This window comes from Lissotriton helveticus, chromosome 4_1 (assembly GCF_964261635.1).
Source record: "Lissotriton helveticus chromosome 4_1, aLisHel1.1, whole genome shotgun sequence".
Lineage (NCBI taxonomy): Eukaryota > Metazoa > Chordata > Amphibia > Caudata > Salamandridae > Lissotriton > Lissotriton helveticus.
The window spans coordinates 196,894,415-196,966,503 of NC_136063.1; positions in this window are offsets into that span (position 1 = coordinate 196,894,415).

Below are 72,089 nucleotides of genomic sequence, written 5' to 3' on the forward strand. Positions count from 1 at the left end.
AACATTCTGCCACTAGAGGGCAGAATGTTTTAACAAAAAAGAACAAAGCCTTATGAGAGTGTGAGGGAATTGGAATCCCCTCAGAGTCCCTGAAGCCTTTGTTCACAGCAGAGCTGTGAACAAAGAAACATTGGAATGTTGGAGCTCCAGGCTTATACCAGCCATTATAAGCCCGGAGCACTCCCTTGTTTTCAATGGAACTCCCAACATTCCAATGTTCTAATTAAAACTATAGGACTGAGACCAGCATAGGACCTCCACTTCATACTGTTTCTCTGCAGACAAGAGGCTGTGGCTGGTGTTTGTCTTGTGGTGGTGTTGTAGGTAAAATAAATCCAGATGTATCCAGGTAGTTAGTTACATGAAGATGGTTTATTAAATCCAGTTCCAGATGATGTAGATGGTAAGTAAGATGTTAGATAACCCCACCAGGAGCAGCCAACCTGCTGCTCAGCCTGCACACACCAACTGACACTCTGCACATCACCAGGCACCTAAGCATTTCATGACATCACCACGCATTCCAACACTCATCCTGGCTGACTAGTAGGGAAGATGTGACAAAGAGAAAGGAGAGGCGAAAATCGAGTCACAACATATCCCCTTTCTTTACACTAACTAATAACAAGAATAAAGCATGAATGAGTACTAAAATATTAGCATATTAAAATAATAAACATTACATTCAAATATGTCCTAAATGCGGTAAAACATTTAATGAGTTGATAGAACAAAACCGAAGTCATAAAACATTAAATTATGAAACAGCATTAAATCATGAAAGAATCACCTTGAACACACTCTCACCCATTCCCTTTTCTCACAAAGGAAAGAAAGCAAGCACACCGCACACGATTGTGTACATATGCCATGAAATCCCGTTGCAGGCAACACACATATGCACTCCTATAAACTTGAAAAGGATGGAGTTTCAGGTAAAACATACTACCCAATAAACTGTAAGGCAGGCAAACAAATAACGTAAACACTGTACTGTAAATCAAATTCAAGCAAACACGCAAACTATGTACCTGATGTGACCTCCCGTCTCAGGCAATGCACATTCTACATCATAGACCGTAAAATAAGCAACCCTATAGCACAACAAAATTAGCTGTAAACCTGACAAAGCAAAGTGTCTAGGCAAAACAACTGTACGTAAAGCAATCAACCGTATAACGCAAAAACTGCGTTTTACACATGACAACGCAAAATGTCTAGGCAAAGCAACTATACATAAAGCAATCAACCATATTACGCAAAAACTGCAATGTACACCTGACAAGGAAAAATGTCTAGGCAAAACAACTGTACGTAAAGCAACAACCGTATAACGCAAAACTGCGCTATACACCTGCCAAGACAAAAAGTCTCAGGCAAAACACACACTACGCAGTAAACTCTAGGACAACTAACCGTATAACGCACAAACTGCGCTGTAACCTGATAAGACGAAATGTCACATGCAAAACCACAGTACGTAGGAAAACTCTTCACGCAGCATAAGGGAAAATAACCCTAAAACTCAGTGTCAAGCACACAATACCATGCAGTAACAAGGAGCAAAACCCTTAACACAATGAAATACATCACCCACACGCAGTAAAATACCACTACACTCGAAAGCAAAGAAGATCTGACTAAAATCCATAGCATAAATAACAGCACACTCAACATCAAGTCAGGAAAATGAGGGGGCGTGGCTAGCTGCCTAAAAGGGTGGTTGGGTCTCTGTAGAGCTCCTGAACCTCGGGGGGATTAAATTCTCCTGTGCTGCCTCCCTCGGTCTGCTGGCAACCAAGGTAACAGATACCTGTGCACTGTGGTCTCCTGCGTGGGCCGATACCTTTCTGGACCCCTGGAGCTGTGTTCAAGCGAGGTGCTGGGGACTGGCCTACTCGCCGTTGTGGTCGGGTGGATGCCATAGGCTTGCAAGTGATGTGGGGGGCCCGGCACGCCACGAGTCTACATCCTCTGCGGACCTGACGTCCTCTGGAGAGTCCGCCATTGGACCCGCTGCCTGGCCTGCTCTGTGGTGCGGGGTCCGGCACGGAGTGCTGGTGGCGGTGATGACTGCGAGGAGACCCTGGTACATGGTGGATGGGCCGACGGGCCGATGTGCTGCGCAGCGGTAACTGAGAGGTGCCTGCGGTAGGCTGCACGATGCTGGACTCGCCTCTGGTGGGGTGCGGAGGCAGCGAAGACTCCCTGTGGGCCCCGGACTGAATCGAGTGTGGGCGGTGCAGTGAGTCGTTGTGCCCGCTCTGCAGGCTTCCTTTGCCCTTCGTTTCTGCATCACTGAGCCCCCCCCGCGCTCTGGTGCCCAGTGTGGCACTGGAGCCACAGAACTAGAACAGTTGCCTTGGTCCCTTCCCCTCCCACAGGATAATTGCGCCGCTACACAGGGCCCGGAGCCAGGAGCAGCTGACCCCCACTTTCTCCACATTGCCTCGTGGACTCCAGGGCGGCACTTGCATTGCAGATCGGCACACTTACCTCAGGCCTTACCTTACTCAGGGCGGACCACGGGAAACTAGCTTACTCCGTTAAAGAACACAGACGAGCCCTCGAAGACATGGATCCCCGGATAACAACGAATACCACAACCCTACACCAGCTACAGCAACAGGTGACTGGCCTTCTGGACTGGGTGGAGGACGCAGAAGGCAGAAACAGACGCAATAACATCCGCGTATTTGGTCTGCCGGAGCGCAGTGAGGGTACCAGGGCCACGGAATTCATGGAAGCCTGGTTCAGGGACAATCTTTCACAGGAAGGTCTATCTTCTTATGTCTATGTTGAACGGGCCCACAAATTACCAACCGGGCCTCCCAAACCTGGAGCATCACCTCGTCCCCTAATAGTTAGAATCCTGAACTATAGGGACCGCGACTTACTGCTCCAAAAGGCAAGGGAAAATGCGCTTATCCAGTACAAGAACCATTGCATTTCGCTATACCCTGACTACACCGTCATGGTCTAAAGGCAAGGGTCGTTATACCAAGCGGTGAAAAAGAGACTCCAGAAAGCGCAACTCAAATACGCCCTCTTATACCCAGCAAGACTGAAAGTCATATACAACAAGAAAACCTACTTTTTTGAAAGCCCGTCGGACGCCGAGGAATGGCTTGAGGTCCAGGACCTTGGCTTGAGCCAGAGCAGCCGCTCAGACAACTCATCACAGGGCTCCGGCGGACTGGGGAGATCGGGTCACCAGCCGGCGCAGAAAACCACTCAGAACAAAAGCGGCAATGGACCATCGCGCGAACAACAACGACTTGACCAGGAGGGGTCTCTTGCAGTGGCTGAGACTTTTCGAGAGAACTCCACCAGGATCCACACGGACTCTGAGGACAGCACCATAAACTCAGACTCAGAAGATAGCATTACTTTGTTCCCTACTATCACACCCTGAGAACCAGATGACATACTGGACAACTTATTCACGATATGACCATGCAGCGATTCCAGAACGACACAGGAATCATAGTACTTTGCACTCTTGCGCAGCAGATGCAGACCCCGACTTCCAGCGATCATCGTATCCTTTTACTTGTATTGAACTTTAATGTCAAGAGCTATGTTTCGATTTGTATATCTGTGTAATTTGTACTGGTCACCTATGGTATTTATGCCGAGAGATGGCCTTCGTGCCCCAGTTGACTTATTACTACTGTGCCGAACTAACGCCCGCAGCCTATACTAGATCACTTAAGCTGTAAGGATGTCTAAGACATGTTCATTAAAACACCCCCCCTGGGTTCCGTGAAGCCACCAGAGCTCCGACTCCAATACGGACACGATTATGGTTGTTGGCAGCGACCCCCTATGAGCATATGCACCGTTATCTGTTTTAGGAAGAAGGCATTGTCATATACCTCTGTAGCGGCCCCATACTCGACTAACATTCCTTTGTTGGGTATTCCCACACCGTAGGGCAGACTTACAAAAACCAGGGTCCGCGATTGGGTAGAGAATGGCGTAGAGGACGTCAGGGCTTTTTCCGGTGATGGGGTTATGCTTGAACATGAATCCTTTTTACAGGCTACAGGCACACCCACACATTTATATCTCTTGCATGCAGCAGTCTCCCATTACATTAAGAACACATGGGCAGTTGGGCACCGCAGCGTACCGAACCCTCACAACATACTCCAGTTCAGCTCTTATATTATATGGGGAATTGAGGACACTTAGTCAGATGGCGATATACAGGTATACGGACACACGCCGCAACCACACTTATATCCCTTAGAACTAAATGGTCCGAGGACTCCACCACTGAAGACTTGGACAAAGCCTGGAAGTAGATGGTTGAACATCCCAAAAGAGTATCCTGTAACGCCAAACTGAAATTCATACAATCAATGGTCCTACACAGGTCATATCTCACCCCTCAAAGGATCCACCGTATGTTCCCTGAAGCTCACCATAGCTGCCCTCGATGTAAGGGAGACGAGGTGGATTTCCTACACATGCTGTGGTCATGCCCCCGCCTCCAGGAGTACTGGAACGGCATCCGAAGATCCCTGGGCAAGGTCACACACATTCCTGTATCAGATGACGTTCTGGACTGCCTCATGAGCCTTCGCAGACGTAAGAGTACATAACAGGTACAGCTGAGATTTGTAGATCTAGCCCTCATTCTGGCAGTTAGAGCCCTTTCCATGTGATGGAAGTCCCCTACGTTATCTGGCTGGCACAATGATATGATACAGTGGGGAAAGCTGAGAGCATAGCCCTTCGAAGGGAGGAAGAGAAAGGACTACGGAAACGGCCGATCTCAATATATTGGGACATCATGTTACATGACTTCGAACTTCTTTACCTTCTACCCCTGCAAGGTACCCCAACGCCATAATTTATTATACCGCTTCACGGCCACCTGATTGGAGGCTCCTGAATCCCTGACCCCCATTCTGTAATTTCAGAGAAATTTAGACCCCCAGGAAACACCTGTTTAGGCCCCCTTAGGTACTAAGGACAGTACCATGAACAGACCAGGAGCATGGGGTGGGAGGGCTAGAGTGGGGGGGGGTTGTCGTTGGGATTGTTCATTTTAGTTAAATAGGACATTTATGCTTTCTGATATGGATGCTCATATGCCGAAGCTGCATTGGTTTTGGAGACGTTATTGCGTCGCGATCGCCCTTCTTGCTCATCCAGCTTGTCGAACAACACTTTATTTTCTTCCTCTAGGCGTATTACAGTTTTTTGCAAGGCTGCTGTTTCTGTGGTCAGGGTTTTCGCCGTCTTTTCAACTTCTGTGACTCGAGTTGTGATTTTTTTAAAGTCCGCCCTGAGTAGGGAGACGTCAGTGGATATAGGGCCTACCGTGGTCTGCACGTTGGTAGGCGCCGCCATAATATCTTCCAGGGTCACTTTCGCAGCAGCATCTGTCCCTGCGGCGTCCCCTGTTGCTCCCTGTCCCGCCGGAAGCGGGGGAAAGTCCTTCGAATAGGCCTACTTGTCTAGCCGCGCCTGGGAGTTTTGGTTCCTGGCCCCCCTACCAGACATGATGGCCACTCAAGATGGGTCTAGGGGCCTTCTCGGGAGTCACGTCGCACCTGGCCTTGCTGCGTGTCCACCTCCGGGTTACGTTGACGGATAGGACTTTATGAACCCTGTGCCCAGTATCCCCCCTTGAATCTGTGGGGGGGGTCAATCCTCGGCAATCAGCAGTACCGTTGAGGCCAATGGGAAGGGCGGGCCTGACAACGCCACCCAGATGAAAGCGGGCTCAAAGCTTCAAAAAAGGTGTCCCCCTTAGGCTTCTGTGGGGAGGGGGATGTCGGGCCCCGGGGCTGATGTAGGCCGTGCTGGGTGTGCGCAGTATTTTTATGGCCAGTTCAGTCTCGGAGCTTTGAGCACCGCGGGGCCACCGCCGGATTTATCTTAAGGGGGGGGGGGGGTCAGCAGGTCTCGAAATCCGCCCCCCGCCACCGCCGCAGTCAGGCCGTACGACAGCCCTGCCACCGCCACCAGGCCTCCTCACTCACCAGTGCTCTCTGCTGCCTCGTAGGTCTGAAAGAGGGGTGGTTCACTGCGTGCGGTCCTCGCGGGCCCCGCTCAGGCTGCTGTGGTGCGGGCACACCCGGAGCCCTCCGGATGTCCGCAGCGTCGATAGTAGTGCTCTAGTCCGGGTCTCGGTGAAGCCGTCGCCTCTGCTTCCGCCCTTCCCAACTTCCGCCCGGGGCCTCGGAGCAATCTAGGTCTGGGCTTCCTCTGCGTTGTGGGCCGCAATCACGTCACCTCCAAAGCTCCGGGATGCAGTAACCGATTGGCCTCAGGGTTTCTGCAGTCTCAGCCGCTCGGTCACCGGCAGTCGCAGAGAGTCCTACAACTCTGCTAGGCATCGGATTATTGTACGGATTTTGCCGGGAGGGTCCCGCTTCGCCAGAGCCTCTCTAACACACAGCCATCTTGCCGGCTGCTAAATAAATGTTATACTTTTTAAAGATATTTAAACAACATTACAATACCATGTGCATGCCCAAAAGCTCAAGCTCAGACAGCCACGTTGCTGCTGTCTCAGGCAGCTGGATAAATTAACAGAATAATCACAGTTGCTTGGAGGTGAAACACTTTTTTCAGTGGAAGTACACAACTTCTGCCCCATCAAAACATGTATTCCTGGCTACCAACCTGTGGGCGGAGCTAAAGCCCCTTTATGTAATACTCCTGAAAGCTCTTTTTAGGTTTAATCACAGTATGTCTGGAGACAGCTATGCTTTCAAGCCATAGCTAAAAAAGTAACAGAGGTGCAGCTGTTAAAACACACCAAAGGGTGGGGGGAAGAGCCAGATCGCTTAGTCACTGCCAACTTGCTTGAAGCATTAACACATTCTAGATAGCAGAACATAGAACACCTGGTTTGAACTAAATGTGAACAGACTGGTTAATCAAAATTGTGATCGACCAACGACCCCATCCCTGCCTTAAATCCTTATGACTGGCTTCTGAGCAGTGACACAAACTCATCTCTTTAGGTACAGTGGAATTCACAAGAGAAGTATCAATTAAACTCCAGTCACAACCACTAATTCAGGTCTGAGCTCCGAAGACCTTTAGAACTGTACCTTGAACCACCTAAACTATTTACTTCTGAACACACTTGTAGGAACTACACTGAAAATGTAGAATATGTACTTGACATTGGATAATTTTACTCCTTTAAAGCATAAATTCAAGGTCTAGGGTTGAAAGGGGTAGACTATTGAAGAGTGGTGTCTAGGCCTGGGCGAAACTCTATTTACATGGGAGTAATAATAATAATAATAATAATAATAGTTACATTTGTAAAGCGCCTGGTTACACTGAGGCCAGTGTGTCCCTGCTCTAAGGTAGCAGCTAAAAGAACCAGCAACAACCGGAGCTTAACACGGAACAAATTCAGCAGCAGGAAACAGATGAGTCTTCAGACCTTTCCGAAAGACAGATTCAGAGCACTCCAGCTGGAGAGCCTGAGGGAGCGTGTTCCACAGCTGGGCCACCAGGTATCGAAACGAGCGGCCACCCATCCTGGCTCTCTTAATTTTGGGAACATGCACCTTACCTTTCCCGCTGGACCTTAGCAGTCTAGTCGGTATGTAGGGAGTTAGAAAATCATGCAGATGCAAGGGCCCCTTTCTTTTTGAGATCCGGTGACTAACACACATGGCCTTAAACTTTACTCTCTCCCTAATGGGAAGCCAATGTAGAGAGGCCAACGCACTTGTGGCTGAGCCCCAGACTGCCACTGCTGGTATGTAAGTAATGCCGGCTGGCGCAGGATAGAGGCATGTCCAGCTACAGAGCATTCTTCTGTTTCAAACTTTTAGCAGAGGTCGTTCAGCAGTCCTTTTTTTGTTGGGGTTCACCATCTTACTGACGTGTCTCTGGGTCAGGGTCGGACTGGCCTATAGGGAGGGCATTCAGGTAGTCCTCAGCGAGCTGGTCTGACAGGTCAGTGTGTGGGACTGGTTTTGGCAGATTGTGGGCCTGTTCTGAGGTTTGTTAGGACAGTTTATCCTGTTGATTTCTCTAAAATTAAAACAAAATTGCTTGCTGCAAGCTCAAATCCATGAGGAATTCCAACCTTTCAAAACACGTATACAGTGTGTCTTCTAAGTTTAAAACTGCCCCAATTTGTGAACATGGCCCACTTTTTTTTTTTTTTGCTATCTTATTCACTAATGGGAAGGGTGACCAGGCGTCCAATTTTGGCTCATATCCCGGTTTTTAGAGGTGGTCGACTGAAACCAGTGAAAGGCACATTTTGGGTGTTCTAAGCTGTGCTAGTTTGCTGCTGTTATAAGTAAGCAATTTAAATGGACAACAAGCCACAGATGCTAAGGTAACACGGACTAACAATTGTCCCATCAGGGCAGCATGTCCCTAACTAATACCCAGTAAAGCAACAAAATGCCCAGACTCATCCGTATATCTATAAGAGCAAACATCTGATTATTGTACGGGAGCTACCTGCCAAGCTCCGATACCCCCGCTGACTACGACTGGGATACTACCAAGGGGTGTAACCTGTTTGCCCTACAACAAGGACATAATGACACCGGGAGAGAACCATTGAGAGTCCCAGACCCTAGCAGACTGCCCCCAATGAGCTATTACCCTTATACCTGATGATGGATCCATTGCCCCCCCCCCCAGGGTAGGGCAGCTCTCCATCTTGGTTCCTGCATTAGAGATAAAAACATCCATTAGAAGCCCTGCCCCCCCCCCCTCATATACTAATCTGTATCACAGCAATGAGACGGGGTGCGCCCATGCCCCCACGCACCAGGCCCAGCCTGTGAGCCAGTTACGAGTACTAGTTTGTCCAGGTGGGCAAGAGCTTGCGTACCTCCAGCGCCTGATGCAGGGTATGATCGTGACGTGGGCCTACAAACTGACCTCAAAGATCTCCTCCTAAAGAGACACTCCCGGCGATACTACATGCCCTCTCCCCTATCTAAAGGCAGACCTTACAGTATTGGAAATTCACTTGCCTAGACTATGGAAGGGGCTTCCCAGTGAGTTCTTGTTGTGTGACAGTCTGTCACTGACAGCAGTAATATGCTTCTACCTGTGTTTGGTACTCGTGGTAACAAGCACCTGTCACTATTCTCTTGTAACCCGCTGCGTGCTACCTATGCAACGTGATGGCTACCAGTAAATGCACCAGTGTCACCATCGCCTGCGTACCCTACGTTCCTGTGTGTGACTATCTGCCAGCAGGGTCGAGCTCACAATTCGGCCCGGGAACACCTTGGAAAAGTGGCCAACGTTCCCAGCCATCAACCACTATAAGACCTCATTTTGAGGAATGTTTGATACCTTGCATATTTGAAGCTCATGGGGGCAGGCACATAGGTGAACTAAAGTCACTACCTTTATGGCTGGTGAAGTGAGGAGAGAAAGTCGCGAACGCCATAGCTCTAGATGCGGACTTAGAACTAGGCAAACAGAAGATTGTTTATAATGTGGTTAGTGAACTCAGCCCGATGGCAGAGATTATATGAGCACCAGTCATATTAAAGGGTCAAGATAATGTTCGTTAGGCCATGGGCAAATATTCGCCCAACATCACAGCATGCTCCGCTGAAGCTGTGACCTATTTCCAACGTCAGCAGCGCTGACTCTATCGTTACAACCTTTTAGAATTATATATTGTTTATATTTTTTATTTTTTTTGAAAAATGCCTCACAAAGAGGCCTAACCAATCACGCACCTGACCGTCTACCACGGCCTGAAAGATTCTGGCACTAAGTTGCCCACAACAGGCTGATACCTGATACAAGGCACAGAAGGAAAGCCAGGTGCACAGGGGCAAGCGCTCACGGGCACTCGCCGGGTATTCAAACAATGCCATATCTGGGGGAGAGCACAGTGCCCACAACTCAGCCTCCAGGCGCGGCGCTGACTGGGATATAAACAACTCCCCTAAAGCTTGCGCTTGTTTTTCACTACCAACAAGCTGGGGGCGGATCGAGGAAACCCTGTTGATGGGAGCAGGAGGAGTCGCCGAACCCCTGCTTAGCATGCAGAGCACTAACAACAAGACCTACCCAAGCGGCTGAGTCCATGACTGGGAAGGCCACAACAACCAAGTAATTGGCACAAGAGAAAATTACATAGCCGCGATGAAACGGCATGGCCCTGTAGGGGACAAGTCCGCTCCAGGCCTCACCACAGAACTCTCAATGTGCCCAGCTTGCACGACGCGCAATACTGGCCCGAGCCTGAAAGCAGTACCCATGAACCCTTAGACTGCGCTCGAATGCCAAAGTCAGTGCATCACCCCCTGTTGGGGCTCAGAGAACCGCAAGCAAAAGAAAACCGCTGCACAATCTGATGAGTCACTTGCTCCCTCATTGCATCCTCGTTGTATAATATACCTCGGTCCCCAACCCTATTAGAGGCCTAAGCTCGCGATGCCGTGGACACCCACGTGCTTTGAGCCAACCCTTAAGAGGCGACCCTAACCCCCTCGGCCTGAAACTAATCACAGTCTGCACCCACACCCAACGCTCCAACTCACCCCACAGGATGGCTGTCCTGGAGGCACGTTTTGGTATACCTAGACGTAAATGCATGCCAATCTGCTACCTCCCTGTTCTTTGTTACTCAGAGGGCACGGTCGTGCAGCCGGCTTTGCTGAAGGCGGGCTGGAATGAAACGTCTGACTACCCAGCTTGGCAGTACAGCGCGACCATGCCGTCAAAAAGCCCCACGGCGTAAGCCTGGGACTGAGAGCTGCGGGGGCGGAGGGCAGGGCAGACGAGGATTCGAGGCGCATGACCCGCAACCAGCAACCGGGCAGAAACCAGACAGTGTCCGTCCAATAATCGGTTTACGAAACGCTGCGATTCCCAGCACTCGTTACACCACCCGGGGTACTCGTGGAACGTAAAAGATCGCACACGATTTAGAAAAAGCCAGTAACCGCTCTTCCTGACACATGAAAGCCGCACCGCTCAGACGGTGCTCGAACTCGCGAAATGATGCTGGAGACTGCTGCCACTCCCTACCGCCACCGCGTGCAGGAAAACATCAGTAGTGTTTACTCGGTGAATGCATGAGCTCGGAACGCAGCCAGCTTCATGTGCATCGAGCGGGCTCCGCTAGGGCCAAAGGCCGGCCGGGCCTGCCTGCTCGAAGGATGAAACACCGCACCGCCACGGGGAATGCCGCATGGACATCCTATGTACCCTGAACTACTGGTCTGGGTTGCTGCAGACTGGGTTCCCCGCTACCAGTTCCTTCAAATTGTCCTGATAAAGCCACACCTTTTAACGTAAAACTTGCATGAGCTTCTAATACAAGTCACGAGAACTAATGGCGAGGGATGGCGCACCCGGATTATGGCTACAGGCGTCTAACAATATACCAGATCGGGATAATAACAGGAGGTAGTGAAGGTCCTCTAAGGCTCTTATGGCATGGAACATAACCTGCAGGAAAGGTACACTCATTACTAGTCATGAGTTATGATTGCAGGCCCTTTCCGGGGACAGGTCCCGCAAGATGGATAGGATCTGGAAACTGTTGCGGTGAATGCTGTTGGCTATAGTGCTATACTTGCAGAGGCCGCCGCACCCTCCCGTAGGGGGGGGGAGGCTCAAGGGCCGGCGCCATAACCCACGCTGTGCCAACAGTGGGGTGAACTGGTTCTGGGCGCCCCGAAGCGGCCAGGAACCAGCGGAAGCGGGGTGCGCACCAGCCACCCCGACAGGAAGTGACCTCGTGACCCGGGCGCCCCAGAGGGCGACCAATGGTCAAACTGGCTACCTTTGAACCCACCAATCACGGGGGTTCACCGGAGCCCCCCTAGGGGGCTCGGGAGGATTTAAGCACCGCCGCTCCCCAGCAGAAGCACAACGTCTTCAAGGAGCTGGGAGAGCGGCGCGACAACGACATCGGTTGAAGAGGATCAGAGAGGATCGACTGCTGCACGGGACGACGAGGGACAGCCGAAGCTGGCGAACCGGGACGGCTCCGCAGAGTAGCGCGCCGCTCCAGCCTCTCACCCAGCGCCGGGGGACTCCAACGCTGATACGTAGAAGCGACAGAGACGGAGTACGAGCTCGGCGGCCCAGCCAAGCTCCACCGCAGTCAGCGACTCGACTTTACCCCCCGCTTTCCTGCCCTCCCCGTTCATAGCGCGCATTGAGCCGCTACAGCCGACGAACGGAAAAGAAAAAAGATCCAGCGGCGCAGAAATCAGCCCGCAGGAACCGGGCCAGGGCCCAGCGACACGAGCCAGCGGCGCAGAGGGTAGCCCGCTAAAGAAACCACTCGCAGCCGGGGCAAACCACACCTCCCCGCCGACCACGTGGGGGAACGCGCCGCCCAGCAGGGACGCGCCCGCTCGGTATCCCCCCCCCACGAAACCTCACGCATCAGGCTGAGCGGACCTGAGAAAAGGATACGACGAGCTCAGAGCCTGCTAAAGGCACACGCACCACGCGGCGCCATCGCAAAACGGCCTGACGCAGACGCAGGGGGAAGAGGGCAACATGGCGGAGGATCAGCCAGAGGAGATGGCGGAGGTGTTGAAGAGGATCCGCGAAATATCGGCGGTGCATGGCGACGACTGGCTCCAACCGCACTTGGCCAAAGGGAAGGAGAATAGGCCGGAGGGCCAGGCGGAGGAAGAAGCGGGCCCCTCAGCACCCAAGAAGTCCAAGACCTCACCACGAAAGAAGACGTCCAAAAGAAACCCCCCCAAGAAGGTGCGCCAGAAGCCCCCACCGCCGAGGCTAGACGACGCCAAGCAGGGCGAGATGGCCAGCAGAGCAGTTAATGGTGAGCATATTAGTACCATTGTAAAAGAATGCTTGAAATCGCTGGCGCCAGCCTTGCTTAATGGCACGGGGCAGGGGGTAGCAGGGCCTAGGGAACAGCGCGCGGACGAAACAGGGGGCGCGACATGGCATATGGTTGACCCGGGGTGGGCACGGCAGACAAGGGTCCAGGAACAGGTGGGCCTGTCCGCGCAGGGTGAACAGGTCTCCCCGCTACCCGGTTGGGGGTACACTACCTCGTCCGGGAGCCCAGGGTTGGGCGGGCTAGGCACTGACCTTTATGTTAGGCCATCTCCGGGGCCGGCCTCCTTGACGACGAAAGCCACGGGGCTGGCATGCCTTATTCCTCTTGCAGTGAAGGAGAGGATATGGCGCAAGGAGTTCATAGATATATTCTCGCTGTTGGAAATACAGCTAGAGGGCCTCGACCTGACCACATGTGACAGGAAGGAGGATGACAAGAGAGAAAGGCGCGGGGCCAGGAAGGAGCGGAATTTCGAGAATTGGCTAGACGCATTCAGAATCATGGCATGTATCATAGTGGAGAGGTTCCCCCATTGCGCAGCTGACCTATGGTTATACGAAGCCAACATACACGTAGCACAGAGGCAATTCCCCGGGGACGCCTGGTTAGAATACGATAAAGGGTTTAGATTAAAGATGCAGAGGCACCCAGAGATGGAGTGGAATGAGGAAGACGTATCAGGTTTCATTCATAAGATGCTCGCGGCCAAGGAAGTGAGAACCTGGACAGGCAAATATGACCAGTCCTTTCGGAGCTCTTCCCATAAGGGGAAGAACAAATCTTACCAGAAGCATTCCTCGGGGAGATCCAACTCCCCGCCCACAACCAAGGCAATATGCTGGAGATATGATGCGGGCGACTGCTCATGGGGCTCCTCGTGCAAATTCCAACACGCATGCTCAAGCTGCGGGGGTAGGCACGCCGCGGTGGCATGCAAAGGCTCTAAGCGCGAATCAAAAAGCGACAAGAAAGAGAAACACAAGAAGCACTAGCCCGGAGGCTATGAGGGGCGGGGCTCTAGTAGACATCCAACATTGCCAGCTGGCTAGGTCCCCCATTAAGACGCAACAGCTGCGCAGATTAGCAAACAAATACCCAAACAAAGCGGACGCCAGAGTACTGGTAGAAGGTTTCGAGGAAGGTTTTATTATCCCATTCCATGGCCCGTTGCCACTGGAGGGAGCGGATAATTTACAATCAGCAAGGCAACACCCCAGGGTGGTAGGCGAAAAAATAGAGAAGGAGAGGAGCCTGGGTAGGATTGAGGGCCCCCTTCCTAAGGAACTACATGCAGGTGTAGTCATCTCTCCACTGGGAGTGGTTCCCAAAAAAGAGAAGGGACAATTTAGACTAATACACCACTTGTCATATCCCGAAGGGTCGTCCGTAAATGATGGAATTGACCCGGAAGCATGCTCAGTTGGTTATGCGTCGGTGGATGACGCGATTGCGCTAGTCAAAGCAGCAGGGAAGGGATCCCTCATGGCCAAGGCCGACATTGAATCCGCCTTTCGCCTATTGCCGGTCCACCCGGCCAGCTTCCACCTACTGGGATTCCAGTGGGAGGGAGACATATACTTTGACAAGGCCATGCCCATGGGCTGTGCCATATCATGCGCCTATTTTGAGCAATTCGCCACTTTCTTGGAGTGGGCCCTTCATGATAGACACCAAGGAGGCGGAAAGCTGCACTACCTGGATGATTTCCTGTTCACAGGCCCAGCAGGATCCACGACGTGCGCTAGTACACTGGCAGCATTTGAAGCCCTGACAGAAGCACTTGGGGTCCCCCTGGCAAAAGAAAAAACGACAGGCCCAACCACAAGACTTACGTTCCTGGGCATAGAGCTCGACTCCATGGCAGGGACCGCCAGGTTGCCCCCAGACAAAGTGCAGGAATTCAGGGACGAAATTGCCAAACTACGGGGCCGAAGCAAGGCAACCCTCAGGGTTATCCAAGGGGTGATAGGTAGACTGAATTTCGCGGCTAGGGTCATCCCGCCCGCGAGGGTCTTTTCGAGGCGCCTAACCGCGCTGACATCTGGCGTTACCCACAAACACCATCACATCCGGCTGAGTGCGGGTGTAAGGCAGGATCTGGAAGTGTGGGACGAATTCCTGCGGGAGTTCAATGGAGTTCGGATATGGAGAAAAGGTTGGGTCACCGCTGAGCAACTATCCCTCTACACGGATGCGGCTGGGAGCCTGGGTTTTGGGGCGGTCCTGGGGAACAGATGGTGTGCCAGCCAGTGGCCAGACAGGTGGCATGCGCAGGGGCTCACAAAAAACATCACCTTCCTCGAGCTATTCCCAATAATAGTGGCCCTGACCGTCTGGAAGGAGGAGATAAGAAACCTGAAACTCACCCTATGGTCTGATAACAAAGGGGTAGTGCAGGCCATTAACAGAGGCGCAGCAAGATGCCCTGACATGTTGAGGCTAATGCGGCAGTTGGTTAAATTACAGCTGGAGGGGAACCTGGAGCTGAAGGCCCGACACGTGCCGGGAACGGAGAACACAGCTGCAGATGCGCTATCCCGGTCCCAAATGAAACGTTTCAGACAACTGGTACCCGGGGCCAACAGGGAGATGACCCCCTTTCCTCCATACCTGTGGGACCTGGGGGGGTTGACCTGTCCAGATTGATAGGGCACTCACTCACCTCTGAGGCTCACAAGAGATACAAGAAATACGCAAGCACAGTGATGAGAATTGGGGGCATAAACTCTCTGGAAGACAAGGCCGAGGCGCGCACAGCAGTGGAGAAATTCGTGCAATGGGCATTCGACGCCAAGAAATCGAGATCTTGGGCCCAGGCACACCTGGCCGCCATTGCTCACTTTGCCAGGCTCTACACAGGTGAAGACCCCACGGCCTCTGCCTATCTCAAAGCAGCCTTGAAAGGCTGGCGAAGGGTTGAGGGGACAAAGAAGGACAGCAGGCGTCCCATTGACTTCAACAAGCTGGGGCAGCTACTGAGTACCCTATCCAGCATCATTTTGGACAAATACGAGCTTCTACTTTTCAGGGCGGCCTTTACCACGGCATTCTTTGGGGCATTCCGGGTAAGTGAGATAGTGGCTCCCAACAAATCAGGTTCGGCACAGCGTTGCCTGCAGGCTAGAGATATCAAGCCGATGGTAAGGGCCGTCGAGCTCACGCTGAGGCAGTCCAAAACGGACAGGGCACGAAAGGGGACGGCGATACGCCTACACTGCATCCCAGAGGCCGGGCTCTGCGCAGTGTGCTGGCTGTTTAAGTACATGGCGGCCCGCCCGGCGGGCGAGGGCCCCCTCTTCATACATCAGGACGGTAGGAACCTGAGCAGGTTCCAATTCACGGCTGTAATGCGTCAGGGCCTTGGTAAGGCCGGTTTCCAGGCAACATCATTTGCTCCTCATTCCTTCAGGATCAGCGCAGCGACCTCGGCATCGCAGCATGGCATGCCGGAGGACAGGATCAAGGCCGTGGGCAGATGGCGTTCCAGGGCCTACAAGTCCTACATACGCCCACATCTCATATAAAAAAAAAAAATAAAAAAAAAAAGGAGGGAAAGGGGGAGAGGAAAAGGAAACGAGGGGAAGTGGGGGAGGGGAGCAGCGCCTTGGGATGCCGAACGGCAGGGTTCTTGCCCTCCCTCGTCCACACCTGGTGCGCAGCAAGCCACCTTAATGGAACATTTTCTCTTGACAGGGGGACGTCCGCGGCTTGTCTGGGTGGTGGGACATTCATTCGTGTCCAGAATGGAGTCCTGGTGGCGGCGAGCGGGGCACAAAGAAAGCAGACCCAAGGCGACATACATCCGCTGGATAGGACGGCCCGGCATGAGATGGGAGCAGTTCCTGCCGACCTTGGACGGCCTTATGGCAGACTCTGCGTGGCTGCCCGACGTCCTGATCGTACATCTCGGGGGGAATGACCTAACAAGTTTGGGCCGCAAGGCGGTGGGTCAGGCCATTCAAAGGGACCTCACCAAAGCGGCGGCATGGCTGGGTCCCACGACAGTGGTCTGGTCAGAGATGATCAGCAGGAGGCACTGGAGGGGTGCTGACTCCAACAAAGCGGTAGATAATGCGAGGCGCAAGTTAAACATCGCCATGCACAAATTTTGCTCTGCCAATGGCCTGGAATCAATCCGGCATGGCCTCATCCACCCAGGCCGCCCAGAACTCTATGGACAAGATGGAGTGCATCTGTCCGACAAGGGAATGGAGGTGTTCTGGGATAACTTGTGGGGTGCAATGGCGCTCGCAGGTTGTCTTTAAAAAAAAAAAAAAGAGAGAGAGGTGGGTAGCCACGAACCAAGGGCAAATGGGGGGAGCCGCAGAAAGACGTGAGCCTCCCTGCGGCGTGGCGGAAATCCTACAATGGTTGGCTAACCAAACACACCGGTGGGCGGTGTGGAGGAGGAGGGCCACTCACTTTTGAATGCCGCACGGCAGGGTGACGTGGCCGCACAAAGGAGGGGAGGAACAGATGGAGACGGCACTCGCGGCCCAGACCCGGCCGGACGGCAGGGCGCAAATGGTAGCGAGCTGGGGACCTAACTCCAGGCAGATAAGCTCCCCTCCATGACACCCAAAAGGGTGTGGCCAACCAACCACTGGAACACCAATAAACTGACTAAGAACTGGTTGTGCACAAGTGCCATTTACGAACTGAGGAGTGCACAAAAGACAGACACCTGTACCAGATGAAGGTGTCATAATCTGTAATGTGATGTGCATGATTGATGACTAGAGTTCGCAAATGAAGATTGCACAACCAGTATGTTATTAATATTGTTATTAATAATGTTATTGATATTAATAAATCTGCGGCCAACAATGACCACCATCAAGAACTGCTATTGTTGGCTGACATTATTTCCTAGTAGTGACAGAAAATGTATGCAGAATGCAGACCGGCAAGTAAGTATGTGTTGGTGTCCCCACGGAACAGGCACATGCGAGGGTTATTGCAGAGGCCGCCGCACCCTCCCGTAGGGGGGGGGAGGCTCAAGGGCCGGCGCCATAACCCACGCGGTGCCAACAGTGGGGTGAACTGGTTCTGGGCGCCCCGAAGCGGCCAGGAACCAGCGGAAGCGGGGTGCGCACCAGCCACCCCGACAGGAAGTGACCTCGTGACCCGGGCGCCCCAGAGGGCGACCAATGGTCAAACTGGCTACCTTTGAACCCACCAATCACGGGGGTTCACCGGAGCCCCCCTAGGGGGCTCGGGAGGATTTAAGCACCGCCGCTCCCCAGCAGAAGCACAACGTCTTCAAGGAGCTGGGAGAGCGGCGCGACAACGACATCGGTTGAAGCCCACCCACCCACACCTAAGGAACAGCAGAGTCGCAGTGCTGGACATTGGGGGAAGGCGTTGGCGGAAATCCTACAATGGTTGGCTAACCAAACACACCGGTGGGCGGTGTGGAGGAGGAGGGCCACTCACTTTTGAATGCCGCACGGCAGGGTGACGTGGCCGCACAAAGGAGGGGAGGAACAGATGGAGACGGCACTCGCGGCCCAGACCCGGCCGGACGGCAGGGCGCAAATGGTAGCGAGCTGGGGACCTAACTCCAGGCAGATAAGCTCCCCTCCATGACACCCAAAAGGGTGTGGCCAACCAACCACTGGAACACCAATAAACTGACTAAGAACTGGTTGTGCACAAGTGCCATTTACGAACTGAGGAGTGCACAAAAGACAGACACCTGTACCAGATGAAGGTGTCATAATCTGTAATGTGATGTGCATGATTGATGACTAGAGTTCGCAAATGAAGATTGCACAACCAGTATGTTATTAATATTGTTATTAATAATGTTATTGATATTAATAAATCTGCGGCCAACAATGACCACCATCAAGAACTGCTATTGTTGGCTGACATTATTTCCTAGTAGTGACAGAAAATGTATGCAGAATGCAGACCGGCAAGTAAGTATGTGTTGGTGTCCCCACGGAACAGGCACATGCGAGGGTTATGAGGAACGCATTTACTGACCCAAATCAGTACCAATGCCGAATAAAGACATTGTGTGCTAGCATGGCTCTTCAAGATGCCCTCTGTGCCAAAAACTGAATCCGGCCCTGGCCAGACAGCAGCTTCCTCGCCCTAAAATCCCTATGCAATCCCAGCACGCACTTCTCGCGTGGATAATGCGTCTGTGCTTATAACGTGGCTCATGTTGTGGAATAAGCATCAGCTGAGGAGGCCCACCTATGAGGCGCTTTGCTAAGGGGTGGTCTGCGTCTTGCACACACCAACCCGAGCCTAATAATTTGCTGTCTTATCATCAGCAGCGCCTGGCGGAACCACCACTGATAAGTGTTGTACGCCCTCCCCGAAATGGCCGAGCGGAGTGTGGGACACAGTTACTTAGGCAGCGGCAAGAGAAACTGGTGTGGGAGGAACTATTCTGCCGGAGTTATACATAGCACAAATGTGACCCGAAGGCATCAGAACGGTTTACATGACACCAGGACACATTAGTTTTTGATTGGCACAGGGGATCAGTGATTTGACCAGAAACACACGATCTCATTGTCGAGACTCGAACCCGGCACCCTAGATTAGAGATCGGCCGCCCTAGCCGTTAGGCTATATCCTACCCAACCAATTAATTCCAGCTGTAAACTCCGGTGGCAAGCTCAGCTGCTAAAAGCATGAACGAAGAGTTAACGCGACACTTGATTTCGGAATGCAAAACATGGTGCTGCTTCGTGGAGCCCCAATGCCCTGGCGGAAGGAAACCGGCCTTAGGCGCACCTCTACCGTGCCCCCTCCCGCCACAAACTCTTTTGTAACGTACCCGGTTGGGCCACGAACAGCCCAGAGGCTAACCTGCTATATAGCTCGATCACTCACCCGCTCAAAGATAGTGCACATCCGCTATGCGCGATCAATTCCGGCCGGTAATAACTTGCATGCAGGCGGAGAACATTTCATTTTAAGCGGTTAAAGAATGCAGAGACTCATATGCCTGCCAACAATTCTAATCACCAAGGGACGACGCTCCTGCGGAAGCCCCCCCCCCCCCGGCGAAAGGCATGCAGCTCCAATTGTCCCGCGCCACCCCCCGACAGAGGACACCACGCGGCAAGGCAGCGGGTCCTGCCCAGCAACCCCAGTAAACTACCGAGGCTACCGAGCACCAGGGGATGCCCTAGACATGGCCGTCAGTCCCGAAATACAAAAAGGGAGGGGGGCGGGCCCGGAGGCCTAAGGCTTGACCCGTCAACGCGCGGGGCCCAAAACTTTCCACGGACCCATGGCAACACACGCCCCCGTGTCAGCCACGAGCCATCGACCCCGTAGGCCCTGCTGGAAAGAACTCCCCCATCCGATAACCAACACCCGGTCGATGACCCGGCACAACGCTGCACAAACCACTCTCGCCCTGCGACCACGCCAGCCAGAAGGCCCTTGCTGCTTACTCCGCCGCACAACACAACCCCAGGCCAAGGGCTCGCAGACATCCCGGGCCCCAAATCCTGGCCAACACGCCCAATGCAACCAGACTCCCACCCGGAGCCACCGACGGCGAAGGGAAGAGACTTATGGCTACAGTGCCCAAGCACCCACTCACCGGAAACAGACCCGACGCCAGACCAGGATACGAAGGCGTCACCAGGACGAGTCAAGCGGCGAAGGGCAGCAGAGGAACAAAAGTGTGTCCCCGCTCGCGAGGTCGCCACGACGCGTCCGGTGCGGCAAAGAGGCAGAGAAGATGGCAAGGGGGGCTTATGTACCCCTCGCCCTGCCTGCCGCACAGGACGTGACCACACAGATCCTCCCTGCTCCCCTCGGGACTCCTCCTGCCCGGGGGAGAAGGGGCTGCTAGAGAGGGGCGGGGGAAAGCCCTCTGTGTCTAGGGGGCCGCCCTCCTGATGGCCACTGCGTGGCCTCGGGCAGCCGCATTCTATTACGTAGTGGCAACAGCGGCGGGAAGCCGTCTAGTATAGCATGGATGCCCGAGATGCGGGGGCCCGCCTAGTCTGGAAAGGGGCGGGGCTCCTGCCATGAGGTTTTGTATTCATGGCAATTGGGGGCCGTGGCAGGACGCAGGCTCGCCATGCAGACTGCCCAAGATGCAGGTCTGCGTGGCTGTAAAAAGGGGCGGGACTCCGGCTGCCTATGGATGCGGCCTCGTATTTAGATACTTTTAATGGGGCGCAATGCTACGCTTTGGTTGCCGGTCTTGTTTACCCCCTTGATGTAAAAATGTCAGCCCATTGTGGCAGGCTTCTTTGCCCCCTTGCTCTATTTATGTGTGTAAAGAGGGGTACTTTTTGCATGCCGCTGTCGCCTACTTAGATATGAATGGCTGTTTTTTCACCTCCCATGGCAGCAAGGTCAGAGGCACAGTGGTTAGGCCTGTAACTGTGGTGTCTGTAGGTAGGGGGTTTGATTCTGGCCAACCCTAGGAGGGAGGGTGATATCTATTTATGAAAAAAAATAATTATAATACTTTAAATTGCACATTTTAGATCCCCCCCAACCCCCCCCCCCCACACCCCTCCCCACAATTTTTTGTTATAAATAAATCCAGACTTTGGGGCTGGATGGGTGGTTCTCTCAAGTTGTCAAGTGGGAACAATTACGTGTTAATAGGTTTTATCTTGGTATATAACATATTGTTTCTATTTGATTAGTAGGTTCAAAGCATTGCGCCAAAGCGCACACGCGCAAAGTCTGACATTGAGTCGGCCTTCCGCCTTTTGCCCGTATACCCAGAGGACACTCGCTTCTTAGGTTTCACTTTTAAAGGTGAATACTTCCTGGACTTTGGCATGCCCATGGGGTGTTCCATTGCATGTTCTGTTTTTGAGACATTCAGCAGATTCCTTGAGTGGGCCGTGAGGTACTTGGTGTCATCAGAGGACATGGTGCATTACCTAGATGATTTCCTGTTCATGTGTCCCCCTGGTGACTAGGCTGGAAATTAGAGAAAGAATTAAGATTGAGCAGATTTGAAGAAATAGGAAAAGAGCCCAAAGGTGACAGATGAGCTGAAGAGAGAAACCAGGCATAAGCAATGGATTAACAATTTTCACCAGAAGATTAGATAATGGGTCAGTTGGAGGTGCAGTAGGTCTTGAACGTCCAGTTCCAAGTCCACATGGTATTCTGACAAAATGGAGGGTGAGGGGGGAGAGAAGATCCAAGAAAGAGAATAAGGGATTCTAGAGGAAAAGAAGAAACACCAGTTGCCGAAGAGAGAAAAGAAGAGCAGATTTTGTGAAATGTGCAGCCAAGTGATCAGCTGTGCATAGGGTGACCAACTGGCATGGGTGCAAATTCAGGACGGTGAGTGTAAAAATTCTGGACAAAGGGTCAAAATTCAGGACAAAACTTTGGGACAAAAGGTACATTTTACAGACACATCAGAGGGGGTAGCACAATAGTATATAAGTAAACTCATCTATATCCAAATATATTCAACCATTTGCAGACCTATCCATCATGTATCCTTCCATCCATCATTTCACTCATCCATCCCTCCATCCACCCTTTTACCCATCCATCTACCCTTCCACCAATACATCCTTCTATTTATCTTTTCTCTCATCCATCATTCCACTCACTCATCCATCCATCCTGTCTCTCACTATCCATCCATTCAGCCTTTCATTCATCCATTCAGCCTTTTAACTAATCCATCCAGCCATCCACCCATCCCTTCACTTACTCTCTCTCCCACCTTTTCATATTAATTATGAGCTGAGCCTTTGTCTGAAGAGTTGCAGACAGAAGAGGCCCATTAAGAATTTCACCCTTGCTGTAGTTCCTAAAGGAACAGGTGGGGTGGGGGTAGCGTTCAGTATGCCCCTGCACATAGGCAATCTGAAAAAGTGGAAGTCATGAGTCATGCATGATGCACAGTGCCCGGATGTGAGGTGACTGTGACATGGTGTTGTTTCCAGGGTTTTAACTGGGAAGAAAAAACTAGGGAGTCTCTCTAAATGTTTTGTTCGATGTAATTAAGGTTGTGGCATAACCTTTTCGATGCTCATGACGGCTCCCGGCCATCATGAGTCACGGTGGGCGTGTGCTGATGACGGCCGGGAGCCGTCATGACCACGCCCGCGATTCGAATGTTCAGCACTGCGGCGGAATTTGCACCGCAGTGATGAGGTTAAAACACCTAAGCAAAAAATATGTGTATAGTATAGTGTACCACCGACTGGTATTTTGCCTCTTCTGTCATAGTATCTAGATATATAACACATCAAGTAACGTTACACCTCAAACAAACCAGAACTATTGGCTTTGTCAATGGTTGTCAGTTGCATAAAATAAAAAAGCAGCAACCATGGCTTCATTGAATATAATATTGAAAATGCATCAGTTACAAAATGATGAGACTGTGAAAGAACTTCTTTCACCGCCTTCTTTTGATGAACTGGATTTTTCTGCCCTAGACCGAGGCAGGAGGAGGCCACCACATGCCTTAACAACCCAGACTGACCCGTTGTCATTCTGTATGTGGCAATCAGCCACATACAGAATGACTTTGAGAAGAGAATGGAGGCAGCACCAGATGTGAAGTAAGACAGAGCCACGTTGTATCAAAAAATGGTGTTTTTCTTTATTTTTTCATTCTTAAGACAGCCAACGCGTTTCGCTCCCCAACCTTGGGAGCTTCGTCAGGGCTGAAAACAACATAGAAATGATATACCAATATTAATAACACATACTAACATTTAAAAATTACAACAACAAGACAGACAATATTAAAAAGCACCCTAAGTAAGGCTACTAAGAGAGGAGATGGCAGCACCTGAAAGAACCATAGTGTCAAACCCATATGTTTAGGGGCATATTTCCTTAAATCTGAAGATGCATTAACAGAAATACAAAAAACAATATAGCTACAAGAAAGAGGCATAGATACATATTGCAAAATGCAACCAAATGCTCAGTGTTTGTGCTAAGAATTGAAAAGGGGGGGACCAGGGAGATATATAAAGTGATATTCAAGTAAGGAAAAAAGGTAAATAAACTTGTACAGAATAGTTATACCATGTGATGGATGTAGACATGCACCCACTCTCAAGTGAATTCGCCCAAAGATTGAAAGTATACATAGTGCCATTCTCACCAAAGATCTGGATTGGTCCTGATACGGCGCAATATTATGGGCACGAAAACTGTTCAAATCCAGCAGCAAGAAGTTCTAAAAAAAGGAGGACACGGATTGATAAGATGACTATGTTTGAGATCAAAGCCTAACAGGTATACTGAAGTGACTAGACTCCTTACCCAGTATCAAGGTTCCCGTATCAGAACAAAAGATGAAAGCAGCGTCACGGGCTTTAAGGTAAATCTCATCAAGAATCAAGAAGGTAATATTTTGTAAAGTCTCTGGAGAAAAAATGACATTCAAGATGTTGACAAAGGAATCCTAACCTATTAACTCTCATCCAAAGACACAGTATACTACAGTGTCACAATCTCTTACCCAGTTTCAAATTAATGTACCAGGACAAAGATGAAAATATGCATCTCGGGCTTTAAAATGTGTCCAACTGGTAACCAGGGCCGTAATTTCAATAATGTCTAAAAGAAGGAGGGATTGGTATTAACAAGTGGGGGAATGGCTTCCGGTTAATTACAGACATTCAATATAACAAGGGTATAAAGAAAAAAGACTTACTATAGTTTTGGTGAAGAGCGTATGCGCAGACCTTGATAAGCTGCTAACATAAAAGCTGAAAATGTAAAATAAGCACTCTGTAAACAATCATATAAGTCTTGCTGCAATACGATGCAGTCCCTATCAAATCAGGCATATAAATTAAAAACAAAATTTATAAAGAATTTATATATACATGCTTGTCTTTAAGAATGACAATGGGCGGGTTGTGGTTGCTCTTGTGATCCGAGGAGGAGTGTGAGCCGGCCCCATCAGGGAGTTTAAGGCTTCATGCAGGGGAACAGTGCTGTTCCCTGCAATGCCCAAAATTACGGACAAAGGGTGTTCGTAAAAGGGATCATCACAGACAACGGATGTGAGTTCCAAGTTACAGACGGTCCATGAAATTTACGGCTGGTTGGTCACCCTAGCAGTCCGAGAACAGATAAAAGATGAGTCTCGAGAAGGAGGGGATAGCAAGCAATTAAAAATGCCAAACAGACGACAAGGATAATGTGATTCCCCATTGAAGAGTGATTTAAAAATGTTCCTAAAACGGAGTCATAGTTATTTTGGGCAAAAAGGAAGCACAATTGAAAGAAAGGGGAGCTGTTTTACCACATGCATTCAAAATGGTGGAGGAGCTTTAGCAATAGGATTGAAAGATTTAGGCAGCGTTTAAGCACCAAAACCATCGAAAGGAGCAGTGACAAAGAGGTGGCTTGGTCCAGAGGAAGAGAAGGGAATAGTTCAACAGAGGACAAAGTATCCTTCATGGAGGCGAACTCATCTGATCAAAGTAAAAAAATGCAGGGTTCATCAAAAAAAGTTAACAATGGACATAGGAGAAGGCAGGGTGGGGCAGTACGATGGAAAGTAGTAGACAGTAGGAAGTAATCAGAGGGTGGGAGAATTAATAGAGAAACTAAGGTACCCACCCAGGTAATAGGCACACTCTGCAAGTTTACATAATATAACATGACATAGCATAGCATAGCATGGCATAACATAATGTAACATAACATAACAAAATAACAGAAGGAAACCAGGATCCAAACAAGAGGAAACAAACATGTGATTCAATGTATCAACAAGAAATTGAAGGTAGGATGATTCCAGGAGAGTACACATGGAGAGGACAGCAGCTTCACCATTATTTTATTTATTTTTTTATTTTTATTTATTATTTTTGACATTTCTAAAGCGCAACAAATACCCGTGGGCGTCTCAGCGCTAAACTGCACTTATTTGTAACGAGGAAGCTTGAACCATGATGGAAGGTCATTGATCAAACAGCCAAGTTTTTAGAAGTTTGCGGAACTGAAAGAGGGAAGGGCTTTGCCTGATATGTTGGGGAAGAGTATTCCACAGCTTCGGGGCAGCCACCAAGAGGCGGCGATCGCCCCAAGAAACTGTTTTGGCCCGTGGAACGATTAGCTGATTGAGGGTGGCTGATCGTAGCAGCCTGCTTGGTTTATAGTGTTGGAGTTGCTCTTTCAAGAAATGTGGACCTTGATCATTCAGTGCTTTATAAACTATACATAAGGATTTAAAATGTATTCTGTTCCGGATTGTGAGCCAATGACATTCCTTTATGATTTTTGATGTGGGCTCATATTTTGTTTTTCCAGAGAGCAGGCGGGCTGCCGCATTCTGAATGGATTGTAGTTTCCTTATGACTCTGGATTGTGCATTAAGGAATAAGCTGTTGCAGTAGTCCAGAGTAGACAAAACTAAGGAGCTGACCAAGGTTTTAATGGCTGTTTCCGGGAGAAAAGGGCGAATCTTCCTAATCATCTTCAGTTTGAAATGAGCTGTAGATGCTGTTTTTTTTGCATGGTCCATAAAGTTTAATCCATCGTCGAAGATGATACCTAGGTTCCTGACCTTGGCTGTTGGACTCGGGGGAGTGCCAAAAGTTTCTGGCCACCAACTCGATGGCCAGCTTGGGAGAAGAGGTCCAAAGATGATCACCTCAGTTTTATCTGAGTTCAACCTTAAACTGTTGGTGGCCATCCATTCTCCTATGTCTAGCAGTCCTTTGTTGAATTTCTTTGCTACTTGAGCTCCATCGCCTTTAATGGCTAACACCAACTGAGTATCATCAGCATAGGAGGTTAGGCTCATCCCGTGTGCTTTGATGACATTAGCAAGGTCCGACACATAGATGTTAAAAAGTGTCGGACTAAGGGATGAGCCTTGAGGAACTCCACATGGTGATGATTGTGGTGCCGATTGAAAAGGTCCTAAAGTGACCGCTTGCGTTCTATTAGCTAAAAAAGAGGCTAGCAGGTCTTTGGCAGAGTGACAGATGCCGATCTTTTCGACACGGTCGACCAAGATGGTGTGGTCGACCGTGTCAAAGGCTGCAGACAGATCCAGCATTACCAGGATCGCTGTTCCCCCTTGATCCCTGATTGCCCTAATGTCATCGGCAGCCTTTATCAAGGCTGTTTCGGTCCCATGGTATTTCCGAAAACCGAATTGCGTGTCATCCAAAAGATGATGTTTTTCGATGTGTTCAGATAACTGAACGTTCATGGCCTTTTCAATTACTTTGGCCACGAACGGGAGACTCGCAATGGGCCTATAATTTTTCAGATCGTTTTTATCAAGGGAAGGTTTTTTTAGTAAAGGTTTTAATAGAGTGTTTTTTAGCGAGTCTGGATATATACCTGAAAGCAGAGTTGAATTGCAGACTTGGGTAAGTCCTGTAATAATAGAGTCCATTACAGGCGGGAGAATTGAAAAAGGACAAGGATCCAGAGCCGATCCTGTTTTTATTGTTGACACAATTGTTCTTATTTGATCATTTGTCACTGCTTGAAAGCCAGAGAAAATATTTGCCGAAAGTGGCTTGGGGGAATTACCTGTCCTTGGAGGTAATTTGGCAGAAAAAGTTTGGTAAATATTATCAACCTTAGTAAAGAAGTAGGTGGCCAGAGAGTCACATAATGCTTGTGATGGGGAAGGAGTAAGATCTGGCGTGTTACCTGACAAGGCTTTGGTAATTTGGTACAGTCGTCTGCTTGAATTTTTTGCTTTATAAATTTGATCCGAATAAAAAGCTTTTTTAGACCTGTAATAAAGTTGCCCAATACAAATAAATATAAGTATCGAGGATGTAGGATGGAATGGGATCCAAATCTTTTAAGAGCAAGGTTGGTGTAGCAGTGGGACAATCAATAATGAGAAAGACAAATTGTGTAGGCAAAGAAAATGTAACAAAATGGAATGCATAGAGGAGGGGAAAGTTCAGTAGCAGGATTATCAATCCATTGAAGGTGTAGGAACAGTCCAATCCCACCACCCACCCACCCACCCAAGTAAGCTAAGACGGGTGGGAGAAAAGAGGCTCAGACAGTGCAGGACAGTAAAATCTGCAAGCACAGGCATGTTTCAATGATCTATTGGAATTGTAAAAGTAAATGTGTGTTGGTAATTGGCTCTCCATGAGTTCAAACTGCCTGGCAACCGCTCAATGCCATTGTTCAAAGGAGCATTAGAACATTGGAATGTTGGGCGCGCCATTGAAAACAATGGAGTGCTCTGGGCTTCTAATGACCGGTAAAAGCCTGGAGCTCCAACATTCCAATGTTTGTGGATCACAGTTGTGGCTGTGAACAATTGTTTTTATTTGTTAGAACATTCTGCTCTCTAGTGGCAGAATGTTGTAATTTCTTTTACTCTATGCTCAACCCCCTTTGAGCTAAGCCTATCTCTCCTCTGACCAGGAGACACATAGGACCTGTTTCACAAAGGACCTCCGCACTCGTGGTGGGGGCCCGCAGTCATGGGGGAGTCTCTGCACTCGGGGCGCAATCTCTGCAGTGAGAATACTCATTCCGGAGATTCCAACCTGACAGCCGAGAGTCCCACAAGACTGCGGGGACCCTTTCTGAATCAGGTCCATTGTCTTCAGAGGTAACTGTCTGTCACAGACTGAGTATCCAGTTTCCCTGGTCAGCGGAGAGCACAAAACACTCTCAGCTTCAATATTGCTTGGTTGCCCCTGAGACTTTAATGATCATAGAAAAAGCCTGACAAAAGTAATAGTGTGCAAGCGTGCCCTGGCTCAATAGGGCTGAGGTGGTGCATAAGCCCTCCTGGCTGTGTTTTAAGGTATGTGTTAATGCACGCCAAGCAATGAATGCTAAAGATAAACATTTCTCTTTATAATTTTGAGGGAAAACGTGAGCGGTAAAATCAAATTAACAGAATGGTAGTGTTTGTAGATTTAAAAGCAAAAGGCGAAAGAAAGACATTTTAAAAGCAGCAATAACTGTCTAAGACAAATAGAAAAGTTAATGTGGTCCTATGAAAAAATACAAATGACAGTATGTCCCAGCAAAACAGATGTGGAAATATTGCAATCCTTGCTGCTGAATTCACCATTGTGCCATCTCATAAACCCTGTAGGGAAGAACTGTGCAGCATTCAGCTTGTTAAGAGGTGTTGCTTGTATTGCAATTTGCTCAAATATTTATGGGTAGTTTATTGGTACTCAGGGATCTTGCTTCATTCCCTTAATGAGAACTTTTTCATGCTTTCAGAAGCTTTTCTGCTGGAATGTGCCGCGAAGAATGATCCTTTGCTCCATGTTTTCTTTGTTTTCACTGAACTCAAATAAGAACACTGGAATGACGTGAGGTCCTTTACAGCCAATGGTGTGGCAGAGGGGCAATAATGGTTGGTATAGACCCTCAGCGACAACATACACATGTTTGTCTATGTGTTTCTTCCTGTTTGATTAAGCAAAGTATCCAGGAGGGAGGGCACTTCCAATAGGGCAATGGCCTAGGCGGAACCAGAGGGTCCCAGGGACAAGACAATGGCCCTACTCCACCCCAGTTAATAACTGTCTCTAAACGCCCTCCCCTATAGATAATGTTGCTATTGTAAATCAAATTCTTAAAAGCTGGGGTGAAATTCACAAAATTGTTTGTTAGATGGTATGATTTTCATGGGACTATTTAAGTGGAAGCTAACAAGAAGCATATATTCAGTGTTTCTGGTTATATGACCGTGCCATTTTTGTCCCATTAAAAAGCATTGCAGTGAAAGCCTGGTTTTGTTGCTTACGAAAAGGTGCACATAGAAAGGATGATAACAGCTTTCAGTCATAATATAAATCATGTGTTGGTGCTGACATTCATTTTAAAAATTGTGGTGAGTTTAAAGGTAAAATTACAATGTGCCAAATGTAGTCCCGCCGCTGGGATTTGATGAACAATGTTTGAAACAAAGGTTCCTCACATGGTTTTCACATGGAAATGATGGTACCCGCTCTAGAAGCATGTTGGACTTGACCCTTTCTGCAGTGTCATCCTCAAACATTTTGCCATCACCGCCCTGTTTTCTGAAACCCCGTTCTGTTGGCTTTTAGGCTCGTGCTCTCTCTTTCAAACACGGTAAAATTGGCTTAGAATCATTTTGCCAATTTAATTTACATGTAAGTCCCTTATAAATTGGTACTACATGTACCCCGGACCTGTAAACTAAATTCTAGTAGTGGGCCTGCAGCAATTTTTGTGTCACCCAGTTAAGTACCCCTTTAAACATCTCAGACACGCCATTGCAGCCTGCATGTGCGATTTTCAAACTGTCATTTTGACCTCAACCCTTCCTTTTAAATATAGATGAGTCACCCCAAGGGTAGGCCCTGACCATCTCAGAGGGCAGGGTGTAGTGTATTTAAAAATTACGACATGCAGTTTTAAGTTTTTCCTATCCTGGGGCCTCATTTATGAAAAGTGACGCATCGCTGCGTGAAAACAGCGATGCGTCACTTTTCACTGCGCTCTCCCTACGACATGATTGATGCGTCATATTTATAATATGACGCATCATGTCGCAAGGAGTTACAGATACGTCAGTATTTCTGACGTATCTGTAGGCGCAAAAGTGACGCATTGCTGGAGTGTGTCACAAAAGTGACGCAACTCCATCAATGCTTCCTTTCACATGGGGAAAGCCCCATGTGAAAGGGCTTGCGTCAGTCTTACGCCTGCTGCGAGGCAGGCGCAAGATTTTGACACAACAGCATCCTAAAAGTGACGCAGTGAAATCTCATAGATTTCACTGCGTCACTATTATGAGGCTTTTAGCGGGTGAACGCCCCCTCCGCATACATTATACCTGACGCAGGTATAATGTAGCGCAGGGGTTTACAAAGTGACGCATCTGCTTAGATGCGTCACTTTGTAAATAGTGCGCATCAGGAGGCATGTTTTACGCCGCCGATGCGTCACAAAAAGTGACGCATCGGAAGCGCAAAACTCACACACGGCCTCATAAATGAGGCCCCTGGTAGTTTAATAAGGAGTAACTTCCATTTGGGAACAGGTGGACAGGTCAAGTTTGGTATCTAAAAAATTGCAATTAAAAGACCTCTTTAATGGTAGAGTCAGATTTTTTATCACAATTCACAATGTTTATCACAATTCTGAAAATAACACTTTAAGAAAGCTGGCATTTTCTTGTCTAACCATTTCATGCCTGCAGTCCGATCCCGTGTCACATGTCAAGTGTAGTAGGCAGGCCGTCTTTTTGTAATGCTCCTAGACAGTGAAGCAAAAGGAAGATAGGTGTTGGGAGGATGGGCCACTCTGAGTTAACGAGGGGGAGGAGCTGTCACCTACCACACTTGCACATCACCAAGGCTTTGCCTGAGCACTCTCACAAAGAGTTTGTCACTAGTCTTTTGTAACCCCAGACACGCTGGGGCCAGGACAGGAAGGAAGGCGATGCCTGACATTTCAGTGGGTGGGGAATTCTAGAACCTTCCTTCACTTCACGATACTGTCAGCCACACCTTGCTCTTGGATAGACTGGTCAATTTCGGGTTTCGGGATGCGGCCTTTCGGTGGCTACAATCTTTCCTGTCGGGAAGGACGCAGCGGATTCAGTTGGGGGATAGTTTATCGGAGGTGGGCAACCTGAGGTGCGGAGTCCCACAAGGCTCCGCACTATCTCCAGTATTGTTTAATCTTTATTTACAACCATTGATTAACTCTCTGGCAAATATGGGTTGCCGCGTATTTAATTACGCTGACGACACCCAGCTGCTACTTAGCATAGATAATACGGTCCCCACGCAGAACTATGCTCAGGATATTCTCAGATATGTAGTCAGTTGGATGACGGCAAATCTGTTGAAAATGAATCCTGAAAAAACTGAGGTTTTAGTGGTCTCGACTATAAGCTCTCCCTGGAGTGATCTATATTGGCCCCAGGAATTAGGTCCTAGCCCAATACCATGTGACAAGGTGAAAAGTCTTGGTATCAAGATTGACTGTGAACTGTCAATGGCCAGTCAGATTTCCTCTGTCGTGGGGACGTGCACGGGCCTAATTAGACAGCTGCGCAAGTTAGTTCCTCTTCTCTTCCCCTCCATGCTTCGCACCATAGTTTCTGCTACAATCATCTCGAGGCTGGACTACGGGAACGCTCTCTATTTAGGTCTGCGGAAAATCTTGACTAATAGACTGCAGGTTGTTCTGAATGATGCCGCACGACTCATCTTCAGACTCCCGAGAAGATCCCATGCCTCTCCTTTGCTACAGAGCCTTCATTGGCTTCCCATTAGGCAAAGGGCTGAGTTCAAATGCTTATGCACGGCTCATAAGGCAATCTATGGGCAAGCACCGGCCTATATTAAAGAACGGTTGGAGGTCTATAAACCTGAACGAAGACTGAGGTCTTCTGATGCCCAGATGTTAGTTTGTCCACGGTTCAAACTAGCAACAAAGGGTGGGAGATCCTTTTCTGTTCTAGTTCCACAAATTTGAAACAGACTACCTGAGTCCCTTCGTAAAGAAAGTAACCTTCTGCGTTTTAGGAAATCGCTAAAAACACTTCTATTTAAGGAGGCTCTGGGGTCATTTTAGCCTGCACTACATTATATGATTGTTCTCCGATTTGCTAATAGCTGTTTTGTCCTTCGGTCACAAGCGCCTTGAGACCTGCCGGTGAGTTGGCGCTATATAAACCGAAGCTAACAATAACAACAATAACAATAACTTCAATGTAGGCTCTTGGTATAAATGTTGGACTCTTTGAACTAACTCTTCCGTACAATTCTAGACCAGCACACTCTGTCAGGAAGAAAGACTGCAGTGCTGCAGAAAAGAATACCACTCAGCTGGACTGCTGCTCTGAATGACTTCTGCCCTGCTGTGCTGACTTGCTGCCCTCCTGCCTGGGTGAGAAGAGATTATTATTATTATTATTATTATTATTATTATTATTATTATTATTATTATTAATGCAGCTTATAGAGCGCAAGGCTACCTCCGACGGAGGTGTCCCGGTGCTAACTGCGGAAGAAACAGCATGACCATGTGCAGTGGATGGACTTTAAGACAAGTCAAATAACCATGTTTTCAGTGCCATCCTGAACAAACGTTCAGACTTGGCCTTCCGGATGTGTTCTGGCATGGGATTCCAGAGCAAGGCTGTTCTGACAGCGAAAGCCGGTCCACCAATCCTAGCTTTCCTGAAGCACGGAGTTACCAGAAGCTCCTGATGGTTAGATCGTAAGGCACTCGTTTGATGGTATTTCCGAAGTCTTTGCCATGAGGTATTTTGGACCAAAGCCTCAGATTACTCTGTGTGCCACTGTCAGTGCCTTAAACTCAATTCGCCTTTTGAGCGGCAGCCAATGTAGGCTTCTGAGATGTCGTGATATATGGTGACGGAGTGGCACATTCCTAAGTAGTCTTGCGCCCGCGTTTCGTATGGTCTGCAGATTCCTAATTAAATACTCTGGCATGCCCAAGTACAAACTATTTGTATAGTCTAGCTGTGAGATGACCAAATATGGACCACTGACTTTCTACATTCCATCGGCAGAAGGTGCAAAAATGTTCACAAGGCTTTTAACTTCCAGACACATGTGGAAGAAACCGGGTTTATTTGAGCTTTGCCAGTTACGTCGGAGTCAAACCTAAACCAAGAGTCCTAGCCGATGAGACCGGGAATGGTGGTGGATTTAACTCTGAGGGCCACCAGAGGTCAGGCTTGGGAGGAGAAGATTGATTAAAAAAGAGGACCTCTGTTTTATCTGCATTTAACTTCATGCAGCTGTCCGTCATCCAAGTTGCCACTGCCAGCAAACACCTCTTAAAATTTGTGAATGCCACCTATGAGTGTTCCCTAAAAGAGAACACCAGCTGGGTGTCATCAGCATAATAGAGGACCTTCATCCCTAATTGTTCAATTATTGGGGCTAGCGGAGCCAGATAAACATTAAAAAGAGTTGGGCTCAATGCTGAGCCCTGTGGGACTCCACAAACTAAGGGGTTGGACGAGGACACGCGAGGTTGTTTTGGGATCGTCCCTCCAAAAAGGACCGGAACCAGCTCAAGAATGTCCCTAGCACTCCCAGGTCGAATTCGGCCAATTGTTTTTTTACTTCTTTCTCGAGTATCTTAGCCGGTGCTGAGAGAAGTGAGATAGGTCTAAAATTCTTTAGATCTGCCGGGTCTGCATCTTCTTTCTTCGGGATTTGTTGCACAAAAGCTGTTTTCCACCTTGTAGGATAGATACCTTTTTCCAGAGAGGAGTTCCATATAACATTAAGGAGGGGGTTGAACCAGGTAGCAAGGAGTTTGTAAAAGCTAGGTGGTTAAGGGTCGGACGGTGAGCCAGACTTGAGTTTATGAAGTTCCAGCATAGAAGCTTCAAGGCTAAAAGGCCGAAATTCCGACCATCTCTCCACTTGCTGGATTATAGACAGTGGTTTGACTAGGAAATTTACTGGGCCTGTCTTGGGAAAAGATGAGTAAATCATCTGAATTTTATCCTGAAAAAAACTAGCCAGCTCTTCACATAGACTAGCTGAAGGAGCAATCATGCTCCTTAATACTTGTGGCTTCAAAAATCCCTGCACGATCTTAAAAACTTCTCTTGAGGAGTTATCTGAGGTTTTTGTTTGGTCTTCAAAAAAAGCCTTCAAGGTGTTACGTTTTAGAGTGTGGAATCTTTTTAGAGCTTTTCTATTCATGTTCTTAGCCTCTAGGTCATATTCTTTCCACCATAGACGCTCAAGTCGCTTACATAAGCTTTTTTCCTGTTGAAGTTCCAACGAAAATCATGGAGCTGGTGGTTTTTTTCTAGCCAATTTCGAAGTTTTGATGGGGGCAACTTTATCGAGGGCTGAGATAATCCAATCATCAAAGGCATACACATCTTGATTGGGATCTCCTCACAGAAGTGGGGGCATTTCCTGTAATTTTTAGCCCTTGCACTCGAGTGTAACCTTCCTCCAGGTTCTTCTCTCTACAGACTCTCGGCTAGACTGACTAGGGCCGACCAAACTCGTAAGAATGAAGGGAACTAAATGATGATCCCTCCAGGTCATTGGTAATGGAGCAAGCACTTTCATGGTGTGGTCGTTGGAGAAAATTAGATCCAACGTGTGGCCTGCTACATGGGTCGGTGCGGTCACCATTTGTGCAAGATTAAGCTGTCAGTTAGTTGGAGGGCCATGGGGCAGTTATCCTTATCCATATGGACATTAAAGTCTCCAAGAACTAGGATGTTAGAGTATTTGAAGGAAAGGTCTGCAATAATATCAAACAGCTCTGGCCAGTAAGATGGATCTTCATCTTTAAAACCAGGACCCCAGAGTGACTCCAAGTGCTAGTTGGCTAACCTCCTGATCAGAAGCCTCAATGACATAAGAGGCTTCCAACAACCTTGAGCCCAGCACCTGTACTCTGCCATCTATGAGTCCTACCCTGCCTAGTGGTGCCATCCCAGTCCCGGAACCTTGGAAGTGGGCCTGAAGATGCTCTTCAAAACCATTATTGGAAACAGCATCACCGGCACATCTCTTCTGATGTGCGATGCACCCCTGAGCAGAACCGATGCTTGCCTCTGCTGCGTTGACTTTCCTGGTGCAAGGACTTCTCACTGCAACCCACAGTCCTGTAGGAACCACCACTGTGCGATGCATCACGATACAGGCTCTCACATGGCAAGCCCCTAGTCAACAGCATCCTCGACAATGAAGCAGGACACCGCATCCAAAGCCTTGCAGCTTCCTTAGAACTAGCCGGTGTGCCAAGCATCTAGACACAGGACTTCGCATCTCAAGCCCTTCATTGACAGCCTCCTGAATGATGACAGGGGACCTTGTATGGCAGCCTCGCAGCTCCTTCAAACCAGCACTCCAGGATATCTCTGACTCGAACCTTGCACCGCCTGTCTGTGAGACTCTGCAACTCTTCACAACCAGGATTTGAGGTACTCTTGTTCAGCTGGCCTAACCGTGGCCCTGTTACTGGACAGTGTTTCATTGCGGTTGGCCTGAACGTGTGACTTTGTCTCGGTCTTGTGTGATCAGATAGCCACATTTGTGCTTTTTGACGCTATTTTAACTTAAATCTTTAAATTAAGTGCATATCTCCAGTTCCATTGATTGGAGTTTTGTCACTTTGCTCTTGATTTATTTATTAAAATTGATCCTTATTTTTTACTGCGCTGTGGGTTTTCTTTTGTGTTGTGTTTTCTCCTTATAACTGTTTGAAGTGCTGCATAAGTACTTTACACATTGCTTCTAAGTTCTGTGACAAGCTACCAGAGGGTTGAGCACAGTTTAATTTGGGGTTTGCTTGTGCCTCACTCTGATGAAGATTATGCTTCCTGTTTGAATAGGGTTTCCATCCTCCCCCCAAACCAGTAAACCAATTTATTACAATGCTCAAATAAGGACACGTTTTCTATAAATTCATGAATATCTTCCTCCGCTTAGGGAGGAAACATATTTATATGTAGAGTAAAACATCATTCTCAGAGGAACAGCAGGATATCAGTTGATTCCTCTGGGTTATACTGCATCCTCACCTCAGTGCTGCAATGATTAGCTAGAGTGCTAACGCTCTGTTTTCATGACAAAGATGTGGCACACTGTAACATCATTTTGCTAGTATTTCAGAAATAAGACTGAAAGGTTGTGTGTGTAGTACTTTCAATAGCAGCAGTCTGTAAATGTATTCTATGACAGGACTGGAGGTAAGGATTATGCTTCCTTTTTTAATTGCTTTTATTCAGCAGGCAGTAACAAGAACAAACATAAAAAACGACAGCTCCCAAGAACTAAGTGTAATGGCTATTAACATGTGATATCCAACAACCAATCAATATTTCCAACAGTCCACAACATCATCCTTCTCCAACATATCTTCCTCTTTTTATTGCTGCTTCATGACAGATTAATACTCTTCATTGTCTACGAAACTGATCTAATCCAGTTCAGTCTTGGATGTCAAGTAATAGTATCTTTTCTTAACTTGATTTATGTACCCCAGCATGGCTGACCGGCACCCTTCGCACTCAGAGAGGGTCTAGAACACTTCAGGTAGTTAGTTGTTGCTATCATTGACGGCGCCCGTTTTCCGTCAGTTGCAGCGCTAGTGTGTTCCACACTTGCTTTGCATGAATCTACTCAATTTTCTTAGAGATTTATGCACATTGCACCCTCAACCCTGCTACTGGTGAGAATCTAGGGGGTTGTCAATTTAGTAACAGGCTTACCGCAAGGGAGCTGCCAATTCACCTGTCCGGTGGGGTTTTTCCCTCCTTGTAAATAGGGTGCACACTGAGTAGTCCCCACTCCAGATTTTGAGGGGCAGATTTACAAGCCCTTTGCGACACATTGGCGCCGCTGTTGCTTCACTTCTGTGATGCAGCGGCGGCGTAAACCATGCGCCATGTTGCGACTTATTTACAACTTGACGCATCTAGCCAGATGCGTCACATTGTAAAGCATTGCGCCACATGAAACCTGTATCAGGTTTCATGCGGGCGTTCCGTCGCAGGGTGGGCGTTCCGTCGCAGGAAAGCCTCGTAAAACTGACTCTGTGAAATCTACAAGATTTCACTAAGTTAGTTTTACGCCACCGCTAGGTCAAACCCTTACGCCTGCGTAAAGCAGGCATAAGGAGTGACGCATCACTTAAGTATGGACGGCCCCTGTGCATTGCTGGAATTGGTTCGTGCTTGCGACACGACTCCAGCAAAGTGTCGCTCTTATGTCACAAGATGCAACGCTCATCTGCCGATACTTGCGCCATGGTGCGCCACATTGTAAATGTGACACATCCGTGGATGCGCAAGGGGAAAATTGCGTGTCGCAGTCTATTCTGGCACATCCCTGCTGATTTGCTGAGATGCACCAGACGTAAATATGCCCCAGCGTTGTTAGTTATAATGATTGACCACAATAGCAGACAGGCAGTTTCCATTAGCTACTTTAGTAATTTGGAGACCAGATTATTAATGCGAAAGTGCAAGATGAAGTGCAGCAGACACTTCATGTTGCCCTTAAAGCTGTCCAGGAGAATTTTGAGGAGCTGTGCTAACCTCTCACTGGGGAAATAGAGGGGCTGCTTAAGTCTTTACATGAGCTGAAGTCTGCTCCAAAGAGAAGGTGCCTCATGTCTTAACGGCAGGGAAATCACAAATCACAAAGGTCGGATGCCTAAAAGGAAGAGGACAGGGAAGCACTTTTTGATAAAAACGAAGGCAATCAAGGAGAAAGCAAGATAACTGCTTTTCAATGATAGCAATACTTCTCCAACCAAGTCCTTGATCAATATCAAGATGGACAAGTTCATCTCATTTTAAAGGGGATGATACAGATTTTTTTAAACATATTTTTATTGGCATTTTGCAGTTGTGTAATACACTTTACAAGTACGAACAATCATATAACATCCCTGAGCATGGCAACCTGTACAGATCGGATTCCCATGTGACGAAATAAGGTAAGGAAAACACCTGATATACACTCCCATCCATAATCTGCCCTGTTCGTATTTGCTCCTACTGTGTAATATATGTACCTAAGTGAGTTTCTTCATCTTCCTAATCAAGAAACAAAAACAATTACATTTACTTCTCGCTAATTATTAACAACTAACAATCCAATGTGGTGTGGTGTCTCTTATTATTATTATGAGTTATAGGTTCTCATGCAGGCCTTCTAGTTGAACGTGTGGCTCCTAGTTCAAGATCTTGCTAGTATGATTATATCCCATATCAGGGGTACTTGCTCCCAGTTCCTCCTCTACTGTGTCCCTTCCTTCTGTTTCTTCCATATTCCTTGACTCCGAATGCCTCAGTACTTCCACCCATAATTCCACACTGGGGTGTTTACTGAACACCCTTAAGTCATCTTTCTGAAGGGACCAAGTATCCACCTTTTTTCTCCCATGTCGTTATCAAAGGGGCGGTGCCTGCCGTCCAATACTGCGCAATTTGCCTTCTTGCCAGGACCAGTGCTAAATCCGTAAATATATTCCCTATTTTCTTCGCTTTGGGTCTGGGAAACATGCCCAATAGACATATCTCTGGTGTATTCGGGAGTACCTGGGTCAATATTTTCTTAATCGCGGTCAGGGCCTTTTCCCAAAAATCCCATAGATATGTGCATTCCCACGTCATATGTGCAAAGCTAGCATCTATTAATCCACATCTAGCACAGGCTCTGTCGCTTTCCCCTCCCATCACATTTAGTCTGTGGTGGGTCAGGTATTGTATTGTAATTGCATTTATATAGCGCTTACGACCCCTGACGAGGCGTCAAAGCGATTTTTCGGCGAGTAGCACGCTACTCCGGGACCCATAAAGGATTAGAGTTGAATTAGTATAGTAAAACATGCAAGTACATTTTAAGTGGTGGATAGGTTGGTCAGTTATTTGGATTTGGAATGATAGCAGAAGGATAGAGGAGGAAAAAAGGTTTGTATTTATATAGCGCTTGTTACTCCTGATGGGTGTTGAAGCTCTTTTCTGGCGAGTGGCACGCCACTCCGGAACCCATAAAGGATTAGTGCTGAAAATTAGTATAGTAAAAATGAAGTAATTTGAGTAGTGGATATGTTATTCAGTTATTTGGGTAGAGAAGGGTAGGTGGCGGGATAGAAGAGGGTAAGAAGTTTGTATTTATATAGCGCTTTCTACCCCTGATGGGATTTTGAAGTGCTAGTAGCACGCTACTCTGTGTTAGTGTTGAATTAGTATGGTGAAACATGAAAGTAATTTTAGTGGTGGTTATGTTAGTCAGGTATTTGGATTGAGAAGGGATGGGGAGGGGTAAAAAGGGAAAAGGTTTGCATTTATATAGCGCTTGTAACCCTGATGGGGTGTTGAGACGCTTTATTGGCGAGTAGCACGCTACTCTGGAACCCATAAAGGATTAGTGGTGAATTAGTATAGTGGAATATGGAATTTGGGAAGTGAACATGTTAGTCTGTTGATTTTGATTGAAACGGATAGTGGAGGGATAAAAGAGTAAAGGATTTCTTTTATTTTGTTAAGATCTTAGCAGTAGGAGGAGGCTTTTGGATGAGTAAAAATGAGTTTTGGAGAGGAGGAGTCAGAGGGAAGAGTTTAGAAAGGTTTGTTTTAGGGGATCAGTATAGTAAAAGAGTTGTCAGATGATGCAAGGAGAGGTAGAGTAGGAGAGAGTCTAGAAAGGGTTATTTGGGGGATCATAGTAGTGGTATGGGGTTTGGGATAAATGAAAGAGTGGATGTAGAGGATATATTGATAAATGTATAGGTTGGGAGATAGGGTAGTGCATTGTAAAGAGTAGTAGAAAGACGTTTGAGATGAGTCAGAAGGTTTGGCTAGAAGATATATTGAGAGAAGTATAGGCTGAGAAATAGGGTAGTGCATTGGAAATACTAGATTAGAAGAAAGTGATTAATATATAGATCCATAAGTACATTGAAAGTATATAGATCCATAAAGGAGGTAAGTATATGTAGATTAAAGATATTCATAGAGGCACAGGATTCGAAATATGGTAGTGCATTGGATATGCTTTTTCAGGAGAAAAGTAACAGACACACAGATCAAAGTACATGGAAGGTACATAGATGCACAATGGAAGTAAGTACATGTAGACGAAAGATGATTTTTATTTATTATTAATATTTTTTTTCTCTCCACATAATTATTCAACATGTTTATACAAAGCAATACACAAAGATAGGTACATATCTACAGTGAAAACAAATGCATATATATAGAGGGATATGCTGTAAATTTCTGTTTGCGTATGGTGCTTATGTGGGGAAGAGTCAATTCTTGAGTAGTTTTTTGAAGATAAGGTGGTTGTCGGTGGATCTTATTTTGGGGGGTAAAGAGTTCCATAGTTTGGCTGCTTGAACCGAGAAGGATGTGCCACCCAAGGTTTTTTCTTGTATCTTGGGATTTTGAGGCGAGATGCTCCTTTAGAGAGGAGGTTCCTCTGTTGAATGTGTTTGGTGATTTTATTCCTGATGAAGAGCTGTCCCATTCCATGTATTGCTTTGTGGGTGATACAAAGCAGCTTGAACGTGGATCTTCTGGCAACCGGTAACCAATGCAGGGCTTTCAAGGCAGGGGAGATGTGGTTTCGCGGTTTGATATACAAGAATAGTCTGTCAGCCGAGTTCTGAATCCGTTGTAGTCTTTTCATGGTCGTTAAAGGTGATCGGTGGTAGAGGCTATTGGCGTAATCGAGTTTGGACAGAACAAGGGAGATGGTAGCTTGGACCTTGTGTGGAAATCCCAAATGAGGGAAAATTTGTTGCAGCGTTTTAATAGTGACAAAGCTGGTTCTTGCTAGTTTGTCCACTTGGGCATTCATCGACAGCCTGGAGTCCATGGTCACTTCGATGTTTCGTACGTCCTTCGATACTTTAGGCAGTGATCCCAGTTTATTAGGCCATGCGACAAGTGGGTTGTAATGTTTCCAATCGCCACACGTGAGTATTTCCATTTTTGAAACATTCAATTTGAGATGGCTCTAAGTCATCCACTGATCCACGGCTCTGAGACAGCTGAAAATTGGTGATTTTCCAATGTCTTTGGGGTATTCCAGTTGAAGCAGTATTTGCGTGTCATCTGCATAGTTATAGCACGTGAGGTGAAATGTATTGATCAGTACTGGTAATGACTTCATGTAGATGTTAAAAAGCATGGACGAGATGATCGAACCTTGAGGAACCCCTGCTTTTGTGGAGTATGGTTTGGACAAGAAAGGTGGGGTATGGATGACATTACTTCTGTTTCGAAGGTAGGGCGCAATCCAGTCTAGAGCAGTTCCCTCTATGCTGCCTTTATAGAGTCTTTGTTTCAGAGTGTCATGGTCAACCGTGTCAAAGGTAGTTGAGAGGTCCAAGAGGAGTAGCGCAGCAACCCCGTTGCGGTCAACTGTATTCTTCAGGTCATCCCAGATAGCAGGGAGGGCAGATTCAGTGCATCTTCCCGGACGGAATCCTGTTTGGAAGTCTGAAAGTGTGTTATTCTCTTCAATGAATTGTGACATCGGGGAGAACGCTGCTCTTTCTATCAGTTTGCCCAGGAAACGTCCATTTGTAATGGGTCTGTGGTTGTCAGGGTTCAGCGGGTCCAAGTTTGTTTTCTTCAGTAAAGGACGTATGTGTGTTTTTTGAGTTCTTCTGGAAATATTCCGGTAGTGAAGGGATTGTTCTAGGATACATTCTTGGACCCCCACAGTACTCGTGCCCCCTCCCTGTCCATTAGGGATCTCCTGATGATCTCCTCCCATTTACCTCTAGTACGGTCTAGCTGTTTATTAGTTAACTCAAGAAGTGCTTGATATAACCACTTCACTAGATGCCGGACAGCCCCCAAAGTCAGTAGCGCTTGAAGCACTCTGTGTGTGGGGAGCTCAGTAGAACCACCCCGCCACGAATCCCGAAATGTTTTCGTCAAGGAGTGATAAGTCCAGAATTGTCCATGTGACTAGTCATGTTGAGACATTAGCTCGTTCATAGGCATCAATGTTCCGAGATGGAAACAGTCTCCCACAGCTGTTATCCCCGCTTTCATCCATAACGCAAGTTTAGTTTCAGAGTAGGGGGCCAACGGGTTTCCGTATGGGTTTTCCGTGAGTGGTATTTCCGGAGTGTATTAGTGGCCCTTCTCCGTGGGCTGGAGGCATCTCTTACAACAATATAAAACTGCTTTCAGCAGCACGTTGGGATGTGTGAGGTTCACTTTCTGCTGTTTAAGTTTAGCCACAAACTGACCCCAACTGTTTCTCCCAGGCATTTCTCCCATTAATTTCACATTCCATCCGTCCAACCCCTGAGCTAGCCATTGCAATTGTGCCACGAGATAATATAATTCGAAATCAGGGGCCCCTGCCCTCCATTCTCTGCAGTTCTTTGTACTATGTCCAGGGCTACCTTATTTCGCCGCCATCTCAAATCAATTCTCGTAGTTGATTCACATCAGAGAACCAACTTGGTGGTATCACCACCGGGAGATTCACAAAATGGTACAACAGTCTAGATAACATAATCATTTTTGAGAGTGCAACCGTAGCCATCAGCGGCAACTTGAGGGAGAACCAAAATTGTACTGACACTTTCAATGCTCTAACTATTGGATTACGGTTTCCCTCGCCTAGGTCTTCTAACTTGTGAAAAATCTGGACTCCCAAGCACTTGAACAAGCAAGGGGCCCACACCAGGTCTGTCGGGAGGTTCTCCGGCTGCATTCAACCTTCCTTTAAAGGTACCTCTCAATCGTTCTAGAGTTTCATCATATTTTTGTCTACAGTTCCTCAACACATCCCGGGCAGCCTCCTCCGTGATTAAACGGGCTTCCCCCTGCTGTAGTTGAGTCTACAAGCTAACAATTTCCCCTAGAACTTCCTTTCATAGCCCAACTTTCTGGCCCATACACTGTCCTCGTGCTACCACCATAAAGGCTTCCCATTCTATTGCCCTGGAGGTGGCCGTGCCCTGATTGAATTGAAAGAATTGTATAATGGCTGTTTGTAATGACTTGCAAAACAGGCTGTCCTCTAGAAGGGCAGGATCCAATCGTCATGTGGGAGTCAACGTGAGCTCTGGTAGGGGGCGAAAACACAGCAACAAGGAGTTGTGATCAGATACAGTGCTCCCCAGATTTTCTGTGCGGGTAATGGATTGTCCCCGACTGTTGGAGCAGGTGTACATGTCAAGCCTGGTATGTAACTTGTACAAATGTGAGTAGTATGAGTAGCTCCTCACATGTCCATGTTGTAGTCTCCACATATCGCCCATATCCCATCCCACCAGCCAGTCTCAAAATCCCCTAATCTCCTTGGCTAGTGGTGTGTCATTCAGCCGGGCAGTTGACCTATCCATCTCAATATCTGCCACGCAATTAAAATCCTCCCCTAGCAACATGTGGGAAGTTTTGAGTATGGAGAGGTGCTTTGACATACTATGAAGGAACTGGACCTGATCATGATTTGGTGCATAAATACTCTCAAGTGTGAGTTCCCTTCCTAGAGTCCTTCCTTGTATCAGAACGTATCCGACCTCTGGGTCTGTGAGTACCTTACTCACGTCAATGGGGGTGACTGCTCTGATCCGTATTAGGTTACCCCTCGAGAATGTGGAATATGTAGTGGCATACAAGTGCCCCCGTCATCGATGGCGAAGTCAGGAGCTCTCTTCCAGTGTAAGGTGTGTTTTCTGCGGCATCGCTACCTGTATGCCCCGGCGTGTGAGGTAGTTATGTATTTTATTCCTTTTGGACATTGACCCCATGCCTCTCACTTTCCAGAACAGCATTTTAATATCATGGTGCACTAGTGACATGTTAGTGATCGTTGTGGGCTCTGTCACCCTTTCTTCTTCCCCCCAGGTCCCCCTATTTCCTGTAGACTTCCTAACATACAATAGTAACAATCTGACAGCCACCACTTTTCCCAACAAGTAACTCCTTTTTCCCGGTGCAACTCAACAACGGTTGGCCACCCAAACCTGTAAAAAAAGAAAACAATTAGTACAAGATTGTACCACTGTCCCATCCAATCGGGACTATCTTGGTGGGGGAGCGGAGGGTGTTAGACGCTACATGCCATATCTGCTCAGGCCTCAATATCTACTGACCGGGCTCCGATTCCCTCCTGCAGCGGGACCCATGGGTCTCATTGGTAATGTTTTCCCACTCTGGGGCCCGTTGGCCAGCCTAAATAATACCATCTGCCATCTGTGGAGTTACTTCTGACATGAGGCCCCTGATTCAGAGTCCCCCGTGCTGTGTTTCGAGGTTTTGTTAGAGTTACTCTTCACAGATTGTTGTGTCAGGACTTAGGCAACAGCTTGCAGGGCTGCTTTTCTTTCCTGTGTCGTTTGTGATGCTGTGGGTGGACCTCCGTAGCATGGTTCTCCTGCTCCAGCAGCGTAGCAATTTCCCGCTGTGGCTTAGGCGGCCTGGAGCTGTGGGGCTTGTCCTGATAGGGCCGCCCTTCTTATAGTTCTCCAACCAGGTCTTCGCATCCTCTGCTGAGCCACAAAAGTGTGTCGTACCATCAAGGGTGATTCGTAGCTGCGCTGGGAGCATTTAGGAGTATCTAATTCCTTCCCCCCTCAATGCCTTTTTGGCCTCCAGCAAGGATGCTCGTTGGGGCTGCACCTTAGCTGTAAAGTCCGGGCAGATGGACACCCTGCTGTTGTCCATAGGATAAGGTCCATTGGTGTTCGTTTGTTGTGTTAGGATGACACGATCCTTGTAGTGTGGGAGGTGCACCACAACTGGCCAAGTAGGCCTCCCTGGGGCTGGAGGGCGCAATGGGCGCAATGGGACTCTGTGCGCTCTGTCTAGTGCAATGAAGGGCGTTAGTAACCCTGGGGCCTCAGCAGTAATCAACCATTCCTCCGTGAAGGCCACCATATATGTGTCCTCCTTATTTTCAGGCAGACCTACCACCCGTATGTTATTCTGTCTGTTTCGCCCCTCAGCGTCCTCTGCCCGTCTTTCAAGGGTAGATACTCTTGTTTCCAGGTCCTCAAGCCAGTAGGATGTGGACGTACAATCTGGTTGCATCGTTTCAACTATGTGCTCTACCATTTTCATCCTATCCACCAGTTTGCGGTATTCTGCTTGTAGTAATCCAAGAACAACAGAGACCGCCCCTATGTCCTGCTGTAATGCTGTTTTTGTGTCTGCAATAGCCGCCAGTATTTTATCAAGGTGTTTACGGAGGGCATGGTCGGCTAGCCCCAGGTCCTCCGTGGTAAGTAGGGATTGCATTTCACTCTCTTCCATGTGAGTACCCCCTTGTTTTTGCCCTGCTTTGCCCATGGTGAGAGTGAGTCCAGACTCCAGGAGACTCCCTCCCTGTGACCCAATGAGTCCGCAAGCTCCCTCTCGGAAGAGCTGAAAGTCCCCCTCTCAAAGTAAGACAATTTATTGCCGGCTCTCCAGACGTCCCTGCCTCTCTCCCGCCTCTCCAGTCCACTTTGTCTGCCACCCTGAAGATTCGCCAAGCTTTACCTAAATGTCCCGGCATGGCAACTTCTGGCCAAGCCTAGTGCGTACCTTTATCGTTGCCACCGCTCCTCCTAATCACCGTGCATAGAGTTACAGAGTAGTTTCCACCAGGAAGTGAAGAGGGCCCCTCAGGGGGCAGGCACAAGGCTCCGAGCCGGGTCAACGTCCCCCCCGATGTCGGTGGTTCACCTCAAATGGGTATCCGGGTACATGGCGAGGCCACTTCTTCCCTAAACTTAACTGGAATGTAATGATCTTTAAAGTCTATCCCCTGCAGTGCCCCGATGGCTCACACCATGTGTGTCACAGTTCCTGGGGGGACAAAAGGAGGGTCTGTCTCCGGGACCCCAATCCGCCTTTGCTACCTTCAGGGCCTGCCCTCAGTCACACACTCTTCAATTTGCGCCTCATGTCTCAGGCGCTTTTCTCATGTGGCCATGTTATCTGTTAAGGGGTGCCATAGCCCCCGGCCTCAACACTGCCCAGGCCCTCTCTTCCCGGTGCTCCTCCCAGACCAAATCACCATTCCTCATATTGCCCGATGGCCAGGGTGTTTCCAGTACCTAGTCCGGCACTCAGTGCAACCGCCACACCGCGTGCCTCGACCGTGGATTAGCTCCGGGCAGACCGCCCAACACGCCACAAAGCCCATGCCATGCCGTCAGGTCCACATCCTAGGCCATCACCCGTGCTAACTCCTGTCTTTTGTTGCTGCACCATTGATCTCAAGACCCACGTCTTCGGCTCTCTTCCCCCCCGGGGTGCCCGGCTCACCCAGTGTAGCAGAGTCGAATCTCCAGGGCACCGTCGATGCCCCGCACAGTGTGCGCCTGATCCGCTGAGAAGAGTGCCACACTTCCGACTACCCCCATCCAGCCACTCATTTACTTTAGTCCGTGACTTTCAGGCTGCTCCTGTCGCTAAGCAGCGGATCGCCCTCCACCGCTCATCAGCACCTCAGCCTGCTCCTCTGCTTCTCCGGTCCTTGGTGACTTGTTCAAATGTCGTCTTGGCGCCGGCTGCAGGATGTTTCCTCAGGATAAATGTTCTGCAGAGCAACTTGCTCACGCAGCCGCCATGATTCTCGTTCAAGCCACGCCCCCCAAAACGGATGATACCGATGATCCTCAAGAAAACCAAAGGTCTCACCCCCCAGGAAGAGAAATCTTTCGGAGGAATCAGATGGTGCCACTGACCCTCTGTCAGGATATTTATAACACTGTAAAAAAATTAATGTTGATCTTTCCATATTAAATTTGACTCCTTAGATCCATGGAGTGGAATTACTTTCCTACCATAGCTTCTTACATTGAAACTATGCTAAGGTGGCCTTTGGATAAAGAAGTCAAGAACCGCTTCAGAGTGGAATTTCCTTGTTCCCCCTTGACATGGCAGGTTATTTAATGTAAAATAGCAGGCAGCACAGTAAAAATAACTAGAAAAGGTCAGTTGGAGCATAAAAGCTAAAATACAACGAATTTTAGACCAGTGTATATGCACTTTTTCTCAGTACAAGTCAATCGAGCATAACCACATGATAGAAATGTGTCACTTACAGCAAAAATCTATCTAATGAGCAGGTGTCAGGATCTTCTTCGCAACGAGGTGCAGAATGTCCTTGAAGAGAAGATATCATTCATAAATACAATACCAGGCTCATTATTCTTCAAGAATCCTGCTTCCACTTGCCAGTTGCAAAAGCAAGGTTGTGCTACTTGGAAATATGCAAATGTAAACTCTGAGTTACATGCCTTCCAGAGCTACTTTAACTGTGAAAATTAGCAAGCATATTCAAAACAACTGAACGCTTCAAATCACTGCAAAAAAACATCAGTTTGATTGTAAAACATTGGTATATTCTTGATCATATCTGTAAACATTAGTACGATAAAGCATAGGAGTATATGCATGATACAAACAAGATTTAGGTTTTCACAGCAGAATCGAAAGGCAGGGTCTCATTAGTTGTATCACATAGTAAAGACCTAGGAAGGCATTTGGACGACAGGGAGTTCACCATGTCCCGTCTACTGTATTACTAGTGCCATTCACTATAACACGCTTGTGATGTGGCTGACAGGACACATTTGTAACAGAATACCCTGCCAACCAAACTCTAGGGGGAAGACTTACAAGAAACTGACGCATCTGTGGAGATTATTTTTTTGGGGAGTTTTATATAGCGCGAGCTAGACCTGAGACATTGGGTATCAGAGCGCTTTACATAGCACCTGTTTCATTACAGAAGGACAAATTCATTTTTGTTAGACACGGGGGGGATTAAGTGATTTGCCCAGAATCACAGGATGTTGAGCGTCATTGCGGAGACTCGAACACAGTTCCCCAGCTTCGAGGGTGACCGCTCTAGCCGTAAGGCTACATCCTCTCCCCTAGACATGTGTCAGTTTCCTTGCACAAGCCTGCGATACCCTTGCGCCACCATGGATGCACCGTATTTACAATGCAGTGCACCATGGCGCAAGGATTGACAGATGCAACAGAAATTCTAATGTATCTGTTGGGGTAAAGCACCTTCACTCTGCATCTGTGATCCAGCATGCTGTCACAACGCGGTTGTTACAACGACCGCGTTGTGACAACGCATACCATCATTGGGCAAGTCGTTACAACGACTTGCGGAGGGGGGAGAAGGTGTTGGATTTAAAATCCAACACCTTCCCTAAAGTCCGCACAGAATGAAGTTGGAATAGTAAATTTTACTATTCCAACATCCAGCGCCCCCCCTCCGTTGTAACGACTTGCAGAGTAATGGTATGCGTTGTCACAACGCGGTCATTGCTAGGACCGTGTTGTGACAGCATGCGGAATAATAAGCTGCTAATTGATTATAAAGAAGCGCTTCATCCGATATGCCGGGTAGCCGGCTACCCGACATATCAGATGAATGCACCTTATCACAGGTGCTGGGGACTCGTTTTCTTGATATCACGGGCATGACACTTACAGGGTATACGCTGGGCTAGATTGCGGAAGAAGAATCTCTTCTTCCTGCGGTTTCTGATTTTTCAACGGTGCCCTATTTTAGGCAACTATGAGATGTTAGTCCTACTCCGCTGAACATTTGGATGAAGTGCTTCTTTATAATTAATTAGCGGCTTGCAATATTTTGAGTGTGGTGGTTGGACCGCCACAGGACCACCGCCTGGCCGTGTTCCAGGATCCTGCAGTGATGATACAGCAGAAAGCGGCAGGAATATGCTGGTGGTGCAGTGCAGCACCGCAAACCATATTCTGAGTTACTTTTTTAAAGCCCATTTCATGGTGGTGAGACAAGGGTGGAGGAGATGCAATGTAAGGCCCCCCTGCAGCATCTGGGCCTGGATGTATGCGGGGGCACATGTTGTGCCTTCCGGAATCGCACCCCATTCTTGCACGGTGTGGAATGCAGGACATGGTGCAAGGCGCACTGTGCAGAAATGTGCTTCAGGCATTATCACAGCGGCAGTCTGCTGTTGAGGCTCTCCTATCAGCCTAACGCAGTCGCTGTAGTGAGACCGCTGCAGCACTGCCCGCCCGCTCTGGATTCAAGTCGGAATCAGGCAGGCGTACCATGGGTTTGGCGGTCCTTTGAGGATGCAGCAGTGGCGGTGCTGCAGGAGGACCGCCAAACAAGTAATCAGGCTCTAGGGGCTAGATGTAGGTAAATGTTATTTACCGATTCATAAATACCGAATTTTACCGATTCGGTATTTATGAATCGGTAAATATGAAGGGGGGAGATGTAGGTATTTCCAGATGTTGAAATACCGAATCGTTAATATTCGGTATTTACCGATTCGGTAAATACCGAATCGGTGTTTCCTATTGATTCCTATGGGCTGTGAAGCCCATAGGAATCAATGGGAAATACCGATTCGGTAATTACCGAATCGGTAAATACCGAATTCTGCAAGGGTGCAGGAGGTGTCACTTTGACACCCTCTTGCACCCCAAATACAGGCATGTGTGCCATGTGGCACACAGACATGCCCTAAGGGCATGTCTGTCTGTCACATGGCATAGGTGTGCATGCACACATGTGCATGCACACCTGGATTCGGTATTTTACCACCCAATTGAATTGGGTGGTAAAATACCGAATCTGAAAGGCCTTTGGGACTCTGAAGAGTCCCACCTACATTTGGAATTACCGAATCGGTAAAAATACTGATTCGGTATTTTACAGAATCGGTAAATTTACCGAATCGGTAAATTTACCGATTCTGTAAAATGAAGGCCCCTACATGCCAATTCTTAAATACCGGTCGGTAACAACCGGTATTTAGGCTCCTACATCTGGCCCTTAGTTTCCTAACTTTCCCAACCTCATTCGCCAAACTAGATAATAGCCATTACCTACATTGTAAATCTGGAAATCACAAAGCTCTAGTCAATGGTCATGAGCAGCAGGCCCCGTATTCGGTCACTGGTGCAATAAAGTTTCCCACCTGGGTCAACAGCTCTACAGTACTGACATGCAGCATTTTGCCCACTTACTGCCCACACATGTGCCCGTTTCGGCTGTCCGTGCTCCATGAATTGTGTCTGTTGAGGACAGGCTGCGACTTAAGTGGCCCGAAGAGGCTGGCCACAGGTGGCATGGAGCAGGCCAGACCACTGAACCGTCAGAGAAGCCCAATCGCTCTCAGAGTCCTCCCCAAAAGAATATGTTGTCTGTTACTTGCTTCCCTTGACATGGGGTCACTGTGCTGGCAGTGCCAGGTGAGCCACAGCTAGAGAGGTTAAACTGATTTGCTCGAAAATTTGCTGGAAAGTTTCAGACCTTAGAAAGAATTCTCCCCAAAAACATCCATTCAAACACAACCTTTCAAAAATACACCTTTCACAATGCTTCAGGCATTTCTAATCAAACACAGCTCTGCTCCAGCCACACACGCTAACATGTTCCTTTCTTCTTGCCCACAGGTAAATTGTTCTGCTTTCTCCTTGACCTCCCAGCTATGGCTTACTCATGCTCTGCAGAGCAGAACATTCCAGCTGCTTCAATCTATCTTGGCCATCTGCTCCCATCTTTTACCTACATGGCAGTGAGGACAGCTCTATATCCCCTCTGCCTCCCTCAAATCCGAGCCCCAAGTGACAAGTCAAGAAGTCTGCAATCACAAATGCAGACGTATACTCCAATACGTATGTGTCCCTGTGATAAAACAAATGCATGGACCCCACTCTGGCCCTGAATTACACATCCATCTATGTACATGAGTAGCAAGCCTCCCATTCATTTGTTTTATTTATTTTTTTAACAACATTTTGATCTTTTTTTTTTTTTTTTACAAAAGCAGCAATAAAAGTACATCAAAAGCGAATGGTGAGGGTGAAGTGATGAGTTATTAAAGTGCATATGGGCCTTAGTGATGAGCTGGTGGAATGGAGTATGCCTGTACTTGTGGCAAAGTTTACGATCTTCAGGCAGATTTACAAGCGCCATGCGCCACATTTACGCCGCCGTTGCGTCACTTCTGGGACACTGGGAGAGCGTAAACCATGCACCATGTTGCACCTTATTTACAACGTGACGCATCTAGGGAGATGCGTCACGTTGTAAAGCCCTGCTCCACATGAAATCTGCATCAGGTTTCATGTGGGCATTCTTGAAGCAGGCGTAAAGAGTGATGCAGCATGTTAGGCATAGGGCGCCCCCGAGCATTGCTGGAGCCGCGCCGCGCTTGCGACCGATTCAAGCAATGCGCCGCCCTTACGCCACAGGATGCGACATGGATCGCCCTATCCTTGTGCCACGGTGTGCCGCATTGTAAATGCAGCGCATTTGTGGTGGTGCAGGGAGGGAATTGCGTGTCACATGTTTTCTGGCGCATCCCTGCTGATTTGCACAGATGCACCAGAACTCGTAAATCTGCCCCCTTGTCGGGATCTCAAGTTCAATAGATTTTTATTTTTTCTGTAGTGTAATACATTAGTGAGTCTAATATGAAGTAATTTGTTGGTTGTTTTATGTACGTGATACTCGATTCGCAGGACACTTGAAAGATGCAAGCAATGTGAATTCTCTCATTAACAATACTGAATATAATTTTAACTCAAAACCTGAAACGACCTTTGTTAGACCTTTCAGCCTTAGGGTGGTCTTCCATTCATTATTTTGCCTTCCTCCTCAATTTGTTTTGATCTCATTTTTGCTGGCCTTAGGACCCTGCACACTTTACCACTACTAACCAGAGCTAAAGTGCTTGTGCTCACTCCTTAAAACAGGGTAATATTGGCCTATAACCAACTGGCCTACTGAATGTATGTATAGGTCCCTAGTAAAGTGGCACCGCATGTGCCCAGGGAATGTAAATTAAATGCTGCTACTAGGACTGCAGAATGCACAATTGATTGACGGAATGCTGAACAATGTCAAACACTCACCCCCAGTACAGAAATCTGGGCCTAAATCCATTGTTTGTCTGCTCACTATGGGTAGCAGGGTAAAGAGAGATTTGCATATGGCTGGGTTCAAAACAGATGGCCTTGGTAAGCAAGAAGACAATGGATTTAGGCCCAGAAGTTTGTACTGGGGATGAGTGATGGACATTGTTCAGCATTGAGTAAAGTAAGTACATTTTTATTATGCTTGATTAATTAAAACCATTTCATACAGAACATACAACTAAAATTGAGGAATGTTGCATTAATAAAAAAGTTACAAAGTTTAAAATGCATTTGTTTTATAGATAAAAAGACGTAAAATAGTCTTGATGGTAATAGCACCAGTGGCACAGGTTTACTAGCCTGTTTGAAGTCAATTGTATAAACAACTTTCTATTTTAAGCCAGTAGAGTGGTCCAATACAGCAATACAACACTCTATTGTGGATCTTAACTGTTGAGAGCAGATTTTTTTTATCTCAATGCTGTTAGATCAAGAAATTTAGTAAGCCGACAGTTTAGCTGTACTGAAGTTGGATTAAGGCACAGCACCACCGTCTGCCTACAGGACCTTAGTCTGTGCTGGTTAAACAATGGTTTTAACAGAGTTTTCCGTACGTCCTTTAGCTTCTTGCATATACATATGATATGGATCCGAGTCTCAGTGTCACTCACACACAGACGGAAAAGCTGATTACCCCCTCTTCTTTCCCACTGTGGTAAAAACGGATTGATTGGGCCATCTCCGAAGCAAAGTCTTAGGAATTTTTCCTTAGTCGCAAGCTTAGTACCGACCTTGAGATAGGGTTGAGGTATGAGAACATCATAGTTATTTAGCACAACCCATCCATGAGCTCATTTGGATACCGCCTTATTGTCCTCTATGGCCAATATGAGTCTTGTTGACTTTGTTACTAGTTTTTTTTTTTAACTGAGTGGCCCATTGAGGTGTTCCAGGCATCTGTCAGACCTAGAGTCTGCAAGGATTCCTGAAGGTACACATTAGCTGGCAGTTTTCCAGTGCGGGACACCTCAAACCAGAGCTGAATATTCAAGGACCCTGTGTCAGCAGCTCTGATTTTGTGCCAGCTTTTTACAAAGACTCCCCTCCTCTCTATTACCTGATTCTGGAGGCCAAATTCCAGCCTTATTTGGGCAGGTGAAATGTATTTGGGGAGCTCGAATATCGCACGGTAGGAGATTGCTATTATGTTGTCAAGAATTGCAGCGTCTCTTCCAGTCAAAGATTCACTCCCATAGGTGATTGTTGGCTGCAGTTTGGCTTGCAGGACTTTTAGAAAGGGATCAAGTGTTAGGTCTGGCAACAGTTTCTTTAGGGGTTTTAGTGCTAAGCAGGTCCTAACTCCCTTCCTTCTAAGGATTCCAGCTTTGGCTTAAAAGAGTTGTTTTGATCTAAAAGCACGCCCAGGTATTTATAGTTTGGTACTTGGTCCAGGCGTTTGCCGGCCAAGTACCAGCTAGGATTTGCCTTCTTATGATGGTTTACACCCCTGACTTTTCATTTTTTAAAGTTTATTTTTAAAGCGTTCCGGTGTGAGAATTTGTAGGTGGCATCTAGAAGGTGCTGGAGTCCTATTGGAGTTCTGCTGATCAGCACTAAGTCATGAGCATAAAGTAGGTTTGTCAATGTCATGCCACCTAGCTTCGGGCGTGTGATGAACAAATGTCCAATTCTGCCAGCAAGGCTGCCAGGAAAAGGCTAAATAACAGACGGGCCAGAATGCATCCTTGCTTTAACTCCTTTGTAGTTGTAATTCTACTTGAGAGATGCTTCCCAGCGCCTAGTTTAATTCTAATCCATGTGTTGGTATGCAGCTGTATAAGTTGATCTAGTAGGTGTCGTAGCAGGCCTCAGCCAGACCCACTAGTGCAAGGGGTTCGCCCTTCTCTGCACGAAGTCCTCAGACCAATAGAAAGAAGTTGGCACAGAAACTGGAATAGAAAACATAACATTTAATACACCTCATGAGGTGGTGCTACGGTTCAAACAGTACCCTTCGGTATTGCAAATAGTAGCACCACGAGCCAAGAAATCGTGGTTTATTTATACTCGCACAGGGGCTCAAAAGAAGGCGGTGCAAAGCACAAGAGCATGATTTATGTACATATAAGGTATTATCGAGAAGCACAATCGATCAGTGGGAGGAGCTAACAGTCTTGGGGGTTTGACAAACACATTCCTATCTGGAACTAATCACTAACAGATGTGGACCCTAACGGACAGCGGCAAAGTGGGGAATGCTAAATATAGCTTGTTGCCGGGCAGATTCAAGCACCATGAACAAGAAGATAGGACAAAGCACATGGTCGGCACGAGGCAGCATGTAGCAAGTAAAATGGCCGCCATGAATACAAAATGGAGTCCGCTAAATGTCAAGATAACGGCTAGAACTAAGATGTCTTCTGCTAATGCTTAATCGAATCGCTGTCAAATTACAACAGACGACCCTTTCAGCATTAGCTGAAGGCATACGCTCTTCTGGGATAATCTAAATATTCATCCTGTATATCTATACGCATCATGTCAGCTACTTCTTTATCTAACATGTGTTGTGCTTTTATATCCACGGTATTCTTCTTGGATGGTATACAAGCAGTGATGCACATAGAACATAGCATTGGGCCACAATGGATACACATACAACAGGTGAAAATCACTGCAATTACAATACAGAGAACAGTCAGTAATTTCCAACCCCAAGCAGAGACTAGAGCCCAAAACCATTCAGCAAAAGACAAGGTGCCATTCTTAGTGTGAATGTCTGTAGCTATCTTATGCAGTTTAAGAATTGCATCATATACTGAGGGCGAATTATCAGGAATAAAAACACAACAACTACTACCGATAATTTTACATGCACCACCTCTATCAGCTAACATCACATCTAACACCATTCTGTTCTGGAGCTCTACAATTCTGGCAACTTGTAATTCTTCAGTGATATTTCCAAGCGCTATAGCAATTTGATTAGTGACAGCTTCCACAACCCTAGTTAATCGTCGCACGTTCCTGCTGTTTAATGCAGCGCCCACAAAGGAAAACAGACCCAAATTAAAATCAACATATTGCTGTAGACTAGTATCTGCTTCGTCTACTTCATCAGTACTTATTGTCCTTTTGTTTCGATTTAATGAAATATTCCTGAAGATTTTACAATCTCGATGATACGATGCAGGTGCCAGAAAAACAAGAGGTAACAAAAAAGATACATAACATACACCTGACCACCCAACTGGTAGCCGATGATATCCATGACTGCCACATACTAGATATGTGTTATGCGAAGCTGGAAATGAACTGTTATTTATTCCATCTATATTTAAAACAGTAATACAATCACTAATTCCAACTGGGATTCGTCCAGTACTTTGTACACATAAATCTGCTTTAGTCCTTGTGACAGTAATCACAGATTGTTTGCTTGTGGCAAAGTTTCTTGTGTGGGTGAAAACATATGGCGTAGAAATATTGTCCGGTCGGTATTCCTCCCATTCCCATATAGTTCCATTTGCTTGAGGATACCCATCTATGTCCTGATAACACTCCTTATTCAAACGGAAAAGAAGTCCACCTACTGCAGGTTTTCTACTTACAAACAAAAGAGTGTACCAGGCTCGACAAAAACCATTATGCGAGAAAGGAAGTGGGATAATAGGTGTTTCTCCTTTCTTTTGATGCGCTGGAAGTGTTCGTAGCATGGTGGGTGTGGTGAAGCATCTGAATAAACGTGTTATTGAGATAAGATTGACGGTGCTTCTGCTCATGATACGGAAGAGTAAAATGCTGATGCTCTTCTGGGACTGGAGTAGTAACCACAAAAAACTCATGAGCAGGAGCCATCATTTCAACAGACCAGGTGATCACTGCTATAATTGTCAAAACAGCAAAAACACCTATAACACCTAAAATTTTCTTATGTTTATTCATTGTAGCAACAACAATCAACTCTCTCTAAAAGCAAAAACAAAACAAAAATAGTCGTAGGAGCTCTTCTCCCATGGGTTGACGTTGTTTTCTTCACTGAAGAAGAAGACGGGTGTCACTACACTACGCAGGGCTGATCCCCCCCTTGTCATATCAGCATTCCGTTTCCACTACCCAGGGCGGTTGCTCAACCTGTCTCTCTCAAAAAACTGTAGATTCTTTCCTCGGTCTCAAGTTGTATCGCGATGCTCCAGGAATCGTCTGGTCCGGGAAGAACTCCGCAGATTCGTCAGGTGATACAGCAGGGCCTTTCTCCGTAGACAAGATCTCTCGATGATCGGTCAGCACAGCAGGTTTCACCAGGGTCGACGATACCTTTCGACAATGGGTACTATGTGCCCAGATTTTCTTGTTGGTGACTCGGACCGCTGTTCTCGTGGCCAGGAGGACCTGTTCTGCTCCGCGCCATCTCGGCTCCAAGCTGCTTGGCCTCTCAAACGCCTTGATCATCACGAGGTCGCCAGGACGGAGCTCATGGCCTTCACCTGTTGATCTGTCAGGAAGTGATTCTCGTACCTGTTGATGAATAGAAACCAAGCTGTTGGTTAACTGTGCCAAATAGTCATTCATCAAGACACAAGGTACATCATACACAGAACTCGGTTTTGGAACTCCCCAAATATTCATGGGCCTCCCAAACACTATTTCATAAGGAGTAAGACCCGTTCTAGAATGTGGTACTGATCTGCTAGACAACAATGTCAGTGGCAACGCATCTGGCCAGGTCAAGTGTGTGAAAGCTTGAATTTTCGCTATTTTCAGCTTCAGAGTAGCATTATATCTTTCCACCAATCCTGCTGATTGTGGATGGAACACTGCATGGAACTTCTGTTTAATTCCTAATCCCTTCAGGACATATTTAATAACTTTCCCAACAAAATGAGGTCTGTTATCATTCCATAGGAGTCTGCAAACACCAAATCTCGGGAAAAATTCCTTCAATCAATCAATCATAACACTTGTATAGCGCACTACACACCCGGAAGGGTCTCAAGGCGCTTGGGGGAAAGGGTCCGCTACTGTTCGAACAGCCAGGTCTTGAGTTGTCTCCTGAAGGCAAGATGGTCCTGGGTCAACCGAAGGTGGATGGGGAGGGAGTTCCATGTCTTGGCCGCCAGGTAGGAGAAGGATCTGCCTCCGGCGGTGGCTCTTCGGATGCGTGGTACGGTGGCGAGGGCGAGGCTAGTAGACCGTAGCTGGCGGGTGGGCGTGTAGAAGGTCAGGGGGTCGTTGAGGTACTTGGGGCCCAGGTCGTGGGGAGACTTGTGTGCGTGGGTGAGGAGCCGGAATGTGATGCTCTTGTTAATGGGGAGCCAGTGCAGGTCTCTCAGGTGGCTGGAGATGTGGCTGCATTGGGGGATGTCCAGGATGAGTCGGGCGGAGGCGTTCTGGATGTGTTGGAGTCTTTTCTGTAGCTTGGCAGTGGTTCCGGCGTAGAGGGTGTTTCCGTAGTCCAGTCGGCTGGTGACGAGTGCCTGGGTGACCGTCTTCCTGGTTTCGGTCGGGATCCATCTGAAGATCTTGCGAAGCATGCGTAGGGTGTGAAAGCATGATGAGGAGACGGCGTTGACTTGTCTGGTCAACGAGAGTGAGGAGTCCAGGATGAAGCCCAGGTTGCGTGCGTGGTCTGTTGGCTTGGGAGTGGTGCCCAGGGCGGGGGGCCACCAGGAGTCGTCCCAGGCGGAGGGCGATGGTCCCAGGATGAGGACTTCCGTCTTGTCTGAGTTCAGTTTCAGGCAGCTGTACTTCATCCACTCGGCGACGTCTTTCATCCTTTCGTGTAGGCTGGTTCTGGCGGTGTCGGGGTCTCTGGTGAGGGAGAGGATCAGCTGGGTGTCGTCGGCGTAGGAGATGATGTTGAGGTTGTGTTGGCGTGCGATGGCAGCAAGAGGTCTCATGTAGACGTTGAAGAGGGTGGGGCTGAGTGATGATCCTTGTGGTACGCCGCAGATGACTTCGGTGGCCTCGGATCGAAACGGGGGGAGGCGGACTCTCTGTGTTCTTCCGGCGAGGAACGAGATGATCCACTCCAGTGCCTTCTCTTGGATGCCGATGTTGCTGAGGCGTTGAACTTGGGTGCGGTGGCAGACAGTGTCGAACGCTGCAGAGAGGTCCAGGAGGATGAGTGCTGCTGTTTCCCCGCTGTCGAGCAGGGCTCGGATGTCATCGGTGGCTGCGATGAGGGCGGTCTCGGTGCTGTGGTTGGCTCTGAAACCGGACTGCCAGGGGTCTAGGGATCCGTTCGTCTCGAGGAAGGCGGCAAGCTGTCTGTTGACGATCTTCTCGATGACTTTAGCAGGAAAAGGGAGGAGCGAGATGGGGTGGAAGTTTTTGAGGTCGGTGGGGTCCTCTGTCGGTTTCTTCAGTAGGGCGCTGAGCTCGGCATGCTTCCAGCTCTCCGGGAAGGTGGCGGTGTTGAAGGAGGTGTTGATGATGTTCCGGAGTTGGGGTGCGATGGTGGAGTTGGCCTTGTTGAAGACGTGGTGGGGGCAGGGGTCGGTTGGAGATCCGGAGTGGATGGTGTTCATCGTGCGGGCTGTGTCTTCGGTGGTCACCGTAGTCCAGGTGCGGAGGGTGGTGGTGGGGGGCGTTGGTTCGACGGTTGGGTGCGTGGATGGTGCGCCGAAGCTGTTGTGGATGTCGGCGATCTTGCGGTGGAAGAACGAGGCGAGGAAGTCGCAGAGATCTTGTGACGGAGTGATGTCGTTGTTGCCGGTGCTGGAGTTGGAGAACTCCTTGACGATGCTGAAGAGTTCCTTGCTGTCGTGGGCGTTGTTGTCCAGTCGTTCCTTCAGTGATTTCTTCTTGGTGGTGCGGATAAGCTGGTGGTGCTTGCGGGTGGCGCGTTTGAGGGCGGTCATGTTGTCAGTGGTCTGGTCGCGGAGCCAGGCTTTCTCGAGGGTGCGGCAGGTCTTCTTGGAGTCCTTGAGTTTGTCGGTGAACCAGGATGCCTTCTTGCTTCTGGGTCTGCTGGGAGGGTTCTTCAGTGGTGGGAGGTCGTCGGCGCAGGCGGTCAGCCACTGCGTGAAGTTGCAGGCTGCTTCGTTGGGGTCCGTTGTGCTGGCGGGTGGGTTCTGGCTGAGGGAGGTGGTGAGCTGGTCGGTGGTGATCTTGCTCCAGCTTCTGTGGGGAGCCTGTTGCGGGTGGTGGTGGGTCGTGGTTCTCCTGAAGTTGAAGTGGACGCAGCTGTGGTCGGTCCAGTGGAGTCCGGTGGAGTCGCTGAAGGTGATGTGCTTGCTGGATGAGAAGACGGGATCAAGCGTGTGGCCGGCGTAGTGGGTGGGGGTGTTGACCATTTGCTTGAGTCCGAGGTTGGCGAGGTTGTCCAGCAGGGCGGCGGTGTTGCGGTCCTTGTTGTTCTCCAGGTGGAAGTTGAGGTCCCCTAGGAGGATGTAGTCAGCGGAGGGGAGGGCGTGCGGGCTGATGAAGTCTGTGATGTCTTCGCTGAATTGTGTGCGTGGTCCCGGGAGTCTGTAGACGAGGGTGCCTCTGAGGGTCGTCTTTGGGTCGGTGTGAATCTGGAAGTGGAGGTGCTCGGCGGCGGCGAAGGTGTCGTTGGAGTCGGTCGTAATGCGGATGGTGTTCCTGTGGACGATGGCGATGCCTCCTCCGGTCTGGTTGACGCGGTCCCTCCTGATGATCTTGTACCCGTCCGGGATGGCGATGGCGATGTCGGGGGCTGAGGAGACGTTCATCCAGGTTACCGTGAGGAAGGCGACGTCTGGTGATGTTGCGTCGAGGAGGTTCCAGAGTTCCACGGCGTGTCTGTGAACGGAGCGGGTGTTGAGCAGGATGCACTTGAGGTGGTTGCTGCTGGTGCTTGGCTTGGCGGGTGCGGTGCCGGTTCGGAGGCAGGTGAACTTGCAGGCCTTGCAGGTGAAGGGTCCGTGGATGCGTCTCGGGGTGGCCCGGCAGCAGGCGGGGTTCCGGCCGGCATTGAGTGCGGCGGCGTCGTAGGTCTGTCGGGTCGTCTTGCATCGGCGGGGGCCAGGGGTCCTGGCACTGGGCGCTGTCCAGGCGCAGACGGGCGCAGACGGGCTTGCCTTTGGCGCGCCTTCGGCCCACAATCGGCGTGACCGCTGCGCGTTCGCGTGGGCGTCATAAGTGAGGAGCCGGGAGGGAGGAGCAGCTGGGTGGTGGCAGCGGGGCGGCGAATGGGAAGGGGGGGGCGGGGCCTGCACGGAGTCAGCGAAGGGAAAGGAGGTCGGAGGGCGGCTCAGCGGCGGCTGGGTCGTCCTGGAAACGAGAAAACGAGGAGAAAGAGGAGATAAAAATCAAAGGGCAACACACAAGGCAGTCAAAACACGCAAGGCAGGCAAAACACGCAAGGCAGGCAAAAACACACAAGGCGGGCAAAACGAAGCAGAAGCAGTGGTGTGTGGGGGCGACCTCGCCTGGTTAGAGGCTCAGCGGTCGCTCCCTGCACCTCTGTGCTGTCCCCTTAAGTGAGGAGCCGGCAGGGAGGAGCAGCTGGGTGACGGGAGCGGGGCGGCGAATGGGCAGGGGGGGCGGGGCCTGCACGGAGTCAGCGGCGGAAAAGGAGGTCGGAGGGCGGCTCAGCGGCGGCTGGGTCATCCTGGAAACGAGAAAACAAGGAGAAAGAGGAGATAAAAATCGAAGGGCAACACACAAGGCAGGCAAAACACGCAAGGCAGGCAAAACACACAAGGCAGGCAAAAACACACAAGGCGGGCAAATCGAAGCAGAAGCAGTGGTGTGTGGGGGCGACCTCGCCTGGTTAGAGGCTCAGCGGTCGCTCCCTGCACCTCTGTGCTGTCCCCTTAAGTGAGGAGCCGGGAGGGAGGAGCAGCTGGGTGACGGGAGCGGGGCGGCGAATGGGCAGGGGGGGCGGGGCCTGCACGGAGTCAGCGGCGGAAAAGGAGGTCGGAGGGCGGCTCAGCGGCAGCTGGGTCATCCTGGAAACGAGAAAACAAGGAGAAAGAGGAGATAAAAATCGAAGGGCAACACACAAGGCAGGCAAAACATGCAAGGCAGGCAAAACACACAAGGCAGGCAAAAACACACAAGGCGGGCAAATCGAAGCAGAAGCAGTGGTGTGTGGGGGCGACCTCGCCTGGTTAGAGGCTCAGCGGTCGCTCCCTGCACCTCTGTGCTGTCCCCTTAAGTGAGTAGCCGGGAGGGAGGAGCAGCTGGGTGGCGGGAGCGGGGCGGCGAATGGGCAGGGGGGCGGGGCCTGCACGGAGTCAGCGGCGGGAAAGGAGGTCGGAGGGCGGCTCAGCGGCGGCTGGGTCGTCCTGGAAACGAGAAAATGAGGAGAAAGAGGAGATAAAAATCGAAGGGCAACACACAAGGCAGGCAAAACACGCAAGGCAGGCAAAACACGCAAGGCAGGCACAAACACACAAGGCGGGCAATTCGAAGCAGAAGCAGTGGTGTGTTGGGGCGACCTCGCCTGGTTAGAGGCTCAGCGGTCGCTCCCTGCACCTCTGTGCTGTCCCCTTAAGTGAGGAGCCGGGAGGGAGGAGCAGCTGGGTGGCGGGAGCCGGGCGGCGAATCGGCAGGGGGGGCGGGGCCTGCACGGAGTCAGCGGCGGGAAAGGAGGTCGGAGGGTGGCTCAGCGGCGGCTGGGTCGTCCTGGAAACGAGAAAACGAGGAGAAAGAGGAGATAAAAATCAAAGGGCAACACACAAGGCAGTCAAAACACGCAAGGCAGGCAAAACACGCAAGGCAGGCAAAAACACACAAGGCGGGCAAAACGAAGCAGAAGCAGTGGTGTGTGGGGGCGACCTCGCCTGGTTAGAGGCTCAGCGGTCGCTCCCTGCACCTCTGTGCTGTCCCCTTAAGTGAGGAGCCGGGAGGGAGGAGCAGCTGGGTGACGGGAGCGGGGCGGCGAATGGGCAGGGGGGGCGGGGCCTGCACGGAGTCAGCGGCGGAAAAGGAGGTCGGAGGGCGGCTCAGCGGCGGCTGGGTCATCCTGGAAACGAGAAAACAAGGAGAAAGAGGAGATAAAAATCGAAGGGCAACACACAAGGCAGGCAAAACACGCAAGGCAGGCAAAACACACAAGGCAGGCAAAAACACACAAGGCGGGCAAATCGAAGCAGTGGTGTGTGGGGGCGACCTCGCCTGGTTAGAGGCTCAGCGGTCGCTCCCTGCACCTCTGTGCTGTCCCCTTAAGTGAGGAGCCGGGAGGGAGGAGCAGCTGGGTGACGGGAGCGGGGCGGCGAATGGGCAGGGGGGGCGGGGCCTGCACGGAGTCAGCGGCGGAAAAGGAGGTCGGAGGGCGGCTCAGCGGCAGCTGGGTCATCCTGGAAACGAGAAAACAAGGAGAAAGAGGAGATAAAAATCGAAGGGCAACACACAAGGCAGGCAAAACATGCAAGGCAGGCAAAACACACAAGGCAGGCAAAAACACACAAGGCGGGCAAATCGAAGCAGAAGCAGTGGTGTGTGGGGGCGACCTCGCCTGGTTAGAGGCTCAGCGGTCGCTCCCTGCACCTCTGTGCTGTCCCCTTAAGTGAGTAGCCGGGAGGGAGGAGCAGCTGGGTGGCGGGAGCGGGGCGGCGAATGGGCAGGGGGGCGGGGCCTGCACGGAGTCAGCGGCGGGAAAGGAGGTCGGAGGGCGGCTCAGCGGCGGCTGGGTCGTCCTGGAAACGAGAAAATGAGGAGAAAGAGGAGATAAAAATCGAAGGGCAACACACAAGGCAGGCAAAACACGCAAGGCAGGCAAAACACGCAAGGCAGGCACAAACACACAAGGCGGGCAATTCGAAGCAGAAGCAGTGGTGTGTTGGGGCGACCTCGCCTGGTTAGAGGCTCAGCGGTCGCTCCCTGCACCTCTGTGCTGTCCCCTTAAGTGAGGAGCCGGGAGGGAGGAGCAGCTGGGTGGCGGGAGCCGGGCGGCGAATCGGCAGGGGGGGCGGGGCCTGCACGGAGTCAGCGGCGGGAAAGGAGGTCGGAGGGTGGCTCAGCGGCGGCTGGGTCGTCCTGGAAACGAGAAAACGAGGAGAAAGAGGAGATAAAAATTGAAGGGCAACACACAAGGCAGGCAAAACACGCAAGGCAGGCAAAACACGCAAGGCAGGCAAAACACACAAGGCGGGCAAATCGAAGCAGAAGCAGTGGTGTGTGGGGCGACCTCGCCTGGTTAGAGGCTCAGCGGTCGCTCCCTGCACCTCTGTGCTGTCCCCTTAAGTGAGGAGCCGGGAGGGAGGAGCAGCTGGGTGGCGGGAGCGGGGCGACGAATGGGCAGGGGGGGGCGGGGCCTGCACGGAGTCAACGGCGGGAAAGGAGGTCGGAGGGCGGCTCAGCAGCGGCTGGGTTGTCCTGGAAACGAGAAAACGAGGAGAAAGAGGAGATAAAAATCGAAGGGCAACACACAAGGCAGGCAAAACACGCAAGGCTGGCAAAACACGCAAGGCAGGCAAAAACACACAAGGCGGGCAAATCAAAGCAGAAGCAGTGGTGTGTGGGGGCGACCTCGCCTGGTTAGAGGTTCAGCGGTCGCTCCCTTTGCAGTAGTGATAGCAGTATTGTCCTCTGTGGGGTACGCCTCAATCCATTTACTGAAGGCACAGACCACCACTAAGACATACTTCAAGTTGTTACAACTCTCAAGTTGGATATAATCTATTTGCAAGACTTCAAAAGGTGCAGTTGGTGTAGCAAAACCTCCAGCTGGAACTCGCGTTCCTTTTCCAGGATTATATTGTAAACGGATCAAACAAGACTGTACTACTCTCTAAGCTGTGCTAGCAATTTCTGGATGCTCCCAAACTTGCGTAAGCATTTTCGTTATTGCTGAAGCTCCAACATGTGCTAGCCCATGTGCCATCTGAACCATAGGTTTAACAAAAGCTATAGGCAGCTTCCATCTATCCATCTGCTTATTCCGCCAACAACCTTCATCATCCAACTCTCCTTCTTCAGACCATTGTTCACGTTCTTTTACAGAAGCAGATTTCTGTATCTCTCTTACTTCTTGCCTAGCATCATGCCATCTCTCAGCTTGTGACTTCACTACATACATGGAAGTAGTGCTTCTTTGCGTCACAGTTTCACATGCCACGTGATCTGCGAAGGCATTACCTTGTCCAATCTTATCTGTCACTTTCTTGTGCGCACTACACTTCACTATGGCTACTTTCTTTGGGTATGTCAATGCAATCAAAAGGTTATGCACTAACAAGCTAAATTGCACTCGCAAAGGGCAAGATTCTCAGAATCTTGCCTTTTGCGAGTGCAATTTTTGCATTTGGGATTCATCATCCCAAATGCAAAAATCGCTATTTAAGAATTCGCACATTTGCGAAGAATTGAATTTAAGGAATCTCTAATTGAGATTCCTTAAATGCAATTCATGAAGCATTTTAAAATTGCGAAAATGCAATTTTGGGCCGCTATTTACCGAGAGGTCAGACCTCTCGGTAAATAGCAAAAACTTAGAAAAATGCATTTAAATGCATTATTCTAAGTTGCATGTTACACGCACACATGTCCTTTGGACATGTGTGTGCGCAACACCAATGTAGATTACATTTCAGGGGTGCTACAGGGTGTCCTTTGGACACCCCTGCACCCTTGAAATCGCATCCTTATTTGCGATTAGCTAATTGCTAATCGCAAATAAGGAATAACTCCCCATTCATTACTATGGGCCTGTAGGCCCATAGGAATGCATGGGGAGTTATTCCTTATTAGCGATTAGCAATTAGATAATCGCAAATAAGGAATGTGTAGGAATCGCATTTCTTTATGCAATTCCTACATGAATCCCGTTTTGCAAGTCCTTAATAGCGATTCGTTATGAATCGCTATTAGGGGCTCGCAAAACGGGAGAATGATGAATCAGGCTGTAAGTCTCCGTGCATTATTTTCATTCCGTGAGATGTAAGAAAGCCTCTTTCCTTCCAGAGTAGGCCAAAGTCATGCGCCACTCCAAAAGCATAGCGGCTATCTGTATAAATATTCACACATAAATCAGTACTAAGCTCACGTGTCAAAGTTATCAATTCAGCAGCTTGAGCCGATTTCTGTGGTATGCGAGCTGTCTCCACTATTGTCTCAAGCGTGGTACTTGCATATGCGGCTGAGGTCGTACCATCTGGTAATTTCAACCAAGACCCGTCAACCCACAATTCACCATCCACATCTGGAAGGGGCGTGTCTTGCAAATCAATGCAACCCTTTGTCTGTTCCTCAGTCAGGAATATAGAATCATGTGTTTCTTGCGACTGAGACTGAGTCGCCGGATACGGCAACAAAGTAGCTGGGTTTAAAGTTGCACATCTCTTCAATGTAATGTGAGGAGCTTGCAATGTCAGTTCATATCCTGTCAGACGAGCGCTAGTTAAGTGCTGCGTCTTTGTTTGATTCAAAAGGGCATCAACCGCATTGGGGTACCAACACTAACAGCTTATGTGACAAAACTTTTCCCTCACTCTGTCGTATTGACACAGCCGTTGCCGCAACTGAGCGAAAACACCCAGGTAATGCTCGGGCAACAGGATCAAGAACTGCTGAAAAATAAGCACAGGGACGTTGCTTATCGCCATTTAACTGGACTAAAACTGACAATGCACATCCATCTTTCTCGTGCATGTAAAGTGTAAAAGGCTTCGTGTAATCTGGTGTACCTAACACTGGTGCTGAACAAAGGGCTTGTCGTAACTGTCGAAAAGCAGTTTCACATTCATCTGTCCATGGTAGGGGTATTGGAGTGTCTTTTGTCAAAAGTGCTAGCAAAGGCTTAACAATGTATGAAAACCCCAAAATCCATTGCCTGCAAAAGGAAGTAAGACCAAGAAATGCACGCACTCCTTTCTGTGTAGTAGGTACTGGAGTATCTAAAATTGCTTGTATACGATCTGATGTCAATGCACGTCCCTCCTTAGACAAAAGGTGACCTAAGTAGGTTACCTTTGGTCTACAATATTGCAATTTCTTTCGTGACACTTTATGATGATGGGAAGCAAGAAAAGAAAGCAAAGACAGAGTACACGTTTCGCATTGCTCCGGGGTGTCGGCTGCCAACAAGATGTCATTGACATATTGTATGAGAGCCATACCTTCAGGCAACACAAAAGAATCAAGTTCTCTTTTCAATGCCTAACTGTAAATACTCGGACTCTCAGTATAGCCTTGAGGAATTCTACAAAATCTACACGATCGATTATTCAAAGTGAAACTGAACAAGTATCGGCTGTCAGGATGAACAGGGGTCGAAAAGAAAGCATTCTTCAAGTCTATAACAGAAAACGTGGTGGCAGTCTGGGGAACCAAAGTAAGAAGTGTTGTGATGTCAGAAACCACAGGGTACTGCAGTACAACAATCTTGTTTACCTCTCTCAAGTCTATGATAAATCTGTAAACTCGAGTGTCAGTGTCTCTTTTCAAGATTGGGAGAATTGGGCTGTTGCAAACATTAAATGGAACTTCCTCAACAACCCCAGCTTGAATGACATCATGTACAATTCGTATGAGTGCTTCTTCACCCTCTTGTGAAATCCTATATTGAGGCAAACGAGGTAACACAGCTCCCTCCTTGACACTAATGTGTACCGGTGGGATAACCATTTGACCCACATCAGTGTCTGAGGTAGCCCACAAAGTTTTAGGGAGCGAAGCCAATGCAATATCCTCTTTAACAAGACAAGCTCTTTCAGGCATGGAACGATTATCATTCAAAATGACACTCACTCCTTCAGGAGAACATCGTATTGTGGCTCTGAAATACTTGAGCATATCAAGACCCACAATATTGTGAATATAGTGAATTCTGTTGGGCACGCAACACTGGGCAATCAGCCATCCAATGACCAAATTTCATACAATATGCCCATTGATTAATGGACAGAATCGTACGAGTATAGGGGGATTAAAAGATCCGCGTCCACCTCTATCATAGCCTCTAGAGGGCGGACCATAAACTTGGGCTAACATAACTTTCGTTTTCAAATCTTTAGATTTCTTTTCTTCCTTACCTTTTGCTTCTAATTCTTGACGCTCATAATATTGAGCCACCGTCAAAACAGATGCTGGAGAAGATGTAGTCCGAGAACTTTCACTGGCTTTTAAGCGGCTAGCTATCCCTGGTAACAGATTCATAACATATTTATCGACAAAAAGATGTCTGCCTGTATCATCCGTCAAAGACTGGCCGCTAAAATCATGAAAAGCTTCCTCAAAGCGTGTAAAGAAATCAGAAACCGATTCATCTACTTTTTGTTTACACAATGCCAAAACAGTCCAATCTATCTATTTAGGGGCAATAACTGTTTTAAGCTTAGTTAATATTGCTGCGGGGAGATCTAATATTAACTTATGTGGCTTTTGAGCGGGCTTCCTCTCCGCATCCAATTCTTCTAATTCCTTCCATTCGGCACCAAAAATAACACGATCATCAATTTAACGGACGGTCCTCCACATATCCGGTGGTAATATTAATCCGAAAGATAAATCAATATCGCATAGGGTCATGGTACAGGGATTTATAGCGCCTTCAACTTCCTCATAGAAAGCGGCTGGATTTTTACGCGGATCGGGTAATGCTGCTTTCAGCGCCATTACATCTGCTCTATTCCAAGGAGTATACACCCAATTATAAATGAAATATCCTTTAGCATTAACAGAATTTTTATCATCACTGTCACCCGCTCCTTTAGGAGGAACATACAAGGGTGCGGCTTCCCGCATAGGCCTCATATCGACTGTCATTGTCTTATCTGTTCCAAAGATAGAAGACTACGACTCTCCGGACGGATTGTGCTGTGCAGCTGCGTCTGCAAGCTTTTTCTTCTCCTTCAAGTGAACTGCCTCAGTTCGTAATTTAACCAACCGTCTAGTTGTGTCAGCCACCTGAGGGAAAACAAAAAGACCATCACGCATGTTTTTACAGTCAGCTGCTACATCATCAGGTTCTAATGTTGGAGAGAATTTTCGAAACAATTCTACAACTTCTGAGGCAAATGTCTCAGTGAAATATATTTGCTCTTTTTCTGACCATCCCTGAATACTAGCTAAAAGATTGGGAGCAGAATCAGTGCTACGTAATGCTTTGCGAGCAGCCTGTTTAATATCGGCCGCGCGTGGAGCAGATAACATAGATCGAGTGTCCCACTCTTTCTGTTGATCTGGGTCAGAATCTTCATCGCCTTTGGCCGGAGCGGACGGAACGGCATACAGAGGTGGAGGTCGATCTAATAACAAAAAATCATCTTGTGGTTTATTAAGGACAGGATAGAGAGGCTGTGGAACAGGATATTGGCCAGATATCTGCAACCTATGTTCTTTCTCCTCTCTCTCTTTCACTTCTTTCTTTCTCAACTCCAATGCTTTCTCATACACATTCTTCCGCTGCTCTTTCTCAATCAATGCTTGCTCACGCTTCGCTTGTTGACGCACTTCTTTCTCCCACATACGCACACATTCAAACATATCACGTCTAGACTTTCGCTCAAACATACATTGCTCCACATACTCAATCTTCCGTGCATCAAATGACCCATGCATCGGCCAACGTAATTCAGGATCCTTTTTTGTGTATTTGTGCCACAACGTGCTGTACATTATGGCAGAAAGACCAAACTTAACATACATGTCCCTATTAGGCGTCCCCTCTGGGGGAGACGACTGCGATTCCTCAAGTCGGAGATTGGTATCATTACAAAAGCAACACAACCTTCGAAGTGCGCTAAAAACAGGCATGCCGAAAATAATGCAAAATATGCAGTATTATACACAAAGTAGCACTTAAAGTACTTTTAGTACGTTGTGCCTTTCAAATTCAACTTATTGAAGAAAAATCTTCACATTGCCTGCTATATGGGTTGCAACACATATATCTTACTGATTTCCAAGTACTAATTAGACTAGTCTTTTCCAGATACAAATATTCCACAGTAAGTGTTCCTAAAACTACCTTACCATACAAGGGCATCCAAAACCCGTAGTAGGTGCCGCAAAACGGCTCTTACCAATCATAGGGAGTACAGATTCCAACTTCCAAGTTCTAAATTCGACCAAACGGCCACTGCACGGCGAATCAACAGAAGAGATCTCAGTCGAATACCGGCGCCACCTGGATGGTCAGATCGGAAAGAAGGGAAGAAACGCCTTGGGTGCCAAGACTCGGGTCTCTTCTGGCAGCGATCGCGTCCTCAGCGAGATTCCAAACCTTCGTCACGAGCAATCCTTCGGACATCCGAGTCGCCGATGAGCCCCACGTGTCGGGCGCCAATTCGTCGTAGCAGGCCTCAGCCAGACCCGCTAGTGCAAGGGGTTCGCCCTTCTCTGCACGAAGTCCTCAGACCAATAGAAAGAAGTTGGCACAGAAACTGGAATATTAAACATAACATTTATTACACCTCATGAGGTGGTGCTATGGTTCAAACAGTACCCTTCGGTATTGCAAGAAGTAGCACGACGAGCAAAGAAATCGTGGTTTATTTATATCCGCACAGGGGCTCAAAAGAAGGCAGCACAAAGCACAAGAGCATGATTTATGTACATCTAAGGTAAAATCAAGAAGCACAATCGATCAGTGGGAGGAGCTAACAGTCTTGGGGGTTTGACAAACACATTCCTATCTGGAACTAATCACTAACAGATGTGGACCCTAACGGACAGCGGCAAAGTAGGGTATGCTAAATATAGCTTGTTGACGGGCAGATTCAAGCACCATGAACAGGAAGATAGGACAAAGCACATGGTCGGCACGAGGCAGCATGTAGCAAGTAAAATGGCCACCATGAATACAAAATGGAGTCTGCTAAATGTCAAGATAACGGCTAGAACTAAGATGTCTTCTGCTAATGCTTAATCCAATCGCTGTCAAATTACAACAGAGGGGTGGAGGTATCCCCCATTCTTTCAGCTTTTGCCAGAGCCTGGCGCAGTCACCGTGATCAAAGGCAGCTGAGTAATCTATGAAGCAGAGGTATAGGGAATATTTACCTTACTTTGCTGCATCCATGAGCATAGTTAAGGCCATTATGTTAGTTATGGTTCCTTGCCCTTGACGGAAAATTGTTTGAGTTGTAGGTATAATGCAGTTTCTTGAGGACCAGCTAACCAAGTCTTTTATTACAATCCCCGCGTAGTATTTAGCCTCGGTATCTATCAGGGCTATCAGGTGATAGTTGTTTGGATCAGATCTCACTCCTTGCTTGTATATAGGACCGATGATTGAGCCTCTCCATGACTCTGGAATTGCTGTAGTTCTTAGAGCATGTCCTATAACTGGGACTAGTGCGTTACTCCAAAAGTCAGAATCCTGTTTGCATAGCAACGGTGGTATGCCGTTTGGGCCTGGTGCTCCTGCCCGTCTGCCTCTGGATATTTGTTTACTTATTGCTTCAACCAGGGATTCATTTTGCACGTCTTCTACACTAGATGTAGATTTGACGGGATGGCTGTCTTGAGCTGCGTCAGGTTGAATGATTCACGGCCCGCATCACTTAGGTGGTGCTGATTTGTTCCTGCCTAGTTTAATTTTTGGTGGCAACGTGACTTGAAGAAGCCGAGGAAATTACTGTTTCTGGTTCTTCATCATTGAAGTGTTTAGAAAGATAGTCAGCGCAGGTAGCTTCAGCAATGTTGGAGTCTATGCCATGATGATTTGGCCGCTGCAATTTGTTTACTGATTGTCAGAATTTGGCGCTGTTTTTCTGGTTTGCATCGTACATAAGTTTTGCCCAAAGTTAATTTCCCTTTGCTCTTTTGTTCTCCCATCTCCTTCGTTTTAATGAGGTCTTTAGCTCACGGAGAGTGCCTTGCAGTCTCAGATTATTTGGGGATTTGCATTGTTGCTTTAGGGTTTGATTTATAGTTTGCTTTAGTTTTCTTGAGACAGGGCTCTTTAATGTGTTGATTGGAGCAGCTACCACTTTCCCTTTTTCCGGCATTTACTATATGAGTATTTATCTCCTAGGGATGTGAAAAATGTTTTCCAGCTTTCCATTGGATGGGCTGAATTGACACTTCCTTGGTTGTATAGAGCTTTAGCAGCTGCTGCTATTTTGTCTATGTTGTTAGAGTTGCACCTTATTCTTTTAAGGTTGGTAGTTTCCTCCAGCACAATAGAGTTGCTGATTTCTGATGTGTGGCAGGGTCTTGTTTGAAGACACAACTCTTGCTGTAGATGATCGCTAAATTTGTTATTGCCGATCTTGAAGGTGGCAATTTTATTAAACAGAGTCAGAGTCGTAAAGGTGAAGTCTAGATGTGATGATATGGTAGTTGAGTGGTACGTGGCTACTGGTGGGTTGTCATCTTTAAACCGACAGTTTAAGACTCTCATATTTAGGTGCTCCAGGCACCTAAGTAAGTTCTTTGCAATCCTTGAAGGCTTGGTAGACTCTATTTGGCCTTGCGTTGGGATTCCCCATGCGCTCGAAAGGTCCTGCGTTAGATCTTCATCCTGAGTAAACCCTAAGAGGTGCATATTAAAGTCGCCAGCCAGGATGATGAGATCTGTTGACTCTTCTTCAATTACTCTCTGCAACTCCGTTAACAGCTCCTTCGTTGCCTTTGATTTTTGTTTAGGGTTTACGTAAACATTTATTATTTTGATGTCCTGTTAGTGTTACTTTTGCAGCTTGAATACTGCTTGGTGGTGTTAAATGTATGGTAACGGGAAGAAGCTCTCCAATTTCAGTTATTGAGGCGAGGAACAGTAAGCCCCCCGAGCGGCAGCCAAAGGCTGATACCATGGTCGCCGGGAATGAGTAGGTGGTGTAACCTTGCAGGTCAAAGGGCTTATCTTCCCAGGTCTCTCGAAGCAGGATTATGTCAAAGGATTTCAAATACTTTATTAACTCTTGATCATGTATTTTAGAGGCTAGGCCGTTAATGTTCCAGACGCATAGAGAGGTTCAGCATTGTGTTCATCATTTGTTCTTTTTGCACTAGTGGGACGTCAGCACTGATTTTGCCACCCACCTGAGCAGCCTTTTAAACACGTCTCAGCCCTGCCATTGCAGAGCCTGTGTGTGAAGTTTT